The 72,089-nt window shown below is 43.1% G+C and overlaps 3 protein-coding genes across 8 annotated transcripts; 2 read left to right on the top strand and 1 right to left on the bottom strand.

The window, feature by feature from the left end:
- Positions 1-23,275: 23,275 nt before the first annotated feature.
- On the bottom strand, positions 23,276-41,126 carry LOC136511885 (putative NAD kinase 3). The gene is made up of 11 exons (XM_066505905.1): positions 40,999-41,126; positions 40,139-40,310; positions 39,924-40,052; positions 38,307-38,485; positions 27,698-27,811; positions 27,475-27,569; positions 27,201-27,307; positions 26,399-26,472; positions 25,640-25,718; positions 24,343-24,650; positions 23,276-23,816 (listed from the first exon to the last, which is right to left on the bottom strand). Exons 1-11 carry the CDS (start codon positions 41,029-41,031, stop codon positions 23,511-23,513), a joined length of 1,596 nt encoding a protein of 531 aa, XP_066362002.1. The 5' UTR covers positions 41,032-41,126; the 3' UTR covers positions 23,276-23,510.
- A 5,546-nt stretch (positions 41,127-46,672) lies between these two features.
- LOC136513803 (protein N-terminal glutamine amidohydrolase-like) lies at positions 46,673-51,886 on the top strand. Of its 6 annotated transcripts, XM_066507777.1 has the most exons (8): positions 46,984-47,001; positions 47,409-49,224; positions 49,308-49,499; positions 49,798-49,903; positions 50,006-50,083; positions 50,150-50,337; positions 50,954-51,078; positions 51,508-51,886. In XM_066507777.1, the coding sequence occupies exons 2-8, from the start codon at positions 49,205-49,207 to the stop codon at positions 51,669-51,671; spliced, it is 873 nt and encodes a 290-aa protein (XP_066363874.1). In that variant the 5' UTR covers positions 46,984-47,001; positions 47,409-49,204; the 3' UTR covers positions 51,672-51,886. The 6 variants fall into 6 exon arrangements, with proteins under 6 accessions (XP_066363876.1, XP_066363875.1, XP_066363878.1 ...); XM_066507778.1 differs by having other exon boundaries at positions 46,713-49,224; positions 50,204-50,337; XM_066507779.1 differs by lacking the exons at positions 46,984-47,001; positions 47,409-49,224; positions 49,308-49,499 and adding an exon at positions 46,673-46,852 and having other exon boundaries at positions 50,204-50,337.
- A 4,760-nt stretch (positions 51,887-56,646) lies between these two features.
- LOC136510829 (uncharacterized) lies at positions 56,647-58,217 on the top strand. The gene is made up of 2 exons (XM_066505154.1): positions 56,647-56,845; positions 56,952-58,217. Exon 2 carries the CDS (start codon positions 57,009-57,011, stop codon positions 58,215-58,217), a length of 1,209 nt encoding a protein of 402 aa, XP_066361251.1. The 5' UTR covers positions 56,647-56,845; positions 56,952-57,008.
- The last annotated feature ends 13,872 nt before the right edge of the window (positions 58,218-72,089 follow it).

The raw sequence follows: 72,089 nt of genomic DNA, 5'->3' as shown, positions 1-72,089 counted from the left end.
TAGAACTCGAATAAGTCCTGTGAAGGTGTTGGATATAAAGTTTCATGATCTCAACACGGATCGTGTCAGCTTTGTATATAATTCTTATGAAGTTTTCTATATAAAGAATTTTGTTAAAAGAGCTTTTACGCAAAAGAACTTTGATCATTATTAAAGCTATACCTTGAATCCCGGAGCCTGCATTCCTAAGTTTATCAGTTAATATTTTAGTTAAGTCTTGTTGAGTACTTTTGTACTCAGGGTTCGTTGACCCTTGTTGCAGGTGAGCCTCATGAGCAGATCTATTTTGGATCGTGCTGCATGACTATTGTTCGTTCTGACGATGAGAAGTAAATGTGTGATCCCTGGGCAGGATGTTTATTTTGTGTGTAATGTATATGTTCATTATGCCACTCCACTATTACTATGGTTTGTAATAAGTATCGAACTTAGTTTGTAAGGTTTGAAATAACTGGTTTGTAAACTATGTTATCGTAAGACTTCCGTTGTTTTTACTCTAGTGTCGATATTTGAATAAATGTTGTAATACTGCAATAACTTTGTAATGTGATCCTGCTCAGAAATCGTGGATGATTCGGGGTTCCCCGAGGACACCCGACAGACTTCTTAAGTTACCAGGAACATATGCATTGTTGTCAAAGGTCGTTGGACAGTGACAAGTGCATGTGGGTCCTATAATTTAGGAGGTTCTGCTACAGAATGGTATCAGAGCGATCGTTACAAGGTTTTTGTTGTATTGTTTTACAAAAACTTCAAAATGATTTGGGATGACTAAATTTAACTTGATAATTTGGTCCAAATTGCTTCTGACTTATCTTATTTCTTTCTCACCATTCCATATTTGATTAAAAAGGTTTTGTGTGGTGGAGTAGTAATCATACTATGCCCTATATAAAAATAAATGTTGTTTATGTGCATTATAAACTTTGATGTTTTTGTTTGTAAGAACGATTCATGCATCATGATTAATTCACTCGTTACTTCCTTCACCTCTTAGTCTAGAGTTGAGTAGTGAGACTGGTTTGAGTAATGTAATCCATCATAACTGCTCTTTAGACTTTGATCAAATGGTCTTACTTGGATTAAATTGGCTTCCTACAGTATGGCTCGTGCCAAGATGACGCCTCGTAAGTCCACCGGACCCAAAGGAGTTCCTCGTCACCAACTTGCCCCTAGAAATGATGGTGCTAGCAGTAGCAGTGCTAGGCCTGATCCCTAGGTAGAGATATAGAGGATTTCTGTAGAGTTAGCACAAGCTACTAGAGATAGGGCTTTGGATGCTATACAAGTAGGAGAATTACAGGGTCAATTGAGGCATCTCACCACCGCGCATAGGAACTACAAACATATGTTGGTTCGTACGGTGGAGGGAAGGAATGAAGCTTGGCAGAGGGAAAATGTAGCTAGATCTAGAACTCATGAGCTAGAATTCTATGTAGAAGATTTAGAAGAACATAATACCTATCTACATGAGGAAGTTCATAGGCTTAGCAATCTACTAAATCCGAATCATGAGCCTCAAGCTGATGCCATGGACCCCGGTGTCATCCTTGCCGATGATGATGAATCGGGAGAGGAAGAAGAAGAAGATCCTGAAGAATTAGTAATGATCAATGAAAGTGATGATGAAGGCGGTAATAATTCCGGAATGGATACCAAGCCTGAAGTTTAAAGTAATTGAGGAAAGGAGTAGAGTTGTATAATAGTAGCTCTAGTTAAGTTATGTAGTTTTGTTTTCATACTCGTGGGTTTGTTTGTACATTAGTGAACTCTATGTAATGTGTCTAGAGTAAACTTTGGTACAATTCAATAAAGACATGTGAATAAAGTTTGGTTTGTTATGAGCAGATGCATCGTACGCGGGGTTTGTATATTCCTGGAACTTCACAAGATGAGGACGGTATTCTAGATCCACCACTAGTTCCAACAAATTTAGCTGATGCTATAACCGTACTTGTCAATGTGATGGCTGAAAATTCTCGTTTGCTTCATGAGATGGCTCAGAGTAATCAGAATCAGATGCAAGGAAACCGTGGTCGCCACCATAATAGACAGGAGGCTACATATGTTGATTTCACAGACACAAGACCACCGGTGTTCACTAAGGCAGATGAACCATTGGAGGCTGATGACTGGCTTCGAACCATGGAGCAGAAATTTGACCTTATTCCATGCACGGAGTATCACAAACCTGCGTTTGCCGCCCAGCAACTTAGAGGAGCAGCAAGTGCTTGGTGGGCAAACTTAGTGGTCATGCAACCAGTTGGCATTCCAATAACTTGGGCTGAGTTCTGTACTGCCTTCAGAGCCCATTATATCCCTGAAGGAGTGATGGCTATGAAGCTAGATGAATTCCTTGCTTTGAAGCAAGGAGATCAAACTGTGATGTAGTATGTGGGAAGATTTAATCATCTGTCCCAATATGCATCAGAACATGTCAATAATGATGCCAAGAAGAAGAGGTGGTTTATGAGAGGCCTGAATACCAAGTTGCAGACTATGATGACCACTTGTATCAATGTCACTTACCATGAGGCTGTAAATATTGCAATTGCTTCAGAGTCAAAGTATCGGCAGCATAAGGAGCTCAAAAAGAAAAAGAGTATGCCATCTAGATCTTTTGGGGGAAATCAGAAGAGGCAGAGGGTGATTTATCATCTAGTACATCATAATCATCCTCCTTATCGTCCGCCGTAGTTCCAAGCCGGGCAACAGTCAAATGTCCATCCTGCTATAACCTATCCGAATTCACAGTCAACCAATGCTTCTAGTGGCAATGCTCCAACGTCCCAGGGTCACAACTATCCGTGTTACAATTGTGGAAGGACTGGTCATTTCTCTAGGGAATGTCCATATCCTAGGCAGGCTAATCAAAATTATCAGAAGACCCCTGCCAATCAACAACAGGGTCAGACACCAAACAAGAACCACAATCAGAATGCTCAGAAGGGCAAAGATGAGAGGAAGACAGGACAGGTGTTCTATATTCAAGCTGGAGAAATTTCGGAAGGGGAGCTAGTGATGATGGGTATGTTTCCCATTGCCAATCACCCTGCAGTTATACTTTTTGATTCTGGCGCATCGCATTCATTCATCAATAGAACATTTGTCATGAAGTATAAAATTTCAATTGGGGCAACAAAGGAAAGTTTCTTTATACAGTCACTCGGGGGACGTCTGTGTACTAAGGAAATGGTATACCAGGTACCTGTAAACCTAGGTGGGCATATTTTTCCCACTACCATGATTATTCTTAAGGATCAGGATATAGATGTAATCTTGGGAATGAATTGGATGTATCAGCATAAGGCTATTATAGATGCTTTGAATAGGACATTAAGAGTGAGTTTGCCTGATAGTAATTCTCAACTTCTCATCCAACTTCCAACCCTAAGAAGATTAGTGGGCATGATTTGTGCAACTGTTGTCAAAGAGATTAGAGATATTCCGGTAGTGTGTGAATTTCCTGATGTGTTTCCTAAAGATTTACCCAGTCTCCCACCTGATAGGGATGTACAGTTCAATATAGAGTTACAACCTGGAATAGCTCCGATTTCTCGGAGAGCTTATAGGATGCCACCTAAGGAATTGGTCGAGTTGAAGACTTAGTTACAAGAATTGATTGAGAAAGGGTTTATCCAACCTAGTTCCTCACCTTGGGGATGTCCGGCAATTTTTGTGAAAAAGAAAGATGAGACCCTAAGGTTATGTGTTGACTATCGTCCATTGAATGAAGTGACCATCAAGAATAAGTATCCATTACCTCGGATAGATCTGCTTTTTTATCAATTGGCCGGAGCCAAAGTTTTCTCCAAGATAGATTTGAGATCAGGATATCACCAAATCAAGATAAAGCCTGAAGATATTTCCAAAATGGCATTTACCACAAGATATGGATTATATGAATATTTGGTAATGTCTTTTGGTTTGACAAATGCTCCAGCTCATTTCATGTATCTAATGAACTCAGTATTCATGCCTGAGCTAGACAAGTTTGTAGTGGTGTTTATTGATAACATTTAGTATATTCCAAGAATAAGAAAGAACATGCGGAACATCTCAGAATTGTTCTGACCCGCTTGAGAGAACATCAACTATATGCCAAGTTCAGCAAGTGTGATTTTTGGCTTAAGGAAGTGCAATTTCTTGGACATGTCTTGTTAGCCGAAGGAGTTATAGTTGATCCTAGCAAAGTGAAGGATGTGCTTGATTGGAAACCGCCAGCCACAGTTCATCAAGTTCAGAGTTTTCTAGGATTGGCGGGGTATTACCATTGGTTTATTCTAGATTTCTCAAAAATATCAAAGTCCATAACTGAATTGTTGAAGAACCAAGTTAAGTTTGTCTGGTCATCAGATTGTGAGGAGGCTTTCCAGACTTTGAAGAGACTGTTGACTACTGCACCAGTGTTAGCCCAACCTGATATCGAGAAGCTGTTTGATGTTTATTGTGATGCTTCAGGTATTGGTATTGGATGTGTGTTGATGCAAGAAGGCCGAGTCATTGCTTATGCATCTAGGCAACTTAAGCAACATGAAGAACACTATCTGACTCATGACTTGGAGTTAGCAGCTGTGGTTCATGCTCTAAAGATTTGGCGGCATTACCTGCTTGGTAATACGTGTCATATGTATACAGACCACAAGAGCTTAAAGTATATCTTTACTCAGTCAGAGTTGAACATGCGACAAAGAAGATGGTTAGAACTGATTAAGGATTATGATTTGGAAGTACATTATCACCCTGGTAAAGCAAATGTGGTTGCAGATGCCCTTAGTCGCAAAAGTTATTGCAATTGTCTGACAGTGAGAACAATGGGTTTGAATTTATGTCAAGAAATGGAAAAGTTGAATGTAGAAGTAATTCAACAAGGAAGTTTGACCAACATAATTATTGAAGCCACTATTCGAGATCAAGTTATTGCTGCTCAGAAGGAAAACAAGGGTATAGCCCATATCAAAGAAAGAGTCAAGAATGGAAAAGCGGAATGCTTTAGCATTGACAATGAAGATGTGTTATGGTTCAAGGATCGCCCGGTGGTACCAAAAGTTCTTGAGTTGCGGTAGTCAATTCTAGATGAGGCACATGCTACTAGGTTATCTATCCATCTGGGAAGCAACAAGATGTACCATGACTTGAAGCAAAGATTCTGGTGGACTAAAATGAAAATAAAGATTGCTAGATTTATAGCAAAGTGTGATACTTGTCAAAAGGTGAAAGCTATACATTTGAGTTCTGCTGGTGAATTACAACCATTATCTATTCCATCTTGGAAGTGGGAGGACATAAGTATAGACTTTATTGTTGGTCTACCCAAGACATCAAAGGGATTTGACTCAGTATGGGTTATTATAGATCGACTCACTAAGTCAACACATTTTCTTCCGGTCAAGACAATATATCCTACGATCCAATATGCCAAAATGTACTTAGCAAGAATCATGAGTTTGCATGGAGTACCAAAGACCATAGTGTCAGATAGGGGTACACAGTTTGTCTCCAATTTTTGGAAACAATTGCATTCTTCATTGGGTACCAAACTTCTGTACAGTACAGCTTATCATCCGCAGACTGATGGACAGACTGAAAGAGTCAATCAAGTACTTGAAGATATGTTAAGGTGTTGTGTCCTTAACTATTCCAATAAGTGGGATGAATGCTTACCTTTGGTCGAGTTCTCATACAACAATAGTTATCAGGAAAGCATTAGAATGGCTCCATTTGAAGCACTCTATGGTCGTAGATACAGAACATCGTTGAGTTGGTCTGAGCCTAGAGAAAGAAGATTCTTTGGAGTTGACCTTGTAAAAGAAACAGAAGACAAGGTTAGGCAAATACAGAGTAATTTGAAGATAGCTCAATCCTGACAAAAGAGTTATGCGGATAGAAGATGGAGACCATTGGTATTTAACAAAGGAGATTTTGTATATCTGAAAGTATCACCAATGAAGGGAGTTACCCGTTTTGGTGTTAAAGGAAAGTTGGCACCTCGATATATTGGACCATATCAAATTTTGGAAAGGTATGGAAAAGTGGCATATCGCTTGAAATTACCTGAACATCTCGCAGTTGTGCATGATGTGTTCCATGTTTCTTAATTGAAGAAGTGTCTCCAAGTGCCTGAACAGAATGTTGAAGTTGAAGGAGTGGAACAAGAACCGTATTTAACTTATTCCGAATATCCTATCCGAGTGTTAGATCAGAAAGATTGTGTTACTCGAAGATGGATAATCAAGTTCTATAAAATACAATGAAATCAACATTCAGAAGAGGAAGCTACTTGGGAATCAGAAGATTACTTGTTGGAAAAGTTTCCAGAGTTTTTAGCGTCAATATAGAATAGAGTAATATTAGTTGAGCTCGGTTGCTACAAATTGTGTTTTGTAAAGGAACCTCAGCTATTTTATGGATGGATTTTGTATGTGTTCTCGCGACACATTTCCTTTTCCATTACTTACCCTATGGCTTTGAATCTTGGGGCGAGATTTCTTTTAGGGGGAAGGATTGTAACACCTCGGGTGTTTAAAAACTAAAACCTGACATGTCATCATACGCATTACAAAGCATTTGGCAATCGGTGAAAACTTTGAGATGCATACACTAAAACAAGTTATATTTATGTGGTATGTGTTGAATTGTATTGTTTGACTCACATTCAAAGTTTGTTTGGATTTTGAATTTTTCGAGAAAACCCCCGCTTTTCAGCATTTAAATCCTACCCTAAAAATCTATTTCAAAATCTAAGCATATTTTGGGGTTGAGCCCAAAAGCAAAAGTGTAGAGCTTAGCAAGTTATACAAAGTTTGTTTTTGGAGTTTTTCAAGTTGTTTAGAAAAATTTTGAGTAATTCAAAAAGGCGTAATTCGTTAACTTTCCTTTTTCAAATTCAAAAGTTCATTTCAAAATCTAGACCGAATTAGGAGATGGTTATAAAAGCAAAGTTGTAGAACTTTTGATTTTGAACAACTTTTGTTTTTGGAGATTTTTGAGTTATGAAAATTTGGGAGTAATTTGAGTTTCTAACTGGATGGCAATTCTGTAATTAAGTGGAACAGTACTCACCGCCCAAGCTACACCGCCGGCGACCTTCTTCGACGTTCCAGGCGCGTCGTGGCTGTCCTTGGCGTCGCGCTGGCACAGAAATGGCTCCATCGTGGCTTCCTTGAGCTTCTGAGTCGCGTTATAAGAACCGAGACGCCATCGTTGTCGTTTTTCTCCTCCTCTATTTTTCCCGTCGCCACCACCGCAGCTCCGTTGAGCTCTCGCCGTCGACCTAGCGCCATTACCATCTCGGCAAAGCCCGTCCCAGCTTTGCCTATTCCTTGCGCACCCAGCCAACCAACCTTGGTCGCCTGTATTCGCCGAGAACTTGCTGTGCGCGCTCTTCTTCCTCGTGGCCGGCAACATCTCCATCGTGGCTGCTCTGTCGTGGCCAGCACTCTACGATGAGCTTCTGACTTCGGGGAGCATTCTTTCAGCTTCTCCGTGATGCCGTGGTGCTTTGTGCCCGGTTGATTGACCATTTTGTCCACCACAGTAGCCAGAACATCGCCGTCGTCGTTGTGTGCTCCGCCGTGGTTGCTATGAACGTCGACCAGCGCCTCCATTGATCATCCAGCTCGGCTCTTGGCTTCAACTTGTTCGGGGTGAGCTGCTGGTGCTTCCTGAGCCATCTGTTTAAGCTTTATAGGTCTCACATCGCTGGCGTAGTGCAGCAGCGCCGTCGTGGCCGCCATGGTCGGCGTAGTGCTCGGTTCAGTCCGTAATTGGTCGCGTTAGTGCCATAAATCGATGCGCTGTGACGTAGTGATCATGTTAGTACCCTCGCCGTCGCTGTTGGTCTCACCGGCGGTGAGAATTCGCCGGTCAGCACGCATGCCGCCATGGTCAACATCGGAGGTTAGGGATGACAGGTGGGGTCGGGTTGTCAGCGACTCAGTGATTTCAAAATGGATTTTTCTATTTTTCAGATTTGAATGAATAGTGTATGTTTTTGTTATTTTTGTATAAATTTAATCAGAGCTCCAAAAATTATGAAAATTTTTGTGTGACCTCTCTGTGATGTATATTATTTAATAAAAATTTGAAATATTATTTTTCAGCACTTTTTGAATGTGATAAAAATTGCTCAATTTATTAATAAATGAATTTCCATGATTTTTATAGCCTTATTTAATTGTCCAAAAATTATGAAATTTGTTTTGTCTCTTACTTATCATGTAATGAACATTTACTAAAATTTTGAGCTCAATTAAAATAAGTTGATTTATTTCATAATTTTGAATTAAATAATTAATTCATAAAAGCAAATAGTAACCTTTAATGATTTAGGTTTTGTTTGAAATTTTGGATTGAGTGATGACCTTGGTCATTAGTTGATAATGATCCTTGGCAATTGATGTATGTGTTACGAAAAAGATTTAGTTTATTTGACTTGCAACTATACCGCGAAGAAAAGTTGTATTCAAATTGTTAATTTTTGTATCCATCATCGAGCATCATATTTCGTATTCCGCATCAGGTTAAACATGGCATTGTTATTACGTGTAGTAAACGAATGTGAACACGTGGTAGTTAATCAAGTTGTTAAGGAGGTTAATCCGTCTGTTGAGGTCGGATCGAATACTTGTGAAACATCGCAAGAACCAGACTTTTCCATCAACGAAGGCAAGCCCCGGATGCATACAACCCTACCTTGTGTTTTATAAATTAATTTTGCTTTTGCTTTCCGTTACTGCATTGAGTGATTAGGAGTTAAGTAAGAGCCTAATTGGTGCATTACCACCCTTGTTATTCCATATTTACCATATTACCAGTTTTAAACTCGTATATGCCTAGTTTTGCTTAGCTATGCGTAGAACGATGAAAGTCAGGTGACTACCTACCACCTGCAAGTAACAAATGGAACATTGGTTAATTATGTTAGCATGTGATATGGGAATATGGAGTAATAAATCTAGACCGGGCGGACTCGGTGAGTGTGAGCCACCAGACATGGAGGTCTTGTGAGCGGGGTCTTTCCGCCTGTGTCGATTAAGGCACGTCCATTGTTGAATTGCATGAGGTGAGAATTTGTAGTATTAACCACATACTCTAGTAAGCCTTTGCTCGGCTATTCTATTATGAGAATGGCTACTCGCGCACTGGGAGTGGAGAGATGACGAGAGTAGCGTGTACCCACATGGCCATGGGCTGGAATGGTGGAGTACTGTATTCTCGGGTGGCGCGGACCCGTTCTTGTTTTAGAGGATCTGAGGGTAGGTTGGTATATGTAGGTCGGGAATCTGCATATGTCGTGTGGTCTGGAATTCCCAGCTGGGTTTATAATCAGTTCGAATCGTCATTGCTCCTCGGTTATGGAGACTCAACTCACTGTTCATCATCGTAGTATTAATACTGGAACTCAAATAAGTCCTGTGAAGGTGTTGGATATAAAGTTTCATGATCTCAACACGGATCGTGTCAGCTTTGTATATAATTCTTATGAAGTTTTCTATATAAAGAATTTTGTTAAAAGAGCTTTTACGCAAAAGAACTTTGATCATTGTTAAAGCTATACCTTGAATCCCGGAGCCTGCATTCCTAAGTTTATTAGTTAATATTTTAGTTAAGTCTTGTTGAGTACTTTTGTACTCAGGGTTCGTTGACCCTTGTTGCAGGTGAGCCTCATGAGCAGATCTATTTTGGATCGTGATGCATGACTATTGTTTGTTCTGACGATGAGAAGTAAATGTGTGATCCTTGGGCAGGATGTTTATTTTGTGTGTAATGTATATGTTAATTATGCCACTCCACTATTACTATGGTTTGTAATAAGTATCAAACTTAGTTTGTAAGGTTTGAAACAACTAGTTTGTAAACTATGTTATCGTAAGACTTCCGCTGTTTTTACTCTAGTGTCGATATTTGAATAAATGTTGTAATACTGCAATAACTTTGTAATGTGATCCTGCTCAGAAATCGTGGATGATTCGGGGTTCCCCGAGGACACCCGACAGACTTCTTAAGTTACCAGGAACATATGCATTGTTGTCAAAGGTCGTTGGATAGTGACAAGTGCATGTGGGTCCTATAATTTAGGAGGTTCTGCCACAAAAGATTGCCTACATTGGCCATGAATCCAGTAATCAAGCCATGGCCGTTTCAAGGTTGGGGAATTGATTTAATTGGCCAAATTTTTCTGCCCTCAAGCAAAGGACATAAGTTCATATTGGTAGCAACAGATTACTTCACTAAATGGGTTGAGGCAATTCCTTTAAAGACGGTAACCTCAAAGAACATGATTGATTTTGTCAGGGAACACATTGTGTATCGTTTTGGGATTTCTCAAACTATAACTACCGATCAAGGGACAATGTTCACATCAGAAGAGTTCAGGGATTTTGCTGCCAGTATGGGAATCAAGCTACTAAATTCTTCTCCTTACTATGCTCAGGCTAATGGTCAGGCAGAGGTGTCCAATCAGATTATGATTAAGCTGATCAAGAAGAAGATTGAGGAATAGCCAAGGAAGTGGCATTCAACGCTTAGTGAGGCACTGTGGGCACTGTGGGCATATAGGATGGCCTGTCATGGATCAATTAAAATGTCGCCTTATGAACTTGTGTATGGCCATAATGCAGTTCTTCCTTTGGGAAGTTCAGACTGGATTAAGGCGTGTTACATTGTAGAATGATTTGTCAGTCGAAGTCTATAAGAATCTTATGATAGACAACTTGGAGGACTTTAGTTGCCTTCGGCTATGTGCTCTCAAAAATATCAAAGCCAATAAACTAAGGGTTGCAAAATATTACAACAAAAAGGTCAACATTAAGCAATTTTCTAAGGGAGACTTGGTCTGGAAAGTGAAATTGTCGATCGGGTCAAAGGACAGTAAATTCGGCAAATGGTCACCTAACTGTGAAGGTCCTTATCGGACCAAACGTTGTGCGCCTGGTAATGATTATATTTTGGAAACACTAAGAGGAGAAAAAGAATTTGGCCGAGCAATCAATGGGAAATATTTAAAGAAATATTACCCTAGCGTTTGGATTAATACTTAATAACCAATTTGTTCGGTCGTCAGTTCTAATAGCCGATATCAGAAAGGTATCGCCTCTAGTGCAAAAATAAACCCGAATGGATAAAAGCCAGTACGATGTGTATCACCTATAGAAGCAAAGCAAACACGGACGAAGTGATGTGTATAATATGAAGTACGAAACAAAGGAAAATCACTCAAGACAAGGAAGTTGTTCGCTAAATATCACCTATTACAAGCTACGGGCCGGAAAACACTTTGCTTACTATATCATCGGCCAGGGTGTTGAAGGCTACAGAGTTGGCGATGCTAGAGAAATCCTAAACCAAACACTCATGCTCCCCAGGGTGTGCTGCGTCTGGAAAACCATGGGGAAGAAGACGATAATTGTGGCCAGAACAGGCTTGTGCAGCAGCCAATGCCATAGCGGCACCATGACGAATGCCATGAAGAGCGACCTCCCTGACACGGTGCGGGATGTCATGCAAGCGAACCACCGGAACGTCACCCCTGGCATTGACAAATCTCGCTGCGTGATCCATAGCTGATCGAAGGCTTTCCAACTAAGTAGTTACATCTAAAAAGATTTAAGGAAAGAATGATCGGAAATCTTGAGGGAAAAATTAAGAAGACTAAAAAATTGTGGTAGATGTCTCACCCATGATTCTGGCTTCAGCTCTAGCCAACCTTTCCCTCACTGGGCTGGCCTTAGGGGATGATCGGCCTTGAATCATGGCCAAAGCCAATTTTGCAAGGGAGAGGCAGCTGGCTAGGTTCTGGTCAGTTCTATCGATGGAGGCTAGCAGATCATCATTGTTGATCTGTCTCCTCAGGTAATGGGGGAGCTAGCGGCAAATTGGTGCTAAAGGTGACCCCAAAGGCTGAGTAGAGTCGATTCTCTGCTCTGGAACGATGGGAGCATCCCAAGTTGCACCCTCTTGGCGATGAAGGTGCTGGCACAATGATGCAGATTCATTGAGGGCCTCCTCAGTGGACCTCTTGCTGTTCTCCATGATCTCAAACCTACAGAAAAAAGCAAGAAGTATACTAAGGACGCAGAAGATTTGAGATGAAGCGGGTTGTTTTTCGATCCACAGACGTGGCCCATATATATAGCCCAAGAAGGCGAGAAGATAGATTTTGCCAGAGGTGTGAAATTGAAATAAAAAACAGAAACGAATTGACACTCCAAAAATTTAGGGAACAGATAACGAAGAGATAACAGATTCAAACTTATTGCTTCCCCAAATTACAAAATATCGTGGGACGGATATGAAGGATTTACATTAACCAAAGATCAACCCACCAATGCTTCTTTGGATTGAAGGGAGTCCAGGTCCCCACAAGGCTGAAGGTCATCGTGAACCGAGTCACATCGGCCCGTTGATAAAATTGTGCTAGGGAACGAGAAAGGCCACCTGCCTAACAGATGCCCAGTCAATTCCTCGGTAACTGAGAAACTATGGGAAGAAGCCTATGGCTTTCCCGGTGGGCGTTTGGTGGAACAAACAAAGGGAAGGTGTCCACATATTTTAGTCCTTGCAAACACTAGGATAGCTCTGCGAGCATAGAGAGAAGACTCAGGTGATATCACAAGAATTCTTCTAACTGCAATAGCTGATCCTCTTGCTCGACAAGGCGCTAGAATGAGTGACACAATCACCCTATGCACAAGAATTCTTCTAACTGCTCAAGATCTTCATAACAAAAAGATAGACCATGGAGGGTCCGGTGGAGTCAGAAGAACTCGAGGGGGCATATGGAAGAGAAACATAGCTAAATTGTTGAATTGCACTCGCCAGGGTCAGATAGACATTTTATAGCCGGCCTAAAAAGATAAATCCAAGTACCCGTGAAGCAATGATGCTCTCGTAAAAGTTTTGAAGCATGGGCTCATGAGCTGACATAGACAGCGATAAACAGTAGACCCCAGATCAAGATTCTCTACCCATGACTACAGACCTATTGGGGGTACAGACGTGATAATTTTAGAATAAAATTACTTTTATCCCAAAATTGGGGGGCATGTGTTTACACCAGAATTTGGGAAAAAGAATTGCAGGGATTCGAAGGCCCCCAAGATTAAGTTATCAAGGAATCAATTGCGAGCAGGTTGGTATCAGCTGATTCGGATGCAACACTAGAATCAGCTTTCTTTAGATAGCGCCAGCAGATAATGGCAAAGGCTACGATCGGCGTTGGGATAAGGCATGTTAGACTCTACAAAAAGGGAAAGATTAGAGTCTAAGTTATCTTAAATTAGGAATGTTTTCTCTAGGGCCAAAGATTATGATGAGTCGTGATTAGATAGGTGTCATGCGTAGGTCCTGAGTATAAATATCAAACCCCGGTTATTGTAAGAGACACAATCAATCCAATACAAGTTACTTTTTCGGCTTCGGCCACCCCTTTGGAGTAGGAGTAGAGTAGATCTCGACGAATTCTTCAGCGAGTATGGCTGCATCGATCTGGTCAACCTCCACTGCTTGTCTATAAGTACCGTCATGGCTTATACCTCTGTTCGTACGGCTGCATCTATCCGGTCGACCTCCACTGCGACTCTAGTATAAGTTAGTTATCGATTTTTGTCTAGTTCAAGTAAGGCTGCATTGATCCAGTCGACCTCCACTGCTCGAACTAGATTAAGGTCAAGTTATCGGCTCTATCTAAGGGTGGCGTTTCTTTGGATAGATTCATTAAGTTACCGATATTGCTTATTGCTTCCATCATTTATTTAATTACAGCAATATCACTTCGCCCGATTGGGATTGATCTAGATCAGCCTTATATCTTGTTTAACCCATTGTTTGTTAATCTAAACTGATCTAATCTGCACTTTAAACGATGAGTTATGTTTTATCGGTTGTTTTATATCAATCTTGATCATGCATAGCGTGTGGTTAAAGCATGTCCGATCTTGAGTAGATCTATTGGCTAGCAAAAATGGTTCTGTGGCCTGGTATCATGGTCTGTGTGATTCTGCCTCACACCCCACTGTTAGCACCGTGGAGTGGGGATCGTTATTTGAATAATTTGTTCCTAATAGGGCATGACCTTAAATGTGCGCTATGCCTGAATCGGCTATTTTAGCCGATATCGAGTGCTTCCACGAACAGTTCACGTCACGAGACCGTTGAAGTAGGGATAGGTTGAAAGATGTGTTAGCCCCATGATCTTATTATTGTATTATGGCCTGCATGATTCTGCCTCATACCTCACTGATATTAGTAATGAGTTAGGATCGTCGAGTCTATTATTGTTTCTACGGCCTGTATGATTCTGTCTCATGCTTCACTGGTCATAGCAATAGATAAGATCTAATATGTTCATTAGATTTATCTTTATTAAATGGTTGAATGATGATGATTTGTTTCTTTTATATAAAAGGGGTTCAGTTACTTGCAATCATTGGCTCAGCATAAATTAATTATTGTTGATATCACTTTGCCATTGACCAATATTTATCTAAATAATGATATTCATCCTGAATGATAACCGATTCTTCTTACACAATCCCACGAACTTTAACTGATTTATTCTTATGAATATGTTGGAATCGACTATTTAATCGATCTCCTTTCATATTGGCTCTCAGAGCCACACATTCAGGACTGTCTAGCAACACCAGCATGTTCCGCTCTAAATTACTGATAAAATTTCTCTCCTTGTTAATTACAGGGTTAAATTGACTGGCATGTCTTGGGAGGAGTGCGTAGGATCAACCATCCCTGGGCTGAAGCTAGGCGGATCTCTAGCTCTATCGAGCGGACCCTTCCGGCTTGCTCGTATGCCCTCGGCACGGGGCAAAATTTCATGTCGACAGGCCAGAATCACCCTTTCGACGTCTGCCGTCGTGCTGCCTCGCCGCCGGCAATGGAGGGCTCGCGCGAAGGTGCCATGTAGCCGCCGGAGTTCGTCTAGGGCATCCTGCGCCGTCGAAATCGTCTGGACGGCCGAGATTAAAACATGACGGTTCACTGTGTAACCGGTCCACCGCGGCTGTGAACTCGGTCCACGACGCCGCGTCAGCGCCCACGTCACTGGTCAGTCGCCGGACTTTTTGCACTTAGGTCCCTGCAGTTTCTAGAAATCAACCCGCAATCCAAGTCAGTTCAAAATAAATACAATTTGGTCATGTTTTTATTCATTTAGGACCCTGTAGTTTCCTGAAATAGTACGCGCAGTCCATGTAAATTCATATTTTTATTGTTTTAATTCAAAAATGAGTTCGAGTTATTTACAAAAATATCATTGAACCTTATTTCATGCGTAACTTTTGCATTTTAAGTTCGATTCGACTCGTTTGAATTGCGTTAGGATCGTATTTACATTTTCTATGTATTTACACTACTGTTAGGTATGTTTTCAATACTTAAATTTCATGGGTAGATTTAATCTATTATTTAACTAAAGAAAAACTTGTTTAAATCATAACTTATTCATTTTAACTCTGAAATAGTCCGTTCAAGTTGCGTTAGATTCATAACGACGAGATCTACACATTAGTAATAGTGTTTACTATATTACTATTTCAGAAAAATCATGGTTTAAATCGTATCTTGATTAATAATTATGCAACTGGATTTTATAAATAAAATATGATTTGTTCTACTTTAGTTTTATAATTTAAATCTAAAATTGACTTAATTTAATCTATATTATTTATAAAATATCTTATATATGAATTTATGTAGTTAAAATAAATGAAGCATATAGTTTCCTTTTCCACATACAAAGCAAATCTCTCGGTAGTTGTATCGTTTTAACCGTAGCCCCGATTAGAGTGCTTCTCGTGACTGTGTGTCCGTAGCGATGCATAGAATTGTGTTTCAACTCTTTTACTTATTTTTCTATGATTGGTGTATTGTTTTAATATGGCTATGTATGTATGTTATGCATGTATGTTTGGATGCTTGTGTGGTGCTCTATGATTAAGTTCAGTCAGTGAGCTATACGTGGTGAGACCAGAAGCAGTTCTTGGAAGATTTGGACCAGAAGAAGATCTTATCTGAGTTTAAGGCAAGTATAGCATAGGACCATCCTTGTTACCTATTCACCATTAATCACTTAATTCATATTGCATGTGTCTACCTTGTTGTCAATAAGGATACCCTAGATATTTGATATCTTGTACGTTGATACCTTTGGGATTTTGCATTGGGTAGTTTTGCTAGTGCTTAACCAAAACTATGATCTTGTAACTTGGCTAATGGTATATACAATAAACATTAAAACATGACTTTTTAGCTACATGAAAACAGGGGGCTAGAGTGTTTAGCTACTTTCTAAATACTTTAGATTCCTCTCCCTAAGGACTTATCTGTAAGTGATCATATAGGACTTACTGTACAACTGTGAGGGCTATATGGCCCTGGCTTTAGCTCAGTACGAGGATATTTTCTAGCTTGTTAGTGGTTACCTTTATGGCTCAAGAGGGGGGCACTAGTTGGTATGTTTCCTTACCTGCTAGAGTGTGTGTATCGTGCCACGTGCCCACGCATGCCACTCCTAGAGGGGGGTCACATACGGCTAGATGGCTGAAACCTTAGCGGCCCTAACTTGTTAGACGAATCTTTGAAAGGCTTCATAGTGAACCCTGCCGACCTTCCTTGGTAGTGGGTCAAGGGGCTGATCACTCCGGGCGAAGGGGTAAATCACGACTCACAGTGAAAGTGTATAACCTCTGTAGAGTGTAAAACTGTTATAACAGCCATGTTCACGGACACGAGCGGCCTTGGAACCCTTATGGAATAGAGATGATCACTAATGATTAATTGTTTATGCTATTCATTATTCATGTTTACCTGATCATATGTTTATGGGCTTATGATAAACTCGTTGCTACACAATTGCTTAAAAAGATGACCTGTTAAAAGCTAATCGCAGTAAACCAATGTCAACCTTTTGAGCCTCATGAACCCCATGTTATATTGCTAAGTACGATATGTACTTACGCTTGCTTTACTTTTCTATACTTTGGATAAAAATTCTGGATGGGTACCAGATTGCTAGTCTGGAGAAGTTAGGCTTGTGGTCAACCAGTTAGTCGTCCCTGTGGATTTGGAGTCTTCGTCTGAAGATTGGAGTTGTCTTTCCGCTGTCTATACTCTGAGGTTATATTCTTTATACTAATACGTTATGTATTTAAACATTGTCTATTGATATTACCCTTATTTGTGGCTATATATGATATTTGACTTTCTACATATAGTGTGTATCTGATTTTGTTTCTTAAAACCGGGTGCTACACCTTTGAAAACCGAAACGATTTCCATCGACGGGGGCATGACAACCATGATTGCCCAATCAATTATCATTATCTTGACCTAACTCAAATTGTCTCTGCAAAACATACATTAGTCATAGTAATCTCGTGTCGTAATTAATCATCGAAACTCAACTAAGGGCATGGATGCTTTCACACGCACTCCTTTTCTCCAACTCACGGTCTGCGGCAAGGTGATCCACTATCTCCGTACCTTTTCCTCCTAGTTGCTGATGGTCTCTCTTCGTTGCTAAGGCACTATGAAGGCGTGGGTCAGATTGAAGGACTCAAGGTTTGCAAGCGCGCTCCAAGCATTACACACCTGTTGTTCGCTGATGATAGCCTCTTGTTCTTCCGTGCGAATATGCAGCAAGCTACGGCGGTGAAGCAACTTTCTCTCAGTCTTCGAAAGATGCACAGGACAGCAGCTTAGCCCGAGTAAGTGCTCCATAGTAATGAATGAATCAAGAGATGTTACAGTTCGTAATCAAATTCGTGACTTACCGGGAGTCCAGCGGGTTGATTTTGAGGCTAAGTATTTGGGGTTGCCAACGCCACATGGTCGGCTTAAGAGAGGTGTTTTCCAACCTCTGGAGGCGTGGAAGGAAAAAGAGCTGTCAGCAGCCAGTAAGGAAATTCTTATCAAATCGGTTGCACAAGCTTTGCCCAATTATGTTATGAGTGTGTTCAAGCTGCCTGTCACTCTTTGTGATGATTTAATGTGCCATATTAGAAGCTACTAGTGGGGCTCAGAAAATAGAAGACGTAAAGTGCAATGGATCCCATGGGAGAAAATGATCATGCCCAAGGGCTTCGGTGGTATGGGCTTCAGAGATCTAAGGCTGGTAAACCAAGCTTTATTAGCTAAGCAAGCCTGGAGATTGATATATTTTCCTGATAGCCTTTGTGCAATAGTCTTAAAGGCGAAGTATTTCCCACAAGGCAATTTGTTGGACACTGTTACAGCTAGGGATGTCTCTCCTTCTTGGCGTGGCATTGAGCATGGTCTTGAGCTTCTAAAGCAAGGCGTGGTACATAGGGTGGGTGATGGTACAAGCATCCGCATCTGGCATGATAACTGTATCCCAAGGGCTCACGGTATGAAGCCTATTGGCAGCTGTCGTCCTTGCAGACTTAGACGGGTCTCTCATTTAATTGATGCTAGGTCTGGTTCCTGGGATGAAACTCTTGTTACAAGGTATTTCCATGCGTGTGATGTTGCGGAGATTTTGAAGATCAAAATTCCACGATTAGGAGGTGCGGATTATGTGGCTTGGCACTATGAAAAGAATGGCATTTTCTTTGTTAGAAGTGCTTATCGGCTGGCTATGAGACGAACACACGGTGAAGCGGAAATTGAAAGCAGCTCCACTACCTTTGATGGCCGGAAGGTTTGGAAGGCTTTGTGGTCTGCACATGTGCCTGAAAAAGTGAAGGTTTTTGCATGGAAGGTGGCAAATAACGGCATCCCCACCCAAGCAACACAAGTGCTACCGTCACCTCTCTCAGTTGGAATCAATTGAGTTATGTGGATTTGGGAGTGAGGATATGCCTACGTGCAGTGTCCACATGTAGTAGCCCTCCGACATGCCATGAGGGCTCACTGGGTGTTACCGGTTGAGGAGGATTTGATACAGACGGGTCCGGACTGGTTGCTGGTTCTACTGAATCATTACTCCCCGGAGGTGATTGATAACTTCCTGATGGTTCGATCGAAGGATCCGTTACTTTTCTCACAAGGTATATGGATTCTCTTGTGCTCCTCCGACAAAAGAATGTGCAAACTGATGGCAAAGGGAAACAGTGTATACTGAATGGTGGGGCGAGGCCAAGAATTGTGCCGGAGCCGCGAGTGCGCAAGAGATGGATACCGCCTCCTTTGGTGCTCTGAAGATTAATGTAGATGGAGCTTTCCTTCATGAATCCGGCAAAGCTGCGGTGGGAGTGATTAGCAGGGATCATGGAGGTTGTGCAAAACTTACAGCTTGGTGCCTTCTACTTCATTGCAGGGATCAGAAGAAGCCGAGGCTGCGGCATGCCGTGAAGGGATTGCTATGGCTGCACGCTGGCCTGATCTTCCTATGGTGCTTGAAACGGATTGTGCTGTTATTGCTTAGAAACTGAAGAGTAAGGAGAAAGATCGGTCGGTGGCGTGGTCGATTTTACATGAAGCGCGGCAGGCGATGGAGGATCTTCATAGTTTAGAGGTGGTTAAGATTAGTAGAAGTCAAAATAATGTAGCTCATGAACTTGCCCATTTTGCTCTTAGGTCAGGTAGTAGTCAGGTCTTTTTTAGTTTTTTTTTCTGAGTTTGTTCAGTTCTTGGTCTGTAATGATACGACTTGAGTTTTAATAAAAGTTTATTTATACGCAAAAAAAATACAGGTAAGGGAACCGTTCACGCTGGCCGCGGCCTCTACAAATACACATTCGGGCCACGCGCGTCCAAACCGGTAGTGGCGCCGCTAAGCAACAGAGTGCACGTGTCTCACGTTGGCACTGAAGTGACCCTGGATTGGACTCATGTCCTGAAGAACGAAGACGGACGAATCGTGAAGGCGTGACCACGCAGCTAGCCTAGGACCCGAGCTTGTTTTAAAGCCACGGCCCACGGCCCCGCACGAGAGCGAGCCATGCATCCATCGCCGGCGGCCGGACAAGCGCGAGCCCGACCCCTGCCTCTCCACACAGGTCTCGAGCCATAGAGGAGTTCAATCTGTGCCTGTCTTGTGTCACCATGAACACGGCGGCGGCGCTGCCCGTGGAGCCGCACTTGGCTCTTCCGGCTTCCATACCCTCTTGGCCCTCGTCGGGTACATGCACACTTCTCGCTGTTTTCTCTTTCTCCGTCTTTCTCCTTCAATTCGCTAGCTCTTATATGATTTTATTTATTATCTGATTCAGAACAAAATTTGGTGGTGTGTGCTTGTGTTGTCTTCCTCCTGGTCCTGGATTCCTGCTTCGGTAGCAGCTAGCTTGCCTGCAATTACGAGCAACGAGCATGCATGCATTTGCTAAATTCATGAGCGGGATCCTCCTTTAACAAGACAAACACTGTTCAACATATGATCAAATGAGGATATAAGCACAGACTGCACACTATAATAATACTAAAAGAAGGGTAATCTTGACCCTTTATCGTGCCAAAGTATCTTTGGAAGTTATATTTTTTTTAGATTACAAAATAAAAAACATTCCAGTCTTCACATTCACAGGTGAATGCTTATGGCCAAGTAATACAAACAGGAGCTTAGCCCACAGTTCCGCTAGGCGGACAAAGAAGAATCTCTAAAAATCTGACATCTCACACCTAAGATTGCCGACACAAATAGATCTCTAAAATCATGACATCTCACATCTGAGAATGCCGATACAAATAGATCACAGATCACATTTCATACCTCCTTGACGAGGAGAGTGACAAAACAAAAACCATAGGACTCTACAGTCCTATCCTTCGCTGGTTCTTCCACACATGAGCTCCAAAAAATTGCAGCGCCACGTCTTCCAGACGTCTGCATCCTTCTTTCAACGCCCCTCTCTCTTCTTCTTTAGACAACAGGGACCATTGCCTGATCCAAAAAGTCCCCCTAAAAATTACCTGCAAAAGAGAGTTCGCAACTAACCTTTGGAACACTGCGTCATTTCTATTCAACCATAAGACCCAACACATTGCCGCTATTCCCACAATTATTTTATTTCTTAGCCCTGGAGCAAAGCTCCTATCCAAGATCCAAACATGTGAAACGTGCTACTTGGTGGTTGAATGTTAAAAGGTGATGAACAGCGCATTCCAAACAAACCTAGCCACACGGCAATCGAAAAAAAAAGATATTGAATATTTTCTTCTAAACCACATAAATTACACTTAGAATCTCCTTTCCATCATCTCTTCATTAAATTATCTTTTGTTAAAACCACTCTTCCTTTTAAGTACCACAGGAATATTTTAATTTTTAAAGGCAATTTAGCCTTCCAGAACACTTCTTTCTGTGAACTTCTCTCCCTCTTCGTTATTTCTCTATACAGCGACTGTGTTGAGAAAACTCTATTTTTCTTTATTAGCCAAATGAAGTTATCCTTGTCATTGTTTAAAGTAACCGGTAGTAATAAAGATACTAGCGTGAGCCACTCTTTTAGCCTCTCCCCCACTATATATACTTGTCTTTGTTCACACTTCAGAGTTAGCATAGCTTCTGTAGTTAGTTTCTGGTTTTTGTTCTTGTCCCGCCATTTCTTTTTATAAGGCCTAGTAGGACTTAAGAAAACTCTTTAAAGGTATGCCTCCACCATTCTCAAATTTCTTTTAGGGGCCGTTTGGATTCTTTTATTTTAGAGGAATTAAAATCTACATAATAGATTAGGCTATTTGGCTTGGAATTTGATATTCTATAACTTTTTCAAGCTCATAAATAAGCTTATCTCAAATTTATAGGATATGAGATGAAAATAGATTATATAGATCATTATACTATAATTATATTCTTCAACTTATAGCACACTCTACAAAACTTACTTCCCTACAATAGAAATGCAACGTATAAGTATTTCCCTTGAATGTCTAACAATAAATATACAAATATATTTCATATACAACTATATTGACTTAATTAATCTATGTCCAAATTATAATTATTAGAATGAATTCTATGCTTAATTACTCTATAGAAATTGTAATTATATTTTAAATCCAATGTAAGAGTCTATTGATATATCTTTTGTGCTCGAAAACATTCATAGATTTTGACTGATCGGCGGGACGGTGACCGACCTCGCCATGTGGTTCTTCTACCCGTTCAACGGGCCGGCGCGGGCAAGGTTGCTGGGCGTCTCGACCTGGCAGCTCGGCAGCATCGGCTCGCACGTCGGCGACTGGGAGCACCTGACGTTCCGGGTGAGCAACTTCTCCGGGTAGCTCCTCCGGATGTACTTCTCGCAGCACAGCGCGGGCACCTGGGGTGAACGCGCCCGAGCTGGAGTACGCCGCCGCCGCAGGTGGAGCCAACAGGCCGGTGGCATACGCGTCGCTGCACGGGCACGCGTTCTACCCGAGGGCGCAGGGCTGGAGCTGCAGGGATCCTCGATGTTTGGGATACGTAACGACACCGCCAAGGGCCGGGAGCAGGTTGGTGGTGGACACCAGCGACGCCGGAGGTCGGACGCTGCGAGGTGGTGTCGTCGGAGTACCTTGGCGTCGCCGAGCCGGCGTGGCTCGGCTTCATGCGCCCGTGGGGCCCAACGGAGGTGTACGACATCGGGCGCGTGATCAACGGCCTCAAGCGGTTCCCGCTGCCGCGTTCGGTGCGGGAGCAGCTGGACAAGCTGGTGGCCGGGGAAGGGGCGACGGGGGCCCAAGAAGCATGGAAGCCGGATAAACGATGAGACATGAGAGGGACCCCAACTGAGCCTTTTCTACAATCTGACGACGATGATGGTCACTGGCGACCAAGATTTGAACCGCGATAAGGCTATCTCCAACAACAACACCTAAAATACAAGACTTATTCGTCCTTTGAGTAGCGTTATAGACAAAAGATTCAATACATATTCGGCATCTTCTTCAACAACAAGACACAAAAGAAAATCTTTTCGTTTTCAGGAGAAAGAATGCCTATATTTAGATTATGCCTCTCAGAGAGCCCAAAATAAATCTCCCGTATATGTACTCTGTTGAAGACTGATTTTGGATCTCTTGCTATCTATTTTAGGTTTAAGTATCCACATGAGTTCCTCGATAGAGACCGTCTAATTAGTCACTGCCTTATCGAAGGTTGGTCCATACCATAATGAAAAGAGTGAAAAAGGGTCCTCTGTCCAAATTTACTCCCACTCTCTTCCACCTAATAAAACGCCAAAAAGCATGATCCTAAAGGTCAACAGGCACCAGCATGTTCAGCAGTGCTTCAAGGTCATCAGGCACCAACTCTGCCATTCCTGACAATCAGGCATCAGCATCGTTTAACGGTTTAAGCCTTTTATTAAGGTATACTTTCACATTGGGATCAGAATTAATTTATATTCATCTTATTGAAATAAGGAAAGACACTGCTCATGGTTGGATACACGTGTATAAGAGCTGGGCTACCATATATAGTTGCATACTTACATGCATCTGTTGCATTTTTTTTCTGGACTGCGATGCATCACGCTTACATGCACATACTGACATACCGATCCGTTAGCCATCTCAGCTCCGGGCACCATACTGCTGTACAACTTCAACGGTCATGCAGATGGGCCATCGAACGATTGGCTTTTCCTCAGGTTCCAGTGGAGACCCTCATGGATGCTTCGCAGGAAGTCGGTTGTCGAGTCCGCAAGGCACGCTGTGGGTACAGGCCAAGGGGAAATACTGCAGATGAGCGCATCACCTGGTCCTAGCTGAATCCTGCCCTTGCCATCAAAGGATGCCCAAGCCTGCCCCCTGCTATTGAATGGCACTTGCACGCGCAGAGTTACATATTCTGGTAGAATCAACGGCCTGAATGACAACGAGTGCGGACAGATTGGTGTGAAAAGGATCCCCGGTACCTGCATATACCAGCAAAACATATCATTAGAATGGCAGCAAGAGTAACTTGCATTGATAAATCTAGAAAGAAATAATTATCAAGGTCAACCAGAAAGGGCATGTACTTTGAAACAGACATTGGGCCAGCTAGCAAATGAAAACACTAATTTTATGCCTGTTTCAGACAGGTGAATCTTAATCAAAAGGTTGGTTTCACTATCCACAGTTACATTTCATCAGATATCATGAGTTTCACTATCCACAGTTACATTTCATCAGATATCATGAGCTTTTGCTACACCGCACAACTCTTTAGGTAACATTAAGTAGCATAAGTTGCATTAAGTAGAAGACAGCGATTCCTTATAAATAAAATAAAATAATTAGGGTGATGTTTTTGGGTCCTTGTCCTTCAGCTCATTTGGGAGTTTCACACACCATGTGTAGAAAATGAATAGACTACACACTTTTGGAGAACCTTAACACTAAATTCTGCAATGCTAAACAAAATCTGCAGACCAAACCATATGCAGGGCACGGGTCTACCTGTGGATGAACCATTGATCCTCCAGCTGCCAATGAATATGCAGTGCTTCCAGATGTTGTTGATATTATTAGCCCATCTCCTTGTACGCGTGTAACATAAGAACTGTCACAGTAGCATTCTAGGTAGGTAAGGTAAGATGACATTCCACGGTCAATTGTCACTTCATTTAGTACTAGAATTGGTTCCTCAGTCTCTTCTTGCTCCTTAGCTGCATCACGGATCACATGACACTGCAGACGGCTCCTCAATGTGATGCTAAATGGTTGTTTTAGCACATTGCCCAAACATTCACGGTATTGCTCGCTTGCTTAACATGAGCTAAGGACCAATATATTGCTATGGTGGGTGAGCATGGAGCAGAAAGCTCCTTTGAGTAAATAAAATTTCATAATTCTACAGATTATGTGCACCGGCACAAAAATTGTAAGCGCCCTGCCACCCTAGGTATAAATATAAATGGAACTGCCATATATACTGACATATAAGTGAACTTGAATTAGTTGAAAATTCTGTATAAAATACTGTCTGTACAGAGAGATCTAACCTATATCAAGGTTCCACACTTGAGAGTATAGATTTATAGATTTAAATTACATTTATGTGTGTCAATGGCAGAAATCATATTCACTAATTATTTATAAGGGTCTAAAGATGATGCAAGAAATATGACACCAAGAAGGATAAGCCTTATTGATGTATTTATTAGCTGGAATGTTTTATATGAACTGGTAGGGAGGCTAAGAATAGCTAAATTCATCATTAGTTCCAAACTGAAAATGAAACTGTCAACTTGTGCCTGTTTGGTTTCCTCCAGATTGAGGAGCCATCAGCCAAAGCACTACAAATTACAGAAGACGGTGAACTGGTTACCAAAGTTGTCTGAAGTTGCTTCAAGGAACTCATGAATTGATACATGTGGTTCCCTGCGGATTCCCATGTCATATCCATCGACATTAGCCCTAACTACATGTTGATGACTGGATGTGATACAGAATGTCAACCACATTGCCATGTTAACAACAGGTGTATGTTACCAATTTAAAACTTACACATCAAGCTCAAGTGCTCAACCAGTAGAAGGGATGGCAACAAGGCCAATTCCCTCTGCGCTTGTTCAAGTAGTGCATAGAAAAATTGTGATCAGGTTCATGTGGGATGTGTACCTGTCTTCAATGTCCCATCCCAGTGTTTGAGATCAATGCTCCTCCCAGGAAGGGACTTCGTATCATCCCCACCTCCCCATACATACTGTGCCAACATGGTTATCAAGCATTCAACACTGATAATTAAGGATACGGAATGGAGTCATGAATCCCAATGATCCAAGAGAGAACGCAACAACAGGGGGAACTGGCCCTTTGAATAATGATGCAGCCTGTTAAGAGATTTTAACCAGTTGCCTAGATTAATCAGATTATCATAATGAGACATAAAAACTTATATTTACATGAGAATAACAGAATAGGGACACTTTGCAACTTTTATTACTCACTCGGTTCCAAATTGTAAGTTGTTTTCTAAGTACATAGCTTTTGCTATGCAACCTAGATATACGCTATGTCTAGATACATAACAAAAGCTGTGTACCTAGAAAAGCCAAAACGACTTATAATTTGAAACAGAGGGAGTATAATATTATAGACCAACTCTTGCCAACTGAATATGCTAACCACACGGAGATATAAAACAGGGTTCATTCTATTTCTTCTAATCAATACAACACTGTAATTCAAGAGTGCAGAGAAAAACTCATAAAATAAATTTCTATCGACATAGGAATTAGGAACACTTACAGGACATTCAATATTACATGGATTTTATTTTCCTTTGAGTATAAGAAAAAGAATGCCACTTTTTTTTCTCGAACACATAGAAGAGCTACATATCATTATATATTAAAGAGAAGATAAGGGTATAAAACCCTTACAACATCACACACACAGAACGCTACATTATTTCACTAAAATGTTGCAGTAACCAATGAGTTTACTGTGTTTAACTAACCACAAAATATCCATACTCACAGTAAACTGTCACATAACTCAAGGAGCATACCCACAAAACAGTTCCGTCACCGCCAAGAGTTACAATCAGATCAATTTTCGTATGTAATGTCTTTGCTTCCTGATCTGTCAAAATATATTTTGATTAGTTGGATGCAAAAAGGAAAGGTTTACAGGTGGGTAAAATAAGTACATAAAAAATATCTTAAACTATTGAAAAATACGGATACCATGAAGAAAATAATAGCAAAAGAACTTTAACAGATATAATTCACCAATGGAAAAGAAACTGCTTGATAATAGATGACCGAATCAAGAATTATTAGCAAGTCAGCAACAATCCCAGCACATGGTAACAACTATTGAGTTGATATCTTCTTGGTAAAGGAAAAGGCCAAACTTGGTGAGTGATTGGAAAGAAAAATTCCTCAAGGTAATCTTATCCCCATACCAATTTCAACGTGCTACTGTAAAGAAACCACCAGAGAGCCAACTGAATATGAGATGGCACCAAAATGTACCCAGAAAACTCCAAGGCAAGGTGTAGAAATTTGTATCTCAATTACTTTTTCATGCTTAGTCAGGTCCATAAGCAAAACAGATTGGATTATCATTCCTTATGTAATCACAAAATAAATCACAATATATTTATTTTCCACTCTCATAAGAACTGGCCATATACATTGTTTATATAGAAAATTATCGGTACTAAATGAACACACACTTGCTGGTGACATATGACTATATGTCACAAATCCGGAAGGAGCGAAACAAAAGGATTTGTAGTGTTGACTTTCGAAAGGAAATGAAACCTGATATGGGCCTCACATCAAAATGTATAAAAAGCCACTTACCATTATTACATGTCTGGATAAAGCTGAAGTAAGAATCTTCAGCCAGTAGTTCCTTTCTAACCCGTGGCTCTACGAATACATTCATATTATTGTGCTCTTTAAGCCATCTGCAGAAAATGCAGCAGAGGAGATACAAATATATCAACTATATACAGTTGCACATGACAATTAAACTCGCAGAGCATCAATTACAACAAAAATTGCAATATAATGAATAACTCCAGATAATTGATGTAAGTTAAGAACATTCAGACAAGGCATGAAAGGAGCATACCTAACCATTTCAGCGCAGAGAGCAAGCACAGAGTTGGAATTAGGTTTAGTAACAAAAAGAACTGTTTGCGGAGGGGATTCCCATTTTAGCAAAATCTGAAAAAGCACAATATTTGTTGAGATATAACAACGCAGCAGTAATTAGACTATCTCAATGATCATTCATAGTGGAAACAAATAGGACATTGTGTTCAAAATGAATTGCGCTGAACATAAAGGAGTACCTGCTTATTGCTGCGCTCCGCTGTTTTTATGTCACCTTTTTCGAAGGACACAAAATCACGCTTGTGCTGACCATTCTTATCCCCATCGCATCCCCATACAAGTCTAAAAGGTGCCTAGATAAACAAGAAAAAAATGTTTTAGTGTTCATGAAAAGTATTTGACTTAACTATGAACTCATTATTATTTCTTCTAATTGCACCAGAACTTGAAATAGTGCCCAGGTTAGCACTATTAGCGCGTGTTTAGTTCCACCCCAAAATCCCAAAAAGTGCTACAGTACCTATCACATCGAATGTTTGCGGCCCGTGCATGGAGCATTAAATGTAGACGAAAAAAAACTAATTGCACAGTTTGGTGGGAAATTACGAGACGAACGTTTTGAGCCTAATTAGTCCATGTTTGAACACTAATTGCCAAATAAAAACGAAGTGCTACAGTATCCCAAATATCCAACTTTGGGGAACTAAACACGCTCTTAGAAACCAAGTGTTATAGTCAACAACTATTACTCATGGCAGGGCTTGTTTCTCCAATTGATTGAGCTACTTTAAGCTTTGTGTGCACATCTATAAAGAGGAGGACAAAAACAATTCCAATCTAAATAGAGCAATGATGGGAAGGTTCAGGAGGTGGATCAATGATATGGAGGTCACTGAAATTCCTCTCCACGGTCGTAAATATACATGGACCAGCTCCTTCACTAATGCTTCCCCTACGCTAGTTAGGCTGGACAGAATCTTCTGCTCACTGGATTGGGAGGAGCAGTTCCCAGGTTGTCTCCTACAGAGTGGTGCTTCTATTGATTCAGACCACTGTCCCCTGATCCTTGGGCTGCAGGATATTATCGGCAGCAGGCAAAGATTTCATTTTGAAGCTTTCTGGCCCTCTCTAGATGGATTCATGGATGCTGTGAGGGATGCTTGGGAGAGTGTACAACCCAGTCATTGCCCTCTCCAAACCCTTGCCTCGAAACTTAAGACAACAGCCAGAGGATTACAGAGCTGGAGTCAGAGGAAGTGTGGACACATCAAATCTCAGTTGCTATTGGCAAAAGAAATCATCCACCAGTTTGAAATTGCACAAGAAAGCAGGCCTCTTCAACCCAATGAATTATGGCTGCGTAACAATCTCAAGAAACACTCTCTGGCTCTAGCATCCCTGCTGAGAACAATAGCCAGACTCAGGTCCAGGATAGGCTGGTTAAAGGAAGGGGATGCCAACACAAGACTTTTTCATCAGCATGCAAGATATAGGAAAAAGAAGAATTTCATTCCCAAACTGCATGAAGGAGATCAGGTCATCACAAAACATGAAGAGAAGGCAGCTGTTGTTCTGGATTTTTATGACAATCTCATTGGAACAGAATGCGCTAGGGAAAGAACTATCAACCTAGACTTCCTTGGCAGTCCAAGCTTTGAGCTAGAATCTTTGGATTTGCCTTTCTCAGAAGAAGTTTGGAACACCATAAAGGAACTGCCATCTGATAAGGCTCCTTGACCCTGATGGGTTCACTGGCAGATTCTACAAAAGCTGTTAGACAATTATCAAGAATGATGTGATGGCAGCAGCTCACTCTCTTTGGAGTAGAAATTTCAGAAATCTCTGGAAACTGAATTCTGCCTACATTACTCTGATTCCAAAAAAAGCCAAATGCTGTTGAAGTCAAGGACTATAGGCCCATTAGCTTGGTTCACAGTTTTGCCAAGCTAGTGACCAATGTCAGTAGTTAGCCTAGTGTTGATGTTTTACATTTACCTACTATAGCTATTTACTATTCACTGTCATGTAAGGTTTCAGGTTCCTTGGCAACCAAGTTGATCATGGTGCCTTGGCAACCAAGTAGGAATCATAGCATCTGCTTTATGCAGTTAGAATATACTAAGGAGTAGGTACACCACTTGCTTATATATGTAGTGGTTAGCATCTTCTTGTATCTAAGTCATTTTTGCAATACAATCCAAGCGGCCTGTTGGCCAAGCTGCCCTCTGGCAGCCAACAATTGGTATCTAGAGCCGGTTGAGAGATAGGGAAAAGCATGGCCACCTCCGCAGAGAGAGCAGCAGCAGCCACCGCCGCCGCCGAGCAGTGGGCGCAGCGTCTGGCCGCGGCAGAGGCCGCAGCCGCGCAGGCGCAGCAGGCCGCGGAGACCGCAGCAGCAGCAGCTCGGAACGCGGCCGCCACGGCCGCGGCTCTGCGTCGAGAGTTGGTGGAGGAGGATCCGCCGCGCGATCGCCGCCCGTTTCCGCTGAGGAGTCCAGAGCGCGAGCGCAGGCAGACGCGGTCGCCCGATCGGGATCAGGATCGCCGCCGCGGACGGGCCAGGGGCCGCTCGCCGGTGATCCAGACCGTGTACAAGGACTCTGGCGCAAATTCCACCTGGCCGATGCTCACCAAGACAAACTATCATGAGTGGGCCTCGATCGTGAAGCTGAAGCTCCAGGCGCGGCAACTCTGGGATGCGATCGAGTACCAAGACCTGCCATACCATGAGGACAGGCGCACGGTGGAGGCGATCATCGCCGCCGTACCACAGGAGATGCAGATGCCGCTGTCCGAGAAGGGATCGGCCAAGGAGGCCTGGGACTCCATCGCCGCCGCGCGGATCGGAGTCGATCGAGTGCGCCGCGCCACGCTCCAGCGACTCCGCAGCGACTGGGAGAAGCTCGCCTTCCGTCCGGGTGAGCAGATCGAGGACTTCACCCTTCGCTTGATGGCCCTGAAGCAGCAGCTTCTTCTCCACGGCGACAACGACATCGATGAAGAGCGCGCGGTGGAGAGGCTCCTACGCGCCGTGCCGCCGAAGTACGCTCAGCTCCGGATCGCCATCGAGACGCTTCTGGACTTCCAGGACCTCACCATCGAGGAGGTGTCTGGGCGCTTGAAGACAGTGGACGACATGGAGGCGTTGGACGCGGAACCGGCCGCCATCGGTGGACTGCTGCTGACGAGGGAGCAGTGGCGTGCCAAGGAGAAGGAGGAGGCTGCCGCTTCCGCATCGGGCAAGGAACCGCGACGTCGTCCACGTGGCGGCAAGAAGCAGCGCGGGAAGGGAAATCGCGGCGGAGGAGACAGAGGCGGTGGCGACGATCGCGGGGTGAACGACGACACCTACCTCAACTGTGGTGATCGCGGCCACTGGGCGCGCGACTGCCGCCAGCCGCGCCGTGGTGGTGGTGACCGCGGCGGCGGCGGTGGCAACCAACGCGGAGGAGGCAACCGCGTTGGAGGTGATCGAGGTGGACGGCGCGGTGGAGGGCGTGGCGGTGCTGCGCACGTCGCAGAAGCAGAGGACGATGATGGTGCTCTGTTTTTCGCCCACGGCTTCCTCGAGCTCGACGAGAAGAACGAAGCCGTCTGCTCCAAGGCCACGGTCTCCCTTGACATCAACGAGCCGCGCGCGCGTGTCTTCCTCAACACCAGCGCCAACGAGGAGGCACTCGACGGATGGTACCTCGACAGCGGGGCCACGCATCACATGACCGGCCGCCGGGAGCTCTTCGCCGAGCTCGACACCACGGCGCGCGGCACGGTGCGTTTCGGCGACTCGTCTCGAGTGGAAATCAAGGGGATCGGCTCCATCGTCTTACAGGCCAAGAACGGAGAGCAGCGCGTCCTCCATGGCGTCTTCTACATCCCAACGCTCCGGAACTCGATTATGAGTTTGGGGCAGCTCGACGAAGGAGGCTCCAGGGTGGAGATTGATCATGGAGTGCTCCGCATCTGGGACCGGCGTGGTCGTCTTCTCGCCAAGGTACATCGCGGGCCCAGTCGGCTGTACATCCTGCACTTGGAGGCCGCGCAGCCGGTATGTCTTGCCGCCAGGAAGGAGGACGAGTCATGGAGATGGCATGAGCGCTATGGGCATCTCAGCTTCGAGGCACTGCACCAGCTCGGCAAGAAGGAGATGGTGAGGGGGATGCCGGTGATCAAGCATGCGAAGCAAGTCTGCGACACCTGCGTCACCACCAAGCTCCGCCGCAAGCCGTTCCCGCAGCAGGCGCAGTACCGCGCGCAGGCGCCCCTGGACCTCGTCCACGGCGACTTGTGCGGGCCGGTGACACCGACGACACCAGGAGGGCGCCGCTACTTCTTGCTGATGGTGGACGACGCCACCCGCTTCATGTGGGCGGTGCTTCTGCCGACCAAGGATGCTGCTGCGGATGCTGTGAAGCGGGTGAAGGCCGAAGCAGAGAAGGAGACCGGCCGTGAGCTCAAGGTACTGCGGACCGACAATGGAGGAGAGTTCACCGTCGGCGAGCTGGCGCAGTACTTCGCCGCCGAAGAAGTCAAGCGGCACTACTCTGCACCACACTCACCGCAGCAAAACGGTGTTGTGGAGCGGCGCAATCAGACGGTCGTGGCGACCGCGCGCACACTCCTGAAGCAGAGGTCCATGCCGGCAAAATTCTGGGGGGAGGCGGTGATGACGGCGGTGCATCTACTCAACCGCGCGCCGACAAGAAGCCTGCAAGGCAAGACCCCCTATGAAGCCTGGCACGGACAAGCGCCGGCGGTGAGCTACCTGTGTACATTCGGCTGCGTCGCCTACACAAGGGAGCTCGGGCAGCTGCGCAAGCTCGACGACCGCAGCAAGGTTGGGGTCTTCATCGGCTACGCCGAGGGCGCCAAGGCCTACCGGGTCCTCGATCCGGCGACGGGACGCGTTAAGGTGAGCCGCGACGTGGTGTTTGATGAAGGGCGTGGCTGGGATTGGTCCAATTCGGCCGCCGGGACGTCTGCTTCCGCCTCCAGCGACTTCGACATCGAGTTCTGGGGAGTCGACACAGACTTAGCTCCGCCGCGCGCGCCGTCACCAGCTCCAGGGGAGCACGATCCACCAGCCTCCTCTGCTTCACCAGCAGCAGAGACCGAGCAGGCGGACCCAATTGAGTTCGCGTCACCGCTCGAGGACGACGACAATCGCCTTGATGCTTCCTACGACGGCGAGCAGCTGCGGTACCGTACCATGCCCAACATCATCGGGGACGCACCCACACCGCTGCCGGCTTCACGTCTCTTCGCCGAGCTTCACCTCACGCACGCCGGCGAGCCGGCCAACTTCGCTGAGGCTGAAGGCGATCCTGCCTGGCAGGCCGCCATGGAGCAGGAGATCAAGGCAGTTGAGCAGAACTGCACTTGGGAGCTTGTGGAGCTTCCTCCCGGTCATCGGCCCATCACTCTGAAGTGGGTCTACAAGCTCAAGAAGGACGAGCAGGGTGCGGTGACCAAGTACAAGGCGCGCTTGGTGGCGCGGGGCTTCATCCAGCAGGAAGGGATCGACTTCGACGACGCGTTTGCTCCCGTGGCGCGCATGGAATCCGTCCGAGTCCTCCTCGCGCTGGCGGCCCAAGAAGGATGGCGCGTCCACCATATGGACGTCAAATCTGCCTTCCTTAACGGCGACCTCAAGGAGGAGGTGTACGTAAAGCAGCCGCCTGGCTTCACCGTCGCTGGGAAGGAGAAGATGGTGTACCGTCTGCGCAAGGCTTTGTATGGCCTACGGCAGGCTCCGCGAGCTTGGAACGCCAAGCTGGACGCCACCCTCAAGGAGATGGGTTTCCAGCAAAGCGACCATGAAGCCGCAATGTACAGGTGAGGAACAGGGGAGGAGCTGCTGCTGATCGGCGTCTATGTTGACGACTTGATCATCACCGGTGCCCGCGCTCAAGCCATAGAAGGTTTCAAGGCTCAGATGAAGAAGGTCTTCGACATGAGCGACCTCGGCCTCCTGTCCTTCTACCTGGGGGTCGAAGTACACCAAGATTCAGCTGGGATCACTCTGAGGCAAACCCATTATGCCAAGAGGATCCTTGAGCTGGGAGGTATGGATGCCTGCAACCCCGCCCATACACCAATGGAGGAGCGGCTAAGGTTGAGCAGGCAGAGCGCAGCTGTAGAGGTTGATCCTACCCAATACAGAAGATTGGTGGGCAGCTTGCGCTACTTGGTCCACACAAGACCTGACTTAGCCTTCTCAGTAGGCTTTGTCAGTCGATTCATGGAGAGACCGACTGCAGAACACCAAGCAGCCATCAAGCGCATCTTGAGATATGTGGCTGGTACTCTGGAGCTTGGCCTGCACTACACTAAGGCTCCAGGGAGAGCAAGGTTTGTTGGATACTGCGACAGTGACTTGGCTGGAGACATTGACACCAGCAAGAGCACTAGTGGCACCTTGTTCTTCCTGGGAAGCAATCTTGTGTGCTGGCAGTCAGTGAAGCAGAAGGTGGTGGCTCTATCTAGTTGTGAAGCTGAGTACATTGCCACTACCACAGCTGCAAAACAAGCAATTTGGCTATCTAGGCTGCTGGCAGACCTCCTTGGAAGGAATGTGGAAGTGGTTGAACTGAAAGTTGATAGCAGGTCTGCACTTGCTCTAGCCAAGAATCCAGTCTTTCATGAGCACAGTAAGCACATCAGGATCAAGTATCACTTCATCAGAAACTGCTTGGAAGATGGAAGTATCAGGGCTGATTACATATCCACCACTGATCAGCTGGCTGACATTCTAACCAAGTCTCTTGGAAGATCAAAATTTGAAGAGATGAGGGGAAGAATTGGGCTCAAGCAGATCACTTCCAAGGACCACAAGGCTAAAGGGGAGAATTGTCAGTAGTTAGCCTAGTGTTGATGTTTTACATTTACCTACTATAGCTATTTACTATTCACTGTCATGTAAGGTTTCAGGTTCCTTGGCAACCAAGTTGATCATGGTGCCTTGGCAACCAAGTAGGAATCATAGCATCTACTTTATGCAGTTAGAATATGCTGAGTAGGTACACCACTTGCTTATATATGTAGTGGTTAGCATCTTCTTGTATCTAAGTCATTTTTGCAATACAATCCAAGCGGCCTGTTGGCCAAGCTACCCTCTGGCAACCAACAACCAAAATCCTGGCTAATAGGCTTGCAGGCCGACTAGATGAGATGGTGTCCCCCAATCAGAGTGCTTTCATCAAGAAAAGGTCCATTCAAGATAATTTCATGGAAGGGCGGGCCTGGTGCAACCGGTAGAGTCTTACCGCTTATGACCGGAAGGTCCCGGGTTCGAGTCGTGGTCTCCTCGCATTGCACAGGCGAGGGTAAGGCTTGCCACTAACACCCTTCCCCAGATCCCACACAGAGCGGGAGCTCTCTGCACTGGGTACGCCCAAGATAATTTCATGATGGTCCAGCAGACTGTAAAATTCTTACACTCTCAAAAACAGCCCAGAATACTCCTGAAGTTAGACATCACCAAAGCTTTCGACTCAGTGTCCTGGGCTTTCCTATTGGAGGTTCTTAGAAAGTTGGGTTTTGGTTCTCGCTGGTGTGACTTAATTTGTGATCTCTTAACAACATCATCCACCCAGGTCCTCCTCAATGGCATCCCAGGAGAAAGTATAAATCACAGAAGGGGACTGAGACAGGGAGACCCTCTATCCCCTATGCTCTTCATTCTGGTTATGAATGTCTTAAATTGGATGTTCACAAGGGCTTCTGAAGTTGGGCTGTTACAGCCCTTATCCAGGAGACCAATCCAACACAGAGTCTCTTTATATGCTGATGATGTAGCCCTTTTCCTCCAGCCCATTGCAGCAGACATTAATTTGTCATTACAGCTTATTTGGGGAAGCTTCAGGCCTCAAGACCAATGTCCAAAAAAGTAATGTGATGCCTATCCACTGTGCTGAGGAGGACTTGGCTCTCATTCAGAATTTGTTGCCTTGTGAAGTACTGGATTTTCCTTGCAAGTATTTGGGCCTACCATTGACCATCAAAAAGCTGACCAAGGAGCAGGTCCAACCCATCATTGACAGAGTTGCAGATCAGCTACCTGGATGGAAGGCAGATCTGATGACACGTGCTGGCAGAGTAATTCAAGTACAGTATGTTCTCACAGGAATCCTAATCTATGTGGCCATGGCAACTGATCTTCCACCTTGGGCTATCAAAGCAATAGATAAGATCAGAAGGGCATTCTTGTGGAAGGGCCGAAAAGAAGCAAAAGGTGGTCACTACCCCATTGCCTGGCCTAAAGTGTGCCGCTCCCGGGAACTGGGTGGTCTTGGGATAGCAGATCTAAAGTCTTTGGGTATTGCCTTAAAAGCAAGATGGCCGTGGCTTAAGCGGAGTGTGCCCAGCAAACCTTGGGCAAATCTGCCTATCCAAGTCAGTAAAGAGGTAGCTGGCCTCGTCTCTGTCACTGTGATAACAGAGGTGGGGAGTGGATCTAATACGCTTCTTTGGAAGGACAAATGGCTGGACGGTAAGGGAATTCAGGACATAGCACCTCTTGTCTTTGCACTGGTTCCTAAAAGAAGGCTAAGTAAGCGGACTGTGCTGGAGGCCCTAACTGAGGAGAAATGGATAGAAGACATACAAGGTGAAACATGTATGACAGCCTTGTTTCAGTACCTAGAGCTTTGGGACATATTGAATTCGGTGGAGTTGAATGATAATATTCCTGATAAGCATATCTGGAGGTTATCTTCTTTGGGACAATATACAGCAAAGAGCGCTTATGATACCCTATTTCAGGGAGCAATCTCCTTTGAACCTTTTGAGAGAATTTGGAAATCCTGGGCACCCCCCAAATGCAGATTTTTCATGTGGCTTGTTGCTCACAACAGATGTTGGACAGCGGACAGATTGGCAAGGAGGGGACTCCATCATCCAGAACAGTGTCTTCTATGTGATCAGCAGGAGGAAAATATTCATCATCTTCTTGTGGGCTGTGTATTCTCAAGAGATTTTTGGTTCTCCTGTCACATTTTGGCGTTGCATCACTTGCTCCACAACCTTCCGACCATTCCTTTGATGAATGGTGGAGAAAAGTTGATAATGCTGCTAGTGGGGATTTGAGGAAGGGTCTGAATTCCCTAGTCATTCTGGGAGCCTGGAGCATTTGGCGGCATAGAAATGATTGCGTTTTCAATGGTGCAACCCCAAATGTTAATATGGTTCTGGCTTTGGCAAGGGAAGAGGCCCATTGGTGGAGCCTGGCAGGAGCTAAAGGGATCTCCCTTCTCACTGCCAGAGGAGCGGCCTAATGGGCTGCTGTAGCTGTTGGGTCGTCCTTTTGTTTTAACCGGTGATTTAGTTTTCATGTACTATTGGGTGTGTGTGTGGGTTTGGGTCTATGTATGACTCTCTCTTCTTCTATTAATACAATGATACGCAGCTCTCCTGCGTGTTCGAGAAAAAAGAAGTTGAAGTTGGTCTTGCAACATGCAGAAAATAAATTTGGTTGCAACCTTAATGATGTGTAGCCAATGTGCAATTTCATTGTTGTCTAACTGGACAATATATCCAAGAAGTTCAAAAAAATCATTCAAGTCAAGTCATTACAAGGGACGTAGTTGATCCTTAATATGTTTATTAAGATGCCTAGTTTTCAGTCATACAAAAACCATGGCAGTTTCTCGTAAGCGTCATCCCACTAGGTCAGAATAGGCAGTGTTTGTCGGGGAAGCCGGCAATTCTCGCCCCAACGAACCTAGGAAGACACAGTCAAGAACAATGATGAACACTCTGAATGTTAAAAAAAATGATGAACACTGAATTTTTGGTGCTGTCAACTGGCAGCGTCTTCTGTGTATTGCTCTGTTATTTGAAGACTGGTTACAAGAGCTAGAGATCGATTAAACTAGAAAGGCGGGCACGAACACCACCACAGTCATACCATCCCACGACGGACACTGACACTGCACGACATGCACAACTCTCGCACGAACACAGCATGCGTTGAGTGTGTAACAATCGTGCATGATCTCCCGCAAACGAGTCATGCTCAATCCAAACTAACTTGCAATCTACAGTAACTTCCAACTGAAACAAGAATAGGAAAAGCCAGCGAGCTCTTAGATGTAATCAAACAGTGTTTTCCAAAACAGTAAACAGTAAATGGCCAATTAAATGGGCTAAACGACCGATTAAACAGAAATGGCATACTGCAATGTAGCGTTTACATGGTGTTTAAATGGGCTAAATGACTATTAGGCGAACAGTGAGAATAGGTGTCTCTTGAACATATGGATTGTATGTCATTATCAATTAGTCAGCAGGTATAAGTTGTGCGATCCCCTATACAATTCGACAAAATAACAATACTAAAAAGAAGAAAATAGAAGACAAATACTGGAACAAATATTATCCCGCACATCAGCACAAAAGATAGGCAGATCCCCTGCGTGTTTGAGGGGGAAAAAAAGCAGATAAGCATAACAACACCATAACATAGCTTATATGTAGTTTTCTATGTTCTTTTTTATTTGTTTCCTTTCAACTTCGTAGGCAATAACAGGTAACTTGAGGCAGTTCAGCAGCATTAAATGAGGAATTATAGGAAATGAGTTGATTGCATCAATGAATCATGCTACACAAAAATAATAATCATTTAGTTATGTCATATGCACTTTTTGTCTTGAACCAGCAGGAGAGCTGCCTGTCATTATATTAAGAAGAGAAGATCAAATACAAGAAAAATAGCCCAGCAGGGTTGAACATCCCCAGAAGCACACACGCTCCAAAGAAAAGAAGCAAAAAGGAAAAAGAAAAAGGAACACTTAAATGTCATATGCACTGAAGCTGACAATAAATGTAAGGAAACTCTTGCCCTAAGGATACCTTTCTTCCAATAATCTTTTCATCTTGTTTTCGTTTAGGTCCAGGACATTCATCCTGGAGTATTTGATGTGAACAGATCCCATGGTTTCCACAACAACTTGTTTGATCAATGGGGGCAATCTCCAATGCCAATTGACTAGTCGGTTGCTCTAACTTGTCGTTCCCAAAGTTACTGCAGCCTGCACACGTTATAGTTTGAGTTTAAGGTATCCTTACCCTTGTCAAGATTTACATATATTGCAGGAGAATGAAATCAGTTTGTTAAAAAAGTTGAATACGGCAGGAGGACTGTGTATCATTGCATTAAGGAAAGGAATGTTTACAAGTGAAATCAGTCAGTTAACTGCTGCCTCAGATTCCTAATGTATCTCCACAAATGTGGTCATGTATTTGATGTAGAAAGTTTGCCTGCATGGATCACTAAACTATTTGTATGTTATATAAACTTATCTTTGACAAGTTAAATAAACACCATGCACTGAAGGTATAACTTTTGGTACAAACGACTGTTTGTAAGTTCTATTTTTAGCATACAAGGTTACTATGTTGTGGGATCAAAACTCAAGTGATCTGGTTATATATAAAAGAGAACATGTGAAATGCTTGTGTTTTTGAAGGAGCCTCACCTAATGTTAATGCTCTCGTGCAAGAAATTAGGGATGAGGGAAATTTGTGGTGTATGGCTGGGGCTAAAGGTCTTAGGCATATTTGGCCGTAATGTGGTGTGGAGCTTAGGTAGCTAGTTGAAGTTTCTTGTCTTCCTGGCTAATCACTTATGTAAACTCATGCCCTAATGGGCTTGTTTTGTGTTTTGACTCTTCTTAGACTCCTTTTCTTCTTCTTAATATAATGATACGCAGCTCTCCTGCGTGTTCGAGAAAAAAAAAACTGTAGGAAAACATATCTATACTTCTTTCTGGTTGACAGAAACTAATAAATAGTTGACTCCTTTCTAGGACCACATGATGCAAAATGAATCTAGGGAGAAAAATTCTGGACTCAGTACTAGATTACAACAATAACTGCAATGCTAATAGCTATGATCGAATTCCAGGACCAAGATTGAATGCTTGGCACGGATTAAGAAAAGTTAGTTTCAGCAACCTACACAAACAATGAAACAAGACAAGCAAGCCGGCAAGAGAGTATAAAACACATGGTAATAGAATATGAAGGCATATGTCTGTAGCCCAAATTTATTCAATAAAAATGATGCTCATTGTATTTTCTAGTACTGGATATTAGAAAGTGTAAAATCACTATTCCACTGTCTTAACACTGTGATAAAGACTTAAATGTGACGGGAGTACTGAAAAGCATAAGCATGGCATCCTACTTTTTTCAAACATGTTGACTAGTAAGAGTTCACAGTCATCATAAAGTAATCATGTGTGGTGTACTTGGGATTGTCCTTTTTCTTCTTCTTCTTTAATATAATGATACATAGTTCTCCGAGAAAAAAAAATCACAAACAAATCATTGCACAACATTTTGTGCCTTCCCATGTGTACTTCTATTGTGTTTTCTAAAGAAAAAAGAGACAGCGGAGGATGAATCGCATTCGATAACTACTGCTAAGGAATAGTAGTGCACAAGCTCTAGTCCTGTAAAACAGACCTTTGATTACATTATGACGTTTGTGTTCGTTGGATGCCATCTCTAATTCATACTTGCGCTTCCATTCAGCTGCCTCTGCTTGAGCAGCAGCTTTCCCTTCTGCAACTCGTCGCAGCGTTTTTGCAACAGCTTCCATTGCAAATGTTAAGTCATATTAAACACGTGAGTATAGTAACATATATACACATATTAGGCAATCGAGTATGCAATATTACTTCTCAAAGCTTCAGAGAACTCCCCAAGGTGTGCATCAGTTGATCTGATAGGAGTTTGAGGAATAAATGTATAGGCCGCCCTCTCTGACTCCACCAAACTAACTGTGGTTATGTCTCCATTTTCAGTTTGATTTGAGGTAGCCACATTAAAGTTTATTCTCTCATCACAAACCTGCAATATAAGAAATGCCATTAAGGGTTTAATGAGATATACAGATAATACAGGGATGACAGACTTCATGAGCTAATGAAAGTCAACATACTATTATATAAAAAGAAAGAGCAGTACAAGTCCAGTAGTTACTGGTAGAGGCACATCAACCGATAACTCCCAATATCACAGCATCAGAGCATCACACATTCTTCTCCCAAATCCCCAATGAACACTAGTTAACACGCAAACATTTCCCTTATTTCTAACATCAAGGTTTAGTGGTTTGTTGAACCGTGTCTAAAATACTTCTCCAAAAAGTAAAGTTTTTTTTTAAGAAGTCAGCTTCTCTGTTTTAAACCTAGCCATCCACCACCGTTGCAGGCCAGGGCCCCTGGCTACATTGGGACAGCAGCATACCATAACACTTCAGAATGGCGCATTACCCAAGCCCCCAACTGAACCTGAATTCCCACAAAAAAATCACCGGGCTGAAGCTACGGCCCCTTTCCACCGCGACACAAAAGGGTTAAAGAAAACCACCGCAATTCCGCTCTCCATTACAACCTGGAGAGCACGAATCACCTTTTACTAACAAGACCGATCTGAACGAAACGCATGCGGCCAGAATTTTTCGGGGGATCCAATCGCACGAACCCAGGAATCGAACGCGAAACGAATTCTAAGGGAATCTCGCAGCGGTGCGTACCTCATCCGCGGCGGTGAGCTCGTTGGCGGACATCGTCGCGCCGTTAGCCCGTTATCATCAAATCTTCCTTCTACCGGAACCCGGAAAGGAGCGAAAAGAGGAAGCACTACCGCCCTGTTCGCCTGTTCGGAGCTGATCGGTTATTAACGGGGCCACGTGGCGTTATTAAGCCTGGCTGTGACGGCTGGAGACGGTGACAGGTGGGGTCCAGCTTTCCAAGAATGCAGCGGACGACGCGATCCACTCGACACGTGTCTGCGTCGGTGGTCCGGGTGCTGGCTCCATCGTGCACGGACTACCAACTTCACAGGTAGGTCCATCTGCCATTTATCACCGTTGCTAAAAATGTTTTTCCAGACAACCTTAAGAGCACGACAACTCGAGGAGTGGCTAGTAATAAAGAAATTGGTAAGAAAAATACATTCCATCAGCTTGTCTAAATATAGTCATCCTCTATTATAAATTTCTCGCTAGTCAAACTGCCAAAGGGACGACAAGATTTACTCTTTAGGGCGCGTTTGGATCGCGTATGGGAATTTCACATGAGTAGGAATCACACGAAAGAAATGGAGACCTGCTGTTTGGAACGAAGGAACGTAACCTTCCATTTCATAGGAAAGGTATCCATACACACAAAATACGGGAACAAAAAAAACCACTCCGACCCAAAGGGAACGGAGGGGACGCATCTACGCTCGCTCTCTCGACTCTCCTGCCACTGCCTTTCTCCTTCCCGTCGTGGCCTAATCCCTAGCCACGAGAGCACGTGACACACGCTCGCCGCCCTCCAGCTCGGACAGATGATGAATCTGCGACTTCAAAGTGCATCTGGGGGACAAAAACCAACTCCACCTCTTCCGTCTACAGCACCAGAACAAGGTCTCGGCGTTCCCCGATCTAGAGGGGATGGCGCAGATCTCACAAGAAAAAGGTAATCAATTTGATAACTGAGTAACCCCTTGCTAGAATTTCTCCCGTGCTTTTTGTTATAGACCGGTTGGGATCTCATTCATAGGTAGAGTCCTAGATTAGATATGAAAATACTAATTTATTTTATTTTCCTCTAATTCAAGATTGCATCTGCTAGTTTGGTAATTCCAATGCATGGTTAAACTCCTGAAGTTTGTTTATCATATAAGACATTGTCTTTCCTCCTTTGCATTTTTTTAGTCGGTGGCATTCATCTTTCCCAATATTATTTTGAAACTGATAATTTGTGTATCTGAAATTATGTTAGGCACCACAAAAAATGTTGCTAGAGCAAACTGGAACATCAGATGAAGCTTTATCTTATTGGACTTTTAAAACAACACGATTTACCAGGATTTCGGACAAACAAAGCAAGGAGTAAGGAAGCATGGGCTAGTATGGTTGATCAGTTCGATTCAAGGTTTTCTTTAGCATTCACTGTGGCTCAAGTAAAACGAAAGGAGCAAGATCTGAAGGAGTATCAAGTTGTAAATGATTTGGAAGTATGGAGCAAATTTAGGTTGTCTTAAGATCCGATGATGGTGCAGAGAAGGTAGCCATATGTAGTTGCATGTGAGTTGTGTAAGTGCGTTGAGCACTGGTACGAAGTGGCGGCTTATTGTTTCTCCACTATGTTGAAATTGATCTTGCAATATTCGACCGTCTGCATTTTTTATATGGCATAAAGGAATATGCCTAACTGCTCTTCCACATATAGGTACCTTAAATCAACAAGAAGGTTATTTTCACGCAATCTTTAAACAAGAGCTTGAAAAATCTCTCTTTCCATATGGAACTATCTTCTGCACAGGGCATCATGCACTGTTAGAGTTTCATGAACAAATGTGGCTCCATTTTGGATAGAATCGTGTATTGCTTTCTTTTCGGATGATTGGGATGAGGTGCCTTCTTCTAGTGCTGGGTGGATGAGGAAAATGAATTCATCTTCATTTTGTGATCGTCGACGATAGTTTGGATCCATAGAATGAAAAGCACCTTCAATCCCTACAAAGATGGCTGCTAGCACCAGGATGAGAGATGTGCAACTATGCAAGTCTAAAGAATGAACACGTACGTGTGTTTGTGTGACTACTTGTCTTGCTAGTCTGGATGGGAGGTGCAACTCTCCAATGTATGCAGCAGCATGCTTATATAGCGACGAGAAGCAAGCTAGAATGCATGAACAGTCAAGCCAGGCAAGCAAGCAACGACTACTGGCTAGAATGCATGATCAGTATCAGACCAGGAAAGAAAGCAACGACTATTAGTGTATACCAACGGCTACTTTGTCATTGAAAAATGTGAAGATTCAAATTTATTTCCTGCGATCCAAACGTTCCACATTTTTCATTCCTATGGTTTACAATCCTATAGTTTTCCCATTTTCACTTTTCTCTGTTCCTGCGTTTCATATCATTCCTCTGTTTTGCATTTTTTTGTTCTAAAAACAGGCTCTAAGTGCACACAAGACATAGAAAAGCTATTGGAGAGTAAAAAGATACAAGAAATGATTTTTATTCAATGACTCTTCAAATAATGGTTTAAAGAATATGTTTTAGAAAGTCTCCTGGAGATGCTCTAAGTAAAATTTTAGTTTTTTTATTTTATGAAAATCATAAAGTATTCGTTTTCTAGGTAACGAAAAAGTTGTCTTGACCCCTCTTAAAAAACTATACTTTATGATTTTTTCCTAAAAAAAGTTATTGGGATAGTCCCCTCTTTAGCTATAAAAAACTGGATGTTTATGCTCTCAAACTATTAAAACCATTTAATTTATCTACCTGAGTGGTTTTGAAAACAATTTTTGTTAACGTGGTGCCACATCGGCAACAAGAAAGGTGAATCGGACATTCGAGATAGTTCAGGGGATCAATTATACTTATAAAAAAATTAAAGAAATATTTTTTTCAAAAAATTATCCAAATATTTTTCTAGAATAAATATACATTTAAAAAATACTAAAATATGATTTAATATAAAAAACCATAGAAATTTTATTTTAACTCAAAAGTTACAAAACTCCCTAAAATCATTCTCTATGTTTTTTTAGAGTTGGGAACATAGAGCATGATTTTAGGAAAACATATGAAGTCTGGCGTCCCGAGCTCATTCAAACTGGCTTTCTACTTATCATGTGATCTCGTTGCATGTGCAGACCTATGCCGATGATAATGAATGAGGAAAATCGCGTCTATCCGGATACTTAGCCTGTTCGCTTGCTCGTAAACGATCGTAAATTTTCAGTCAGAAACAGTGTTTTTCTCTTACACCAAACCAGCCAGCAGTAAATAATCCACGATACAATACGGCCTCCCGAACAGGCTGACTGTCCAGAAAGTCACAGACGTTAGGCTATCTTCAACAACACCATCTAAAATACAAGACTCATTCGTACTTTGGGTAACGCTACAGACAAAAGGTTCAAAACATATTCGACATCTTCTCCAACAACCAGACCCAAAAGAGAATCATTTCTGCAAATAGGTTTCCAGGAGAAAGGATACCCATATTTGGATTGTGTCTCTCAGACAACCCAAAATAGGTCTCCCGTGTACTCTGTTGGAGGTTGATTTTAGATCTCTCACTATCCATTTTAGGTTTAGGTCTCTTTATTGGAGACAGGTCTAGAATTTGTATGCCGTTGCTGCTGATGGTCCAATCATTCTACACATGCCATCGTTGTGGTGTTCCTCAAACAAGACACTGTATCTACAAAGTAAAACCACATGGTATACACATGTTGTTAATGTGCAATCAAAGCTTGAATTATATTTTTATTTGAACTTCCCCATGCATGTCTCGATGGTGAAGCTAGACATTGCTGCTAAGAAAATGTTTTTGTTTGCAGTTTTGTCATGGTGGGTTGCACATTAATTCACGCTGCAGCCTGCAAGAATTTGTCTTTTTATGCGTACCCTTCATTTCATATTTAGCTAATTTTAAATTTTAGAGGACCATATGAGATTCAACTAATTCTGTGCAAGAAAGAAAAGGTAGCGCGTGATTTAGGGAAAATATAAAACCGCTTTCATATTTATTCTATGTTGAAACAAATTTTATATAAATTTTCTAGCATTAAATCAAATTTTAGTATTTTAAATGCATATTATTCTAGAAAAATATTTGATATTTCTTGGAAATTTATTTCTACAAAATTTTAATAAAGTTTAATTGACCTCTCTAAACTATCGTGAAAGTCCGATTTTATGTCCCTTGTTATTAATGTAGTGACGTGGCACCACATAGGATGATTGTTGTGGCACTACATTAGGTAAAACTACTTTTAAAACCACTCACGCCTTATTTGATATAGTCGTATTCACATCAATTCACGTATGTTGGAGTGGATTGGAATGGAACTTGAACTAAATTCCACCCTAATCCAACAAAACATATGTGGATTGAGGTGAATTTGACAATATCGGATATAAATTGAATGGTTTTAATAGTTCGATTGAGGAGTGAAATACTTTGTTTTATAGTTGAAGAAGGTAATAGAAAATAATAGTTTCCTTTATGGAGAGACTAGCGTCCGGATGCACACGGGCTACGCCTACTGAGGACGCCTATGGATGCAGTTTCGTGCTCCGCGCCTGCTGCCTGCGCATGGATGTAGCTTCGTTCTCCGTGTCTGCTGCCCACCCATGGATGTAGCTTTGTGCTCCGCGCCTGCTGCCACACCCATGGATACAACTTTGTGCTCCACGCTTGCTGCCGTGCACACTTTGCTTCCCGCGCGCACGCGGGGACCGCTATCACCGAGGGGACCATCTTCGCCGACGCCCCCTTGCCGTGCCTACTCATGGAACACTTACAACATAAAGCATTTGATGCAACATACGTTCAAAACGGATGAAATATTTACAACATACACTTGAGAGATTTGTGTATGGGTACTACAACATATGCAATATCTAGATAAAACACTTGCAACATACATTTGAAACAGTCGAAACATACACTTGCAACATATGTGTATAGCCAGTGCAACATATGTAACATCCATATAAAACACTTGCAACATACGTTTAAAACAACTGAATTATTTGAAACATACACTTGCAATGTATGTGTATAGTCATTGCAACATATGCAACACTAGATCTTCTTTTGCAACATTCAGCTAAAACATATGCAACAAACATCTGAAATACATGAAACATACAGTTGCAACATGTGCTCGTCTACTTGCTGCTCCCAATAGACGCTCGTTGACGCGAAGCTTAACACCGGCACAGAGCTCAAGGTCGCCCAAGTCGACAGGCGAATGGATTGCGGCCGTGGTAAGAAGCGCGAGGCACAGATGACGGTCGGTGGCGTGAGACGCGAGATGTGGGGATGCGCGGCGCGCCGACGCGAGGCACGGACAAGGGTCCACGGCGCGAGACGCGGGGGCAGGCGAGTCGGTTCCGTCCGGAAAAGACGGACGCCCTGGGAGTATCATTATTTCCGGACGGCCTGAGAGTATCACTATCATTTTTTTATCTGAAAACGACAACGATACTTGAGGGGTTAGGAGGACTTTTTCCTCTAGGTAGGTAAGTCGGCATAGAAAACCTTTTCACCTTTTTTTTTTGAGAAATAGAAAACCTTTTCACCTGATAACTGGAGTAAAGCGGCCCAACAATTAGAGTACTAGATTACTGGGCTTTGGGTTATATGAACTTTCAACCCAAGCCCAGCTCCGAGCTCTGGCACTCTGCCACATAGGTCCACGCTTCCACCAGTCACTCCCCGTCGCCGACCTCACCCGCCTCTCCATGGACAGCGGCCGAGCCGCAGCCGTCGGCGGCGACCCATCTCCCATCGCTGCTCCTTCCAATCCCCCGGGGCTGAGCAGCAGGCCCGTCGATGTCTCCTCGTTCACCCACACCCCGTGCTACTGGTGACCAACCCCTTTGCCCATTTTCTCGATCCATAGTTTCTCGCAGTAGATTCAAGTTACATGGTTAACCACTAGGAATTATTTCCATTCTTCTGAAACCTTGTTTCCCGTTCCATCTCTTCTGATCATGGAAGAACTTCGAGTTGGAGGTGAGTAGTTGCTGTATAAAGAGTTATTTGCCAGAACCCAGAACGGACAGGGCACTGGGGCAGTCGTCCCTGCCCACGTTTTCACCTATGGGAACTGTACTGGGTAGACCGGTAGAGGTTAGTCTACTTGAAAGTTGAACTTTAGTGTGTGTCCATCAGTCCATGATATGTTTAATGGGAGTGGGAATTAGTATAATGCAACCCCTATCATTTGCCTAGTTGCTGTTTTGGAGAGTTCATAAAAGACTTTCATCTTGGTAGTCATGTCCTGTGGAAATTAGCGCACTCATCCTATGTGATTTTTAGTTCTGTGATAAGACTTTATAGAGATATAATCACATTATCTTATCCTGAATACCATATCCAGTGCGCCTGGATGAGTTGTTCTTTGCTGTAACATCCTACAGATAATTGAGGCTTGGATACGGATGCAGTAACATGCATGGGGATGGGGAGACAGAATCATTGCAGCCTAATGATCATCATTCTTTGCGTTTGTAGTTTACCCAACTCAAAGCATTGCGCTAACCACATATTCTGAAAGATACCACTGGTGATTATTGGCATGATAGAAGCAAACAAAACCAATACATGTATACTTATAATTTCTCATAGACTCCATTGTTTTCGAGAAAAAAAATAATTTATTGATTTATACAAGTTCCTACTGACTAACTTTAAACCATGATGCTTTAGTTTTGTTATGATTCAAGTAGCACATCAAATGACTCTGCGATGTATGGGCAGACTCTTCCATCATGTGTAGCACATGAATGGTAGAAACAGATCTGACTTCTTGTCTTCTGCCTTGGTTTAACGAGAGTGATTCATTTCAAAACAAGGAAAAAAAGAAAGAAAAAAATGTTAGTAGTCAATTAGTGCAATTCTCAAGGCATAGGTGGCCCACACCTGAGATTGAAAACTATAACTGCATAATTATTAGTGATGCCGCTTCAGTGGATTACCATCAACTTAGAAGTATTTGTATATAGAATAACTTTATTTTATAAATCTGTCCAAGTTATGTAGACAGTATGGTTTAGTTGGTTTCTTTTCATAAGTTCCAAGATTATTCCAAAAGTTAAGCTTTTATCTCCAGATATGCTTTTGAAGAAGGCTGTACATATTGTGGCGGATTCCTCCAGTCAAAGTTATCGTTTTTGTATTACATAAAAAACCTACCAAACCATCGTATTTAAGGTGCAATGCATATACTTGTGTTTTTTTTATGTTTATTTCATTCATTTACATTTGGTTCTTGATGTTCCTTTGTCTATTTTTTTTATAGTTTACATTATTTTTCCTCATGTGACCTTCAATAACCCATACAGAATGTTAGAGTATATTTGGTAGTTAGGGATATTGTAATCCCATATTGACATGTGTATTGGTGAGGTGTCTTGCCCTCCACCCCCACCACGAACCTTTAGGGTTTTGATCCTGAGCCAAGGCTTCTGCTGCTGTCGCCACTGTGCCACCCCTGGTGAGATCAATCTCCGCCAGGGCAGCACTCTCATAGGAAGGTTTTGGCTGTGGATCTAATTAATCCGCTGGCTTAGTGTTGAGTAGCAACAGATTGTTGGGCCACCGCCGCCGTGGGCATCAATGGGCTGCTGAGCTACTCCTCGTCGTCGATCCTTCGCACCGCCCCATCGAGTCGCCGTCGTTGAGGACCGTTGCCCCCTCCCTAGCCGCACCTGATCCACCTCCCCTCCCTCCTCGGTGACGCTGCTGCTGCCCTTGAGCGCGAGCGCGAGCACGTGGCTACAGAGGAGGCCCTTGGGGACGCGGGGTGCTGCTGTTAGGGGTGTCAATCCGCTGCCGTTGGGGATGCCGGGTCACCGCACAGATCATCAGAGTGGACTTTGGACCCTCGGGAGTGGACGTTGGACCATCGTGCTGCCCCAGGCCCATGGCCAATATCTGATCTGTTGCTGTGTTTTTTCGTTTTGCAATTAGAGATTGGGATTGCGTCACCTTGTCTACCGATCCCTCGACATATGTTCGTCGAATCTCCCCATGACAATGTTGTCATTGTGTGCCTTCCCAGACAGCAATGACGCTGCTCATGGTCAAGCGGTCAAGCCATCTTCACGGTCGCCACCTATCCATGTCAGTGCCACCCATACTGCTGGCCCTCCTTGTCACATTGGATCTCGATTCGACTTGAGCCTATTGCCGCCATCCAGGGACTTTGTCGCCGATGTCGCTGACGGATGACACGTGAGTGCTTGTTGATACGTCTGAGTAGCCTGGTCTACCTTCGCCATCTGGCCGTATCTTTGATATGCTGCGGTTGTCGGCAGAACGCTAGTGACTGTGTACTCATGTGCTTCTGTTAATGCTTTGGACTTGCCTCCCTCCATGGCTTCGACCACGTCCACCTCAACCTCGGCTACTTTGGTGAAAAAAAGGGCTATCATCACCATGAGCTACTTGTTGGTTTCTACTTCAGTCTCAGCATCTACATTGCGATGTCGCTACGACTGCAGGGACATGTTAGTCTTCGCTTCTTCTCTAGTCTGACCGTCTGCGATGTTCCTGCTATGACTACAGGGATGTTAAGTATAGTATATCTGGTAGTTACAGATACATTGTAATCCTATATTGCCATGTGTATCGTGGGATTCGTGGAGACATCTTGCCCCCAAGTCTTGTAGTCTATTTATATCGTCCGAGGGCTCAGTGCAGTATATCCACAAATTATACGCAAATCCCTCCTGCTTTCAAAGAATACAAAATATAATTGCTGTTTATATTTGCCATTAACAGATGAATTTCATTTCCTCCATGTAGTGAAGAAAATGTTTACATGTTATGTAAGGAGCTTATTAGAACCGGAGTGGCTGATCCTGTGGGCACTGATCTTTATGTTGTTTTCATATCAAACGAGGAAAAAAAGGTGATTTATTGCATATTTTTCTGTTGTTGGAGATCTTATTTTCCTTTAGTTGGAAATTGCCCTTCCATTCATATCTGACAATGATACATTTTTTGCCATCAGGTTCCTCTCTGGCATCAGAAAGCAGGCCATTCTGATGACGGATTTATTTGCTGGGATTATCATGTGATCTGCATCCAGGTAAAGCTAACTAAATTGCTGTGGTATTTTTCTTTAGTTTAGTATGTACCGCTGACATAAAAGCAGTGCATTTTTTTACCATGTAGTGTTTCACGGTATTTCTTGATGTGCATATGGAAGTCTAGGCGAAGCAAAGGAGAAGTTCTTGATTTTGTTTGGGATCTGGACTCCGATCTTCCTTTCCCTTCCCCATTCATCCAATATGTTTCTGATGCGATTCAACCAGTATCATTCGGCAATTCCAGATATGCAAGGTAAATGATGTTACTTTTGTTGTTACCGGTATAATTGTTTATTTGTTTTGCAATACAGTTTATGAGGTAGCAACTAAATGGGAAGCCTTCTCCTTGCATATGTGCCTGTTATAAACTTTGCAATCTGCTTGGACAAACTTTGTTTGAAACTTTGGAATTTAGGAATCAGATGATTTTTGTTGCAGCATTTAAGAACTCAGTAATAAATAGATCTATCCATGTTTAGAATTATATTAATTGTATTGGTTCATATTTTGGGGGTCATATCATAGTGTGCATGCAAGATTGCAATATCATGCATGAGCATGACCATATAGGTGGAAAGGAGGCTTTCTACAGCATGGGTTGATTTTTTTTTCTTTTGTGAAGATCATGTTTTTTCTTGATTCTTGGTTGAAAGTGGGCAGCATAGTTTATACTTAGGTGTGGACAATGTGGCTAGAGGCTCATCTTCCTCTGCAAGGCAAACCAACCATTGTGTCTTTGTACATCTAAATTGGGGAGTGGCATTGTTTATGGGACTGTATCTGTGCTTGAAAGATACAAGTGCATATATGATTATGTTTTGTTTTCCTGGTACAACTTACTATAGTTCTCTCCCATATATTGTTTGCAGACTCTTCCGTGTGATTCATGCTCCTGTGTTTCTTCGATCGTTTGCCTCAGATAGAAGCCATATGAAGGATCCTGAGGGGAACTGGATTCAGTTACCCCCAAAATATGAACCAATTGTAGCTGAAGGTAGTGAACTATATGCCGGTCATCATTTTTTGTTCCAAATTCTTTTTTTTTTTTGTGTGAACTACATAGTACAACACAGACACTCACAACGCACGCACACTCATCCCTATGAACGCACGCAGGCAAACCCTACCCCTATGAGCATTTTCGAAGACTGAGCCGGCAAATCACTCTATTTTTCTTATTTTGGAAATGAACTCCTGCATCATCTTAGTCCCCCTGGTTATCTCAACTGTATAAAAGCTAAGCTGAAATTATGCATAGAATTCCATCCAATTTGATACTAACATGATGGATTTACATTGAACCCTTAAGTATACAATACATTTGAATGTGAGAAGTTCTGTTTTCTTGCTTGTGTCTGAACTTGATACTCATCCACGATAGAAGATGGCTCACTCATCTGTGCTTCCGTCATGCTTGTTTCAGATGGAACCACCGATAACCTCAATGAGTACATCATGATGTGTGTGGAGGATGTGGCGGACTTAGAAAGTATGGCTAATGATGTTTACTACAACAAGTATGGTGTGGTGGTAAATGAAGCGATCTTGCCTAAATTCTTCGCTCAGCTGCCTGGTCCACATACTTAGCAAGCGCTCTTCCTGTTTCTCAAAGCAGCACCAGGATTTTCTATTGTGGAGGGTTACTCTGTACACTTCCACAGTGCACTCACAAGATTATGAATTAGAATAGAGTAAAATGCACCAAAGGTCCATTAACTTTTGAGGGAGTGTCATCTAGGTCCATCAACTCTCAAACTGTATTTATGGGCCCCAAACTTTTTAAGTGGTTCGTCAGAGGTTCATATCCCTTCGTTTATATTTGTATTTTGCAGAAATCTCCCTCTATTTCTTTTTCTTTCACACACTTAGCCCTGCAGCCGCTCCAGCGCATGGACGATGGCCACCATGCGTGGCCTGTCCCGCAGCTGCTGCGCCCGTGCACTGCAACACCACCTTCATCACGGCGCCCGCGCCCTTCACCTAGTAGTGGCCCGCCAGCCTCTGGTCCATGATGGAGCGGAGCGGATGTTGGAGACCTTCAGGTCCCGGTAAGCACAGTGGGAGGCGTATATGGTACATCATACAACGGAGACGCTAACAGCTCATGAACGACGACGAAGCAGGAGAGTAGTAGCTGGCTAGTACCCGTGCGCTGCGTACGTCCTGAACTGAAATCAGGGCAGCAGCATGTGCACACGTACGAACTTCGTCGTACTGCCACAGTGCCATGCTAGCTGACATGCGCAAACGGCAAACGCAAGCACACACTCCCCTCGAACGCCTGCACCATCTGCGCCACCATAAGGGCGATGTGCGTCATCCCCATCAGGTTGAGCATGGAGTCGAGGTAGGAGAAGGGCGCAGTGACATTGGGGTCGGGCGGCAAGCTCTGCATGTATAAGCTCCACACAGAGCGTGCCCAGCTCATCGTCAGCGTGGGCGAACCAGCGCTGGTCCCTATGATTTCGAGGGCCCTCTGACGAACTCGTCGCGATGGCTCCTCTAGACCATAAAATTTTAGAATATATAGACTAATTTTACTTGTATAGGGAAAGCAAATCCAATAATATATTTTTAATTTAATATGTCTAATAATTATCGAGAGCGAGGAACAACGTAGACTAAAAGAGCAATATATTTGTACTTCTAGAACTAATACGATTACCTTAAAGAAGAATAAAACTCCATCATATCCACTGCTTCTTATAAAAAGATACTTCTTCGGGCATTTCTTGATGTAAAATCATCAATGACGGTATCGAGATCAATAGTGTCTAAGATATCCTTCTCGATGGTGCACATAGCCAAGCCATTTAATCTTTATTGTGACATAGTTGATCTCAAATAGTTTTTCAACAACTTCAATTTTGAGAAACTTCTTTCGGCCGAAGCTACAGTCACAGGTACAGTTAAAAGAATTCGATAGGCAACTGAAATATTTGGATAGCAATCTGCATGCATAACAAACTTCAGAATCTCTGGCGCCGACATCAAAGAATCTGGCAAAGTCACTTGCAACACCTTTAATTCTGAAAAAAATCATTGATCTCAACATCGGATGAGTTATCATGAGAAAAATTTTCCACAAAAATCTTGCAGCGCAACCAAAGATCAGCTTCATCCAAGGATTTCAAATTTTCCGAGTTGAACAAGAACCCAAAAACATTATCAAATGCTGTCATCTGCTCAAATCTACTAGTCAATGAAGCAATTGTAGAATCAATCATAACTAGGAAGTACTCTCTTCTAAAAGAGTCCACAACAGACTGTTGTATTTCCTCGTCTTGGTCATCTTGTTCATCAAAATGTTTATTTCTCTTTCGTTGACGTTTTGTAGGAAATATTGGCTCTATATCCAATTCAGATGCAATGTTTTTTGCTGTATCCATACTAGAAGTGAAATCTTCATCTCTATACTTCTTAAAATATGATATGACACCTTCAATGTGTTTGAGAGTAGCATCTATACTCACAATTTTAGATTGCAACTTCTTGCTAACCTTATTTATAGAGAATAAAATATCATGCCAGATAACCAAACCAACTATAAATTCAAAATTCTCAAGTGCACTCACTAAAGATTGACATTCACTAACTGCCATTGGGTCATCAGTTGAAGCCTTCTCTAGCGCTATTAAAGCTGATCTTATTTGAGGAGTTTGGAATCTGATAGCTTGAACACTTTTTATTCGGCTTTCCCAGCGAGTATTAGACCATGACTTAACTGTCAATCCTGGGATATTGTCAACCAAAATCTTCCACCTTTTGGTAGATTTTGCAAACAGGGTGTATATACGTTGGATAATGCCAAAAAAAGAAATAGCCTGCCTGTAAGATTTCAAATATCACAAATAGTAAGATCCCAAATAATGGCATATTATATGAAAACAATATATAACATATAAAAGAAATAATAGTTTACCTGCAAGATTTTCCCATATCACAAAGAGTAAGATTCAGACTATGACATGCACACGGCATATATAGTGCTCTTGGATTAATTTCAAGCAAGCACGTCTGAACACCTTGGTGTTTCCCCTTCATATTTGAACCATTATCATACCCTTGATCTCTCACATCATCAATATTCAACCCAAGAGAGACTAATGCACTCTTTAATTCATTAAAAAGACCTAATTCTGACGTGTCATCAACCTTCAAAAACTCTAGGAAGAACTCCTCTACCCTTGGAACATTCCCCGATATATTCACACACCTAATAATTAGAGTCATTTGTTCTTCATGGCTCACATCTAGAGTACAATCTAAAATCATAGAAAAATACTTGGCATCCTTAATGATCTTTAATATAGTTTGTTTTACACAATCTGCAAGAAGAGAAATCATCTCATTCTGAATTTTATGCCCAAGGTAATGATGATGAATCTCACTATTTTGAATCCGCCTAATATGGTCTTGCATCACAAGATCAAATTCACCCATCATTTCAACTGTGCCTAGAAAGTTACCATTGTTAGCTTGATATAGTTTCTCATTTTGCCCTCGGAAAGCCAAATTATGTTTAGCAAGAAACTTGACAGCAGAAACGATTCTTACTAAAACTTGTCTCCAACGCTCTCTCTCCTTTGCAATTTCTTGTTGCAAATCATCATCAATTGTTTTATTTTTGCTCAACCTCAGCCTAAGTTCATTCCAAGTATTCATGTTTCTTATATGCTCAACACTATTCTCATGTTCCTTGAGTCTTAAACTAAGATGTTTCCAGTCCCTCAATCCATCGTGTGCTACCAAACTTTTGTTTTGATCTGATTTGAACAATTTGCAGCAAAAACAAAAAACTTTGTCCACATGTTTAGAGTAAACCAACCATTTTCTATCAACCACCTCACCATTGCTTAACTTTCTAGAATAGTAAGCATATGAAAAATGTCTATTGTGAGCATCTACAGGGAACTCAAGATTCAATTCTCTCACTGGTCCTTTTTCAATCAAAATACCTCTACCCTTATTATCAAGATTCTCCCAAGTTCTGGGATCAAAGACATCATGAATAGAAGGTTGCACATCATCAATTGAATTTTCAGGTTGAGAGGAAGGCTGTAAATTTTTATTCTCTATAGCATCAACTTGTTCACTTAAATTGTCATTAACTTGTTGTTGCTCTTCTTCTTGATTATTAGGTGCATCTATAGGGTTGTCATCACGCACAACACTACTTGAAGCTAAAAAAACTTATCTAAAGCACCTTGTTGTGACTGAACAAACTGTTCTTCTTGTCTTTTCCGTTTTCTTTTCGCAGCCCCTGACAAATGTTTCTTAGGTAACATTCTAAAATTCTTACACCTGACCTAAATTACAAGAAAAATATGACTATATGAGTACAAAGTACTAGATAAAAGGATTTTTTTGGAAAGGTGCCATTACAATTCTTGAAGATTGGAAATATACCATTACAATTCGTCTAATCGCAAGCGTGCCATTAAAATTTTGCGATACTTTGAAATATACCATCGTATACGCCCGACGAACGCTTGGGCCCGCTTGCAGGCATCCGTGGCATATGGTCGACTGTATCCGTTTATCGCCCGTCTTCATCTAAACGGCGCGGTGAACGCCACCGTCTCCACCTCTCTCTCACTCTCACTTTCCCTGTCTCTCTCCCCGAGCAAGAACCCTAGGCTGTGGTGGCGGCGGCAATTTTGGTGGTGGTGATGGCGACGATCCCGACGACGGCGCAGCAGGCCAAGGAGATGGCGCAAGGGGGCCAGTCGAAGGAAAGCAATGGAGTAGCGTGCGCGTCAATGGCGGACGCGTCCCCGCGCGGGTCGCCGATGGTGGACGGCGACGAAAGGTACTTTTTCTCTCCTTGCTGAGCACAGAGATGAGTAGATTTGGTTGATGCTAGGGTTCCACTATTTTCTCTAGAGATTAAAGTGGAAGCATTCTGTATGATAGACTCTTTGGGTAGGAAAGCTTACACAAAGGGCTCTGTGATTAAGTGGGATGTGGAGATAGGCTCGTTTTCATTTGAGTTACTAATGACCAGCTTGCGCAATGCTGTCAAATGGTCTCGTACTCAGTGCCCAACTGCTTGGTACTATGACAAAAGGGTGTGTGAAGATGTCAGACTAGAAAACCAGTTCCAGATGAATGACATATTTGAGATGTATAAGGACCAGATGCGTTGCCAGATTGTTGTAGGAGTGTTTGATCAATCTGTTGCCTCTGTTGATCAGTTTGATGCATTAGAACCTTTATGTGTGATTCCTCCAGACATTGGCAATGCAATCCCTACTAACAGTAATGTTAACCAGCCATCATCTAAGGCAGATGATGCACCAAAGGTTCTCATGGAGGCTGAAGTTGAGCCTGACAGGGAGCCCGATATGTTTGATAATGATGAAGAGTATGTGGGTTATGATGATGAGGGAATGTATATGCCAATACCACCAACACAGCCACATAGCATTTCACAACCTCATAGTAATTCACCTCCACATGTTTCTCATGATGCTGTTAATGATGATGCTCATGCTTTTCCTACTGAGACATAGGTGAATGATGTAGACCCTGAAGAGATCCATGTGATCCATGACCCAGAGCACCCCAAGATTGAGAAGGGGGAGTTATTTCCTGATATTGTTTCATTTAGGAAAGCTATCAGGCATTACGCTGTGACTAAAGGCTTTGAGTTAGCTGGTATCAAAACAGACCCAACAAGGTATATTGCAAGGTGCAAGGCTGAGCGATGTCCTTGGCGCATACATGCATCTAGGCTACATGATAAAAAGACAATACAGGTAACTGACCATGCACTAGTTCATTTGTGCATTTCTGTTTGCTTGACCTGACTTATTTTCTATGTATATTTCTATTTGCTTGACCTGACTTGTTTTCTATGTGTAGATCAAAGTACTTCCATCAGATCACGACTGTCCAACTACAAAACTGGTAGTAGGAAAGATGGCATCACAGGATTGGCGTGCAGACAGGTTGGGAGATTGGCTCAAGAAAAATCCAACAAAACGTGCAAAGGATTGCAAGGAGAAGTTGGAAGATGATTATGGCATCAAGCTGAAGTATTCAAAGGCTTGGTCAGGTATGAAGTTAGCAATAGATCAAATCCATGGTAGATATGAGGAAAGTTTTCAGTTGCTATTCAATTGGGCTGCTCAGATTGAACATGTCTCTCCTGGTAGCCTAATAGAGATAGAGCTTGATAAGATTGGTAAAAAGCAAAGATTTAGGAGAATGTTTGTTGCTCTTAAGCCTTGTGTGGATGGTTTTCTGGCTAGATGCAGACCATTTGTGGGTATAGATGCATCTAGTCTGCATGGTAAGTACAAAGGTCAGCTAGCTTCAGCAACCAGTGTAGATGGACATGACTGGTTGTATCATATAGCTTATGGCATTTTTGACTCAAAAACTGAAGATAACTGGAAGTGGTTCTTGCAACAACTTTCCAGAGCAATTGGTGATGTACCAAATCTTGTAATTTGTTCAGATGCATGCAAAGGCCTAGAGAAAGCAGTGGGTGTAGTGTTTCCAAATGTTGAGAATAGGGAATGCATGAGACATTTGTACCAAAACTTTTTGAAGCACTGTTCTGGTGATGTAATCACAGACCACCTATATCCTGCTGCTAGAAGCTACACTGAAGGCCTATTCAAGTTCCACATGCACAAGATAGCTGAGTTTGCTCCTCAAAGTATAGAGTATCTTCAGACTCACCACAGCAGGATATGGTATAGGTGTGGGTTCTCAGAAAACAACAAGTGTGATTATTTGACCAACAATGTGTCAGAAAGCTTCAATGCACAGGTGAAGCACCTCAAAGGTTTATTTGTACATGAGTTGGTAGATAGAATTAGAGAGCTAATAATGGAGAAGAGATATTTGAGGAAGAAGATTGCTAGGCAGTGGGAGGATGGAATCCTACTAGGTGTGATAAAGGATCTTAACCTGATTAGTAATCATCTCAAAGTGGTCAAGGTCAAAGTCAGTGACGATGACATTGCTGAAGTGACTCTCTTGGATGACTGGAACAATCAGAAGAGGCACACTGTGGACCTACAGAACTGTAATTGTTCTTGCAGGGAATGGCAGGTGACTGGAAAGCCCTGCAAGCATGCTTTGGCCTGGATACTTTCAAACAGAGGGATAAGGATTTAGGATTATGTACACGACTACTATTCTGTTGCTAGATTTAAGGCAGCCTACCAAGACAGGGTTGAGCCTATCCCAGACAGGTCACAGTGGCCTATTGTTGACCTTGGCTTCAAAGTGTACCCTTCATTACTGGGCAGAGGTGCAGGCAGACCAAGGGTTGTCAGAATTAGAGGGAGTTTGGAGAAGAGGGCCACTCAAAAGAAGGTCAAGTGCAAAAGATGTGGTGGTTTTGGGCACTTTGCCAAGACCTGCAAGTTCCCAGAACTAGGGGAGGATGGAGAAATAGGACAAGGGTCTTCAAAAAGGTATTCAAACTACTTGTGTGTTGCCATTTTGCTCCAAATTATCTTTTCCTATTACCAATCTACTCCTGTGATTCCACTGCAGGAAGAGGACAACTGTTGTCGCTGGACCTTCCCAGGTGAAGAAGAAGAAGACTTAGAAGAAGACTAATCCTAAGAAGAAGAAGAAGACACCTATAAAAAAAGCTATAGAAGGCAACAGCTGCACCACCAACAACTGTTGTTAGTAGCATCAGGCAGCTAGTCTTTGTTGCTCCATAAGCAAGTGGTACTAAGTAGCCACAATCTGCAATGCTTGATGGATAGCATGGGACATCTTTTGTGAACTCTATAGCCATCTTATGATCATTCTGTAATGATTATGAACTACTAATATGTAATGTGGCACTTCTGTTGCTTAGCTAGTAAACTCTACTATGTATTGAGGCATTTGAACTTGCCAACTTGCCAGCTAGTAAACTTCTGTTACTATACTGCGTATGGATATTTAGTGCCAACTTAGTTATGAAATGATGTTTGAACTCTATTGTATTTTCACTACTGTCATGTGGCTGTGGTCTGTGTGCTTTGATCTACTTTACTCGGAATGTTCCTAGCCCTTGTTCTCCTCATCCAAAATCTAGACAAGATGCTGCTGGAATTCTTACATAATTTCATAAAAAACCAAAGCTTACCTGAGATACCTTTTTAGGCTATTCCTCTATGGACCCTTCTGTTTCCACTATCTTTTCTGGCTTCCTCAAATTGCTCTTTTCTGTGTTGTGCTGTTTGAATTTACTGATTTAAATGTTCTAAAGGACGGCAACACCCTTTATAATGAGCTGGAAGTTGTGGAGGGTATGAAACTTGACAGAGGTTACATCTCTCCGTACTTCATTACAAACTCAAAAACCCAGAAATGTGTAAGTGCCCTTTACCTCTATATATGTTTCTCTGAGACCTTTGGTTGTGTACACCACAAGAATATCTTAGTTGTACTTTTTGTGTCACAGGAATTGGATGACCCATTGATCTTAATTCATGACAAGAAGGTTACAAATATGCACGCTGTGGTTAAGGTTTTAGAAATGGCTCTAAAGGTAATCTGTTTGCAGAAGATGTGGAAAGTGAAGCATTGGGCACTCTCATTATTAACAAGCTTCATGCAGGCATCAAGTTAGGTTGGTTCTGTCAAGTTTCTGTGTTTGGTACCATTTCTGTAGTTCTAATTGGAACGGTGTTCAGGTCTGTGCTGTCAAAGCTCCTGGTTTTGGAGAAAACAGATGTTTCTGTTGTGCATTTTGTTTCTCTGTATAATTCAAAATAGCATGTCTGATATCTGTGTTTATCATGATTCAGGTAATAACTGAAGAGCTAGGAATGAACCTTGAGAATGTTGAGCCTCACATGTTGGGTACATGCAAAAAGGTATAATATAGGATTTAATAGTATTGTATTTTCTATTTTCTGACATGTTCATTGATTCTTGTACTTTGATAATACTATTTTATGTGTTGAATGACTTCTTTTCAATGCAGGTGACCGTCTCTAAGGATGACACTGTTATTCTTGATGGAGCTGGAGACAAGAAGTCTATTGAAGAGAGGGCAGATCAGGTTCATGCAATATTACTCTTATTGTGTGCTTACTTAAATTGCTTCTAACTTTCTGGTTCTGATAGTTTATGGATGTTGCAGATTAGATCAGCAATTGAACTCTATTGTATTTTCACTACTGTCATGTGGCTGTGGTCTGTGTGCTTTGATCTACTTTACTCTGAATGTTGCTAGCCCTTGTTCTCCTCATCCAAAATCAAGACAAGATGCTGCTGGAATTCTTACATAATTTCATAAAAAACATTGCACAATGCTGATCAATTTCATTACAGTCACTTTATCATCTGGGCAACAACTACACCTACCGGTACACCAACAAGGACACCTACTACAATAGATACATCTAACACAATCTGCATTTTCTTATTACCCATGTCCTGTGTTGCATTACTAACTGGACTAGGAACAACAGAATGCACGTCTCCAATTTGCGCTTTCAGTTTCCAAATGTCTTGAACAACAATGTCCAGTGTTTGCCTCATCTCACGGAGCTGTTGCTTGAAATCACCAATACCATCCCCAACTTGATGACGAAGGGGCAACTAGACCTGCATCTGCTGCTCCTTTTGTTGATTAAGAAACCAGGCCTCGTACTGCTCCTCCGAACGGATCCAGCCACAAGTTGTTGGATCACCCTGCGCACCCTAAATCAGTCAAATAGAAACCAAACAATGAAGATTCAATTAACACAACAAAGCCTACCTTTATGTTGTTCGGGCACTTGACAAATGGGACATCCTTCGAGCGCTCTTGCTTGCTCACGATTCTGATTAGAGGAACATGGCATTCGGGACAGTCCAGTAGGGGGTACTGCATCCTTCGAGTGCCAGCAGCGGTGGAGCTCGAGCTCATCCTTGCCTGCGGTTGAGTCGCCCCCTTACGCCGTCACCTTGGCCTGCTACGTCACCGTCGGGTGGTCGCCGCTGCCGCCGCCGAAGTCGCCGCCGGGAGATAACCCTAGGGTTCTTGCTCGGGGAGAGAGACAGGGAAAGTGAGAGTGAGAGAGAGGTGGAGACGGTGGCGTTCACGCGCCGTTTAGATGAAGACGGGCGACAAACGGATACGGTCGACCATATGCCACGGATGCCTACAAGCGGGCCTAAGCGTTCGTCGGGCGTATACGATGGTATATTTCAAAGTATCACAAAATTGTAATGGGACGCTTGCGATTAGACGAATTGTAATGGTATATTTCCAATCTTCAAGAATTGTAATGGCACCTTTCCAAAAAACCCTAGATAAAATTTGAACAAGGAAAAAAACCCTAGGGCCTATACAATTTAGACATGAACTGATTGAGAACCAAGATTCATAAATCACAGAAAGGACAGAAGGCAATAACCAAGATAAATCTTCAGATGTCGTCGACTCGTCGTCCTCGTCGAGCCCTGCCTCGGGCCCTCGGCTGCCTCGCGTGGTGATTGCTCGATCGGCGCTGCGTCTCGCCGTTTGCGGAAGTCTGTGCGGGGCTGCGTCTGGATCGGCGCTGCGTGCCTGCGTCTCGCCGTTTGCGGACTATCCTGGTCCTGGAAGTCTGAGCGGCTCGAGTCGATCGGCCGTCGGCGGAAGTCTGCGTGAGTGCGTGGTGATCAAAAAAGGGCAGAAAGACAGAGGCCGACGGCTCCTGGCCTCCTGCTGAAAAGAGGCCGACGGGCCTACAGACATGCCTGGAACGTTGCAAGTCTGGGCTTCATTTTTTTACACTATATATTTGGGGTCTTATACACTTCATACTTGGCCTTGGGCCCCCATCCTGGCTGGGCCCCTGGCCATCGCACCTCCTGCCCCCCCCCCCTAGGGCCGGCACTGGGGCGAACCGTCGGCCCTCGATGTGGAGGTCGAGCATGGAGTCTACGAGAAGAGTGCAACGACGTTGGGGTCGAGCGGCTAGCTCTACATGTCGCGGAGGATGGCGCAGCGCCGGTTGAGCAGAGTGTCGATCTGCTCGTGGCTGACGGCGAGGGCATGGCGCTAGTGCTGCCAGAAGAATGGGCGAAGGAAACGGGAGGTAGTCCATTCGCACGCCAGCCGCGAGCAGCACACACTTCGTGGTAGCATCGATGTGCACAATGTGCTCCTCGTGGAGGTCCAGCAGGCCGAAGGTAATGTTGAGCAGGATGCTGAACAAGACGAAGCGCACGTTCCACAGCACCCAAATGGACACGTTCCACTGCAAAATATAAACATAAACAAAGTGGTATGGACCTTTGATGAACCACTTAAAAAGTTTATGGACAAAAAAATACAGTTTGAGAGTTGATAGACCTAGATGACACACGCTCAAAAGTTAATGGTTCCTCTGGTGCATTTTACTCAATAGAATATATGGGCGCGGGATTGGGCACATGGTGTCTCTAAGTAGTGTTTCAAAGAGGTCCTGGTCTGTTTTGGAATGCAGAATGTGTGAATCTCATAGTTCCGTCAGCCTAGACATCTGAAAGCTTTATCTTTGTCCCAAATAGGGCATAGATAGATGATCGTGCTCGCCTAATAATGATGACTAGGCAATGTTTAACGGCTTTAGCTTTCTTTGGTTATTGTTTGTCAAAACTTGTGAACATGATACTTCTATGCGCTCGTTGTTACCCTACAAGTAAATATGTAACCCATAGACTTGCAGGCTATCGCACCTTTTTGCTCTTATAGTTTTACGGAAACTCCATTGTATCATTATTAAATTAAGCCTGCGACAATACTGCATATCGGCATACATTTGCTGAGCACATAAGACTGGAACCTGACCAGATGGGTTAGATTGTACTCTGATGTATTATTGTATGGCATATCGATAAGAGTATATACCAGTCTGGTAGAAACCTTAATATGGTTAACGATATCGATAAGAGTATAGACCAGTCCGGTAGAAACCTTAATATGGTTAACGATCTTATTCCATTGTAAGTTGAAGGGAACTGTTTCATCGACTATTTTACAAAGTTAGACCAGTTATAGGTAGAAGAAATGTTCAATGTCGTTAGAAATGGTAGATTTACCTGCTCACCTAAGCCTGAATTCTTCGGTGGGAATTTCATCACAAGGTGTTGAAGTTTTAACACCGCAACAATTCTGTTAGAAATTTTCTTATTAAACGGACTCAGCTCAACATGGTAAATACAAAACTCAGCTGCTCTGACGAGAAAATGAGTACAAATGTTGGAACTGGAATGTTTAGGGGCGGGCGTCCGGACGCCGCCTTGCTGGGCCTGCGTGGGTCACCAAGCCTGCCTTCTCCTCTTTACGTCTTCAATATCTCTCTTAAAAATATCTACCCACTTTTCTCGCCCATCCCTATGCTTCACGGTGTCGTGGGACCATTATCCGCTCCACTCCGTATTTGTCGTCGCAGCTATCTTCTTGCATGCGCTCCACCCTATGCTGTTCGCTTCTCGCTCCTGCCCGTCGCACGTGCCTGCCCCGCGCCTCTCACTCCTTGCTCCCGCTATCCTACCCGCTGCGTGCCCAGAGGCAGAGCCACCACTAGGGCGAGCTAGGGCAGCCGCCCTAGGTCCCTATGGCCGGGCACCCCTTCCACACCCCCGGAGTAGGCGCTAGCGAGGCCGAGGAGGCGACGAACCAAGGTTGAAGAGTCAGTGGCGCAGCTCCTGTTTAGTTCGAGACGAGGCGGAGATGGAGAGCGTCATGGGCCTGGGTGCCTGACCGCCTGAGACTAGGCCGCGGCCCAACAGAAACCAGCACACGCCAGGCGACCTTAGGGCAGGCGGCACCTCTCGCCCACTTCAGCTCTTCCGCGCGACCAGACGAAGCGCCGTCGCGGCCTCCAGGCTTGCGCTCACAATCCCGCGGCCACCGATTCGGCGCCGATGCGCCGGCGGCTCCCCGCCTTCCCCCGGTGGCCCGGCCCTGCTGCGGTGCCGCCTTGGCCGCTTGGAGCTTTCACAGTTCCGCCGGCCGTCTGCCCCGCCCCCGCGGCTCGGCGCCTCGGCGGCCGCCGGCCATCACTGGCCTAGCTCCCGCTCTGGCCGTTTGGCACTCCGACGCTCCCTGCCTGCAGCCAGTTGCAGCCTGCTGCGGCCTGCTGTGCCACCTGCCCCCAGCCAGCAACACGCCAGCCCCTAGCTCCAGCTGAACAGCCCCTAATTGACTTGTCTTCGACATTGACAGTGTATTTCTCCATTGAAACATGGATTATTCATAACTCCACTATTAAAAATTTAAAAGGTAACATCTCGATCTGCAACTTTTGTCCTTAACATACATGCTGCCATTGGTTAGACAAAATTTTATAGTATGAGTTCGCAGGTGATTTTCCACGCTGGATTTGTCACTGCACGCGCCCGACGGCGCGGTGGATTCGCCACTACGCGCACCCACCCGCGCCGCTCACTCCCGCCCCGTCGGGCTCGCCGTCCGCCTCTGCTGGAGCTCGCGGTGCCGTCACGCACCTTAGGTCGGTCCCCGGCTGTAACAGAACCGCTCAATTTATACAAGATTAAGTACAGCGGTCCTCGCTAACACGTTGACACACGCATACTTTCACTTATATAAACCCGATAGTCCGCTGAGTGTCACGAAGGGCCTCGGTAAATCAACATCACAACCAAGATCGTATGATTAAGCAAATACATATCACATACACAGAGTTGCAGCGAAAATATATTACAAATGGGTTCACAAATAATAGTACAAGTTTAGGTTTCAAAACCGATTAGTGAAAACAACATAGCTTTCCAATGATTACATTAATATAAGTTCCAAATGATTACATTAATATAAGTTCCAAATACATTGCTAGCATAAGTGACATCCTTGGATAAAAGCATATAGATGAGAAATAAATATAGAGTCACAGAGTCCACCGGCGGTTAGCCACCATCTTCAGCAGCCCAAGAACTTCACCTGTAATATGGTGGGATAAATTCTGAGACTCGGATGTACTCAGCTAGACTTATCCATCATAAACCGGAAATAAAGTGACACCAAGGAGTATGCAAGGCTTTATAGATGGAGCTAGCTTGACAAAATTTTGCATAAAAGCCACTAGTTGAGCTATACATCTTACAATTCGGTAACCAAGTTAATTATAGCTATTCATCTCTAGATTAGCAACTAAACTGTGCTAAATATGTGAAATATCATTTAGTAACAAGCAATAGTAACCATAGCCGGTGTAGTAATGTGAATATCATCATCATAACCATCAAGTTTCCATTAAGTTACTCTACGTTGCCGCTGCTTAGTCAATTTCTCACTATCCGAGAGAGACGACGATTCGAATCGATTCTTACCCAGCTGGGGAATTACTCCTAACACAAACCCAGACATACCTGCGCCAAGGTAGTCTTAGGTTACCTTTGGTACAACTCAGGAACTAAATTCGTGGGCCCGAGCAACGCCGCACTCTTAGGGAATCCACTCTGTCAGGACGTCAATCTGCCAACGGACTTACGCCAATGGCTCCCCGCACATCCTTACTACCACCAGAGCGTGTACTTTCACTTCCCGGCTTTTGGCCTGAGTTGAGCTACTCGGCTTCGCGGTCGAAACGAGTTATCCGGCCAACTAAGTGATAGGCATGCGTTCAACATGATATGAGGACGTACAGCGAATCAGTCCTTAACCAACACAAACGGGGATAGATCCACACCCAAGACCTCCATACCTTGTTACTTCTCTATCACAACCATGTCCGGTCTCCTTTTTATTCATCAACACATGGTTATTTTCACGATAACAAATATAGCCAACCGTGCTTTGGTATCCACCTATATCTCGCAGGTGACAGGAAATCACCCAACTTCTATCGGTCTAAGCATCGCTAAGCATGCATTTGATCCTGGACCTACATAGGGTTCAAGGTATATTTCTGAATAAGGTAGTTCTATGCATCAAATGGTTCCAATCAACTCTTATAACCTAATGCATCAAACATAAAGAACTCAAGTGATATTTACAAAAACGTAGGAGGCTTAGAATGCTCCGGGGCTTGCCTGTGATCCAACACTAGGTCAGTGTTTGTTAGATGACACTCGCTTGGCGATCATCTCCCATTCAGACATGTACTCCAGGGGTCCTTCCATCTTTGGGATAGGTTCACCATACACCGTCTTCGGGTTCGGCTTCAACATCACGTCATTCACGTGGTTCATCTAGCGTACCTAGATAAGATGCAAGATACAAGTGCATGAATATGAAAAATGGTAATATAAGATGCATCACATAATAGCATTCAAGGCAAACATAAGATCATGCAAGACATAGGCACCTAGAGTTATTTAACTAAACATCATACACCATATTATAGAGGGATAGAAAGCATATTAGGCATGGCACACAAGTGAACTTAAGTTCAGATATTGCACACATGCATCGATCAAGAACTAACCAACATGTTTAGCCAAACAAGAGCAAGCTAAAGCAATCACCTAGCACATGTATAGAAATCTGGACAGCAGCACAACAGTCACTTGTTTTATCTATAACTAGAAATGCAGACATCCAAAGAAGGTGATCCTAGACTTTATAGAAAGCTAATGAAATTGCCTACAATATTGTTATTATCAACAAAAGCTCACTCCAAATCTAACTAGGTTAAACATGCCAATGTTTTAGATCTGCATAGAACTAGGACAGAAAAGTAGTAGTAATTTAAAAAATACATAACTGGAGTTACAGACATCAAACAAGCATGAACCTTAAATTTCTAGAAATCTTATTAAATTATATAAAATATTATTATTATCATCATAAGGTGATTCCACAATTAACAAGGTCAATCAAGCACTATTGAGCACATCTGTCCAGACTTGGACAGATTCTGCCATGCAACTTCACAAGCTTATAATTGGAGCTCTACAACACCAAAAGGGGTGATCCATGATAATTTAGAAATATTAAGGAAATCACTATAACTCTTATATTATCACTAAGACATGATTTCATACTTAATTAGGTCAAACAATGCAATTCTTCAAATCTACACAGAGCATGGACCAAACATGACAGATCATTTGTCAAATTCATAACTCCTAAACTATGTGGCCTATGGTCATGAAATTTGAACACAAGCAAGATTATGAAATTATCTACAACTTTTATATTCACTACAACCATAGCAAACATCATTGACACCACGAAAATAATTGCACAAGCAAAACTGCACATGTAGCCCAAACAGCAGTGATACAATTATAGACAAAAAACTGATAGGAACTTCAGAGAAGCATAACTAGAGTTCTAGACTTTTTAGAAATCTTAGCAAATTCTAAACAACTTTGTTATAAACACCTAGAGCTAATTCTACTATTAAAAATGCCCCACAGTACCAACAAGGCAACCCTATCTGGGTTTGGGTAGAAACAGCCACATAAATTTAAGCAACTATAACTAAAAATCTACTTAACCAAAAATTATGCTCTTTAGCTTTTTGAAAATCTTAAGAAAAGTAATACAACTCATTTATTGTCATCAAGGCATGATTCATAAATTAACTGAGCCAATTAATACAAATATGCATGTCTATTCATAATAGGAGCAAAACAACACATGACATTTGTTATTTTTATAGCACTTAAACTATCAAGCCTGAACTCCTAAAATTTTTACCACAGTGTACAAATAGTGTCGATAGCCTACCATAAAAAGTTCACATTTATTTGAGCAAAACAACTGCAGTTATGAAAAAGACAAGACATAACTAGTATTAAAGACCTAACTGCATAAATTGATTTTTACAGCAAAAACTTTAACCAAAATAATGCCATATTATAGATCCATTGCATAGATAATTTCACAAGGATTCGGAAAAATCTTCATTTGCTATTTTTGGATTTTTCTACAATTTACTACGATTTTCCAAAGTTTCATCCAAATTAAATGCATAAAGGAAAAACACAATTGCATCGAGGCCCGTGAGTTTTTCCTGAATCAACCTGTAGTCTGCTGCACTATTCAACTAAGTCACGAGATCTACATTTAGAACCCTCCAAAAGTTTCTATTTACGCACGAGATCCTTCCCTTCTCCTTCGTCGTCGCACAGAGCAGAGGACTGACGGGGTCGGCCAGCTCCCGACGCGGTGGTGCTCACCGGTGGCTGCATGCGTGATGGCAAAGGCGAGGGTGTGGCTGGCATGGCAGTGGCCTGACCCATGGGCGGCCAAGGAAGGGGCCAGTCTAGCCAGTGACTACCTGTGGTGGCCCGACCACAGTAACCGCGATGTAGCGGCGGACGACGACAGCGCTGCGGGAAAAGAGAGGACCGATGCGGCTAGGGTTATGGTGGCACGTGCGTGGCGTGGCTTGGCACTGCAGTGGAGGAGGAGAGGGAGCAGCACCTATAGTAGCAGCGATAGCTTGAGCTTCGCTTGGCGGCATCAATGACGGCCACGCTCTGGCGCGCGCGTGCGACGCAGAGGGTGAGGGAGAAGGAGCGAGGGAGGCTCGACGTCCAATTCTAGAGGGTGCAGGGATGCGGAGCGGAGCTAGACAAGGACACAACAAGGCAGGGGGTGCAGTAGTGGAGGTGGGGCACGTGGCATCCATGCACGGCGGCCACGCGGCGTTTCGTCGAACACCTAGCGGGCAACGACGTGGGGAAGGTGGGACGTGTTTTGGGCCAGATCTGGGCCGAATCACACACTGGGTCCAAAATGAAGTTTGATCTACACAGACTGCTCTACAATTTTCATTTAGGGACCATGGTCATTAGGGCAGTGGATTAGTAGTTAATTACACACCAAGATGGCATTGTCAATGCATTGACAGCGATTAACAAACTCCAAAATTGATGGTCAAGACAAGGATAAACGAGTGCCATCTTTTTGTATACTCTCCTCCAGTAAATTGCCTCCAACTTTTATCTTTCAACCAAATCAAGTTGCTTAACAAAATTTGGAGAACGCGGAATGCCAATGTCGATGTTAGTTAAGTGACAAAGTAAACTTTTGCTATTTTGTAAACTATTTTTGAAGATCCAAATGAACTTCAAATTTGATGAGACTTGATCTATTGTTTTCACCATGAAAAGTACTTCAACTCATCTTAACTAATCCAATTGAGCTAGCACATGAATTTGGACGATAAAATGTCACAAAGAAGTTAACTTGCTGCTGTCACTTCAGGGACTTAGAAAATTTTACCGGGAGCCTAAGACAACAGTTGATTCAATCTTCAAGCCTCTGTTTGACTTAGTTCCAAGCGGATCTATCTCATGGTCCAAAAATAAAGTTTGTTCTATACCACTCCAACTTCAAATTTTATTTAAGGTGCAACTCCATGCAAGCACTGTAAGTAATTGGTCAACATAGGTCAAAATAGCATCACGGTAAAGCTTAAATTAGAGTTTTAGACCGATTGGGGCATTTTCTTGACTTCTGCTCAACACAAACCCTTCATGACTTTTGTTGTAGAGTTCAATTAGAGTCATGTGGGCAAGGTAGAAAGGTTTGGTCGACATCTCATTTTCCCATTTACTTAATAGTGCAATTCAAGTAAGAATGTAACTCGTCATTTCATGTGACTTCTTGATTCCAAACTTCATGAAACTTTTCCACCGGTCTAGATGGATGCATGTTGATGTAATGTACATGGAATGAGCATGTTTAACATTACTCTTGCATAATCTTAACAAGGGTCCACATGTAAGTAAGGGTGTGTTGTCCAAGTTTAAGTTGGAGCTCACTCTTGTAGATTTGATCTTGACACCTTCATCACCACTTAACATGTCATGTTTGAGTTCAAACCCATTGCTTAACTGGTGATAAACACCTAGGGTGTTACATCCCTCCCCCCTTATGGAAATCTCGCCCCAAGATTTGGTGCAAAAGACTTTTAAGGGAAGAGAAGCATGTCATCCATTTTCTAACACCAGTGATAGCATTAGGCTACTTAACTTTGGAGTATCAAAGAGGCTAATTTGGTCAAGACACTTTCTGATACTTGCCCTTCGTAGCAAGTTTTGTCTAAAGAATTTCCTTCGTTGGCGTCCATGAAGCATTGTTACTTTAGGAGGAATCCAAGACAGCACAACACTTCATTCATGGGATACGGAGAGTACTATGGAGCATAAACTAATTACCCATAATCTCTATTTCCCTAGTGAATATAGAATGGACCATGTGAACTTTGCACTAGACTGCAAGCTTCTGAAAGCTACTCATTACAATGGTTCCATGTTCATTCACAAAGTTCGAAAAGCAGTTCTCTACCAAAGTAACTTGAGTACAACCTTTCATAAGGGATGAGATCACAGACAGGGTAAGCATCCTCTGAGGTTGTGAGAAACCGAGTAACCAATAGATAATATCTATGCCGGTCATAACCGTTCAATCACTCAGATGCCAACCAATGGAAAACTACATAATGCTCCATGTGTGCAGTTCTCTTTCTCTAATGATAACACTTTATTGTCTGAGTCCATTGAGTGAGCGGTGAATGTGATAGCTGACTCTATTGGCTCGACATTTTCGATGATCATTATTTGAGGGAATCCTTATATCCAAGCGGCAACAATTATCTAGGTTGAATCTGAGGCAACCTCATGGGTAAAAACTCATGGAAGGTACCAAGGACAAGTCTGCCTTAGAAAACATTACCGAAGAAGGATGACAACGAGGTCTAGAGGGCAACAAAGGTTGTAGTTATTCACCATCCGGAGAAACAGGACACTACTAAGTAGGTTGAGCACAATTTGCCTTCATGGTGCAGTGACACAGTAAGTTGGGTTGACTTGCACTATCGCAAAATTAGCCTGGTTGGACCACTTTTGACATTGAGGCCTCCTTTCTACTATCAATCAACAACTCATAAGCAAAATCTAAAATCTATGATTTGACACTTTTCAAATTGTTTTTGACTCACAAAGGCACACATTGACTTGTAGAACACCTTGACTACTCCAGCATTGTTGATATGAGAGGGCAAAAGCGAGGCACGAAGGGGTGCAAGGAGTCTTCTCTAGGGCATCTAAAGTATTAACAATCATCACATTGCCAACATGACCTAAACTACAACACAACCTACTAATATGAGGGATGCAAGTAGTCAGTAGAGAAATCACAGATTCTATACCTCTCGGTAATCAGTTCATATCCTACAAATTACTGCTCTATTGTGCACAAATTTTGGTAGGCATTTAGTTTTAGTAGTCCTTTAACTACTGACCAAAATTCAGCTCAAATGGACACCGTTTGACTATCCAAACAAATCATCTACCAAAAATGTTTTGTTCTGAAATTTTTGGGACCGAACTATCAAAACATCTCTCAAATTCGATGCTTTACTCAACCAATCCTCAAACTAACTTAAGACATCGAAGTAGCTTAAGAGAGGAATGAGATCACCAAGTTTGGTGTGAATTCAACCATGTTTGAGCCACTAATCACAGGCTTAAAGATAACCTGTTTAGTGCCATGAAATCTCGATAGATTTCCTAGTCTTCTTTTCCTTTGATTTACACATTGGGAAGTGTGTTCATAGTCTTTAACTATTTTTATGATAGCGGTAGCTTTTTCACTGAGGATGGAGGCTAGGGTTTTCCTCATATGCTTCCCAGGGAACAACTTCAACCGTTGATGTAGGCACCAGCTCACGATGCACAAGCATTGGACTAGAGGGGCTATTTTTGTAGGCACAATGCATACTACATGTAGAGTGACAGTTCTATAAAGATAAGGGAACGTCTTTGATTATCCTTCTGTGCTTCATCCAATAGAATCCAGAGCAATCCTTTGATAGCACCATATACATAACGATGCTGACCAAAACTAGGGACATGTTTTCTCTAGCTCTTTACTTAGCTGATACAACATCCTGCACTATCTGTGTGATTGTCCAAGATGGAATTGACTTGACAACATAAGGCTTGGAGAAGAAAGCAGTACTAGCATCGATGACCGGCTTTGCTGTTTCTTTGCTTAACGTTGTTCTGTGGGATCTGGCCTTCATAGTTACCAAAGAGTCGTTACCTAGCTAGAAATTAACCTTCCTACTAGTAACTAATCGGTTTTCTCTCAACACCAAA

The sequence above is a fragment of the Miscanthus floridulus genome, chromosome 16 (genome assembly GCF_019320115.1).
Source record: "Miscanthus floridulus cultivar M001 chromosome 16, ASM1932011v1, whole genome shotgun sequence".
In the NCBI taxonomy this organism is placed as follows: Eukaryota; Viridiplantae; Streptophyta; class Magnoliopsida; order Poales; family Poaceae; genus Miscanthus; species Miscanthus floridulus.
The sequence above is the reverse complement of the archived record's forward strand: the minus strand, read 5'-3'. Positions and strand labels throughout refer to the sequence as shown.

Coding starts and splice junctions, on each gene's coding strand:
- LOC136513803 (XM_066507777.1), top strand. CDS start 49,205: ATGTCGCTGACGGATGACAC. Junction 49,225..49,307: donor ATGTCGCTGACGGATGACAC/GTGAGTGCTTGT, acceptor GGTTGTCGGCAG/AACGCTAGTGACTGTGTACT. Junction 51,079..51,507: donor TGAACCAATTGTAGCTGAAG/GTAGTGAACTAT, acceptor TGCTTGTTTCAG/ATGGAACCACCGATAACCTC.
- LOC136511885 (XM_066505905.1), bottom strand. CDS start 41,031: ATGTCCGCCAACGAGCTCACCGCCGCGGATGAG. Junction 27,570..27,697: donor CGGAGCGCAGCAATAAGCAG/GTACTCCTTTAT, acceptor GTGCTTTTTCAG/ATTTTGCTAAAATGGGAATC. Junction 25,719..26,398: donor GTGACGGAACTGTTTTGTGG/GTATGCTCCTTG, acceptor ATCTCTTAACAG/GCTGCATCATTATTCAAAGG.
- LOC136510829 (XM_066505154.1), top strand. CDS start 57,009: ATGGCATCACAGGATTGGCGTGCAGACAGGTTGGGAGATTGGCTCAAG.